The following is a 68,032-nucleotide window of genomic DNA, read 5'->3' on the forward strand; positions in this document are numbered from 1 at the left end:
TCCTCACATCAATTTTCAGTGTTCTTTGAGTGCTCCCCCTGTTTGTGCTTTGCAAAGTTGTAAATGCCATTTGGTTTCAAGATATAGCTAATCTTGCATTTGAGGTATCAGGGAGGAAACCTCATCCAATGCCCAGTTTCAGAAAAATAATTGTTGACATGCTTGTCAACCTTTTGCTACAGCCACTTTTCCTTATTCAGGGGATGTTTGTGGGTCTCTTCTCCATTCATCTTGAGGATCAGCTTGTCTACTGCATATATCTCTTCTCTACTCACTGTACTGCTTTGAGTACCATTGGTTCAACAAAGGGATTGAAATGCACAAACTATTTTCAAACATAGAGAGGAATTGGCCTTATGACATTGAGCTTACCCTTGGCTTTCTTCATCGTAATGCAATCCTACCATATCGGTGGCTGCCTCTTTTATATCCTATTTCCTTTATTCCTCATCAGTGCCAATGAAGCAAAGAGTAATGGAAGAGCATACCTTTTCCAGTTGCACCTCTTTTCCTTGGTGGTCTTTTTAAGCAACAGACTTTTCCATAAGACCATCTACCTGCAGTCAGCTCTGAGCAGCTCATTTTCTGCAGAGAAATTTCCTTCAACATATCCTTCTCCTGCCAAATTGAAAGATGCTGCAAGCCACTGAGTCCTGCTTTCAAAGGGGCAGGTGGAGCTGTGTAAAGGATGTGGCAACTCTCTTCTCTATTTTCCAACCCCTTCAGTGGATGGCAAGACTCACTGCCAAGGACCCTTTGTAAATTCCCTTGTCTTTGAATTGGAATCCTGTTGACTCCCAATATGTGGCTTTTTATCACCGCCCTAAGTCTGGAAGGACCAGAGTTTTCCAGTGTTTTTGTTTTGGCAGTTCCCATCTCCTGTGCCTTCCCTGACTTGAGTATTCTTTCCCCCTTTCCATGTGTCATACTACTTCCTCCTGCCTTCTAGCACTTCAGGATGAATGGGCTTTGTAATTTTAGCTGTTGTATTTTATGAATTTGTTGTGACTGGTTTTATGTGAAGCAAATAAATTGTATGTGAGAGGTAAAGGAGCATCCCAGTTGCTCCCAGTCACTTCCTACAGCCATGACAGTTTTGTTTTCTAGTAACTCAGGCCTGTTTTGTTATCTATTGCTCTGCTGCATGAAAGGAAAGAATGGGGTGGGGGAAATGGAGCAGAGGTGTTGGGATAGATAGACCTCAGCCACACAGGTCAGGTTTTGAGGAGTCATGTTCATTCGACCCTTTGTAGGAGAAACAGATTTTTTTCCCACTGGTACATTTAAAGTTCCCCAGCTACAGGATGGCACCAGTTCTGGATAATTGCCACTGCATCGTAGTGTGCTCAGAGAACCTGAACTTCTTAACTCTAAAGATAAAATATATTGTTGGCAACTGCCAGTTCAGAGTGGTGTTTTAAGGAATACTGTGTGTTTTATATAGGAACTGAAGGAGTAAACTTACTAAACCATCAGACCTGTGATTGGTGATGCTTTCCTGTCATTTTAAGAGTCAACACATGGGGTGAGAGGACAGATGTAAAAAAAAAAAACTTGTACAATTTTGAAATATCACAATTAAATGTGAGCTGTTTTCCCATTAAAAAAGAGTACAGAACACAGGTAAACTGGTAGAAGCCCTCAAAGTAGAAACACAAAAATCCTTAAAGAATTAAATATAGACATTTTTCCTCTTTCTGTTTGGATTCTATCTAAGCTCTACCCCCATGTTACCTGGAGATAGCCAGGTATGCCTTTCCCCACAGTTACCTGGTAACAGGCACATAGAACAGGCCCACTATAACAGGGACTTCTTACCCCCCCCTTATCTTCTTATTCTCTTTTCTCTCTCTTCTCTCTCTCTCTCTCTCTCTCTCTCTCTCTCTTTCTCTCTCTCTCTCTCGGCTCTTGTCCTCTTGTCTTCTCCTCCCTAACCATTCCCTTCCCGTCTCTCTCCAAGTATTCATGGCTGGCCTCTTTACTCTCTCTCTCTCTCTGCTTTTCTCTGCATCTACTACCCCCTTAACTCCCCTCCACATGTCCTAAATAAACTCCATTCTATAGTATACAAACAATTGTGTGGTACTTCAGAGGGAAGGGATGTCTTGGCATGGGCCTACTGAGGCATCCTCATCCCCAACACCTCACAACATACCCCATATAACATATTCTCTTCCTCTTTATCTTTTTATAATCTCATTTGTGCCTTGTGACTTGGATCTAGAAACTCTCTAGGTTTGCATTCCACCGCAGCTACCACAAGAGATCAACACGTGCTAGCTCAGATATGGTAAGCCCCCATTCCTTCACTTCTGCATGGTCCCAGGGCAGAGTTCTTGAGCTTGGAGCTTCCACTGTGTTTTCCTTGAGGATGGAAAAATTAAAGCTACTTCAGCCTCAGCACTGGCTGTAGTCCTGTTGTAATGCTTATCTTACTGGTTTTTCTTTTCACTTGCTGCCCTTCCTGATCTGCTCCGTAGCTCTGCTCCTTTCACCCTAAAAACTGGGTCCATGGCACTTGTGACCTGCCAGAGGCCTTGTCTGTTACATTTGACACAGTCAAATGGGCCTTTGCTGACCACTCAGTTCCATATTACCTGATACCTGAGTGTGGAATCTCACAAACACACAATGGGCATATTAATTGATAAAGAATTTCTCCAGCCAACAGAAGATCCTCTAATTTCCCGATAGGGCCTGGACAGCTTTATTCTGGGGATTACGTTGTGGACATTTCACAGCCAATGGTCCTTATGAACTGCCTCCTAGTTGACATATGAGATAAAACATCTACTCTTGGGTGACCATACTCCTAGAAGGCTTCTCTCGCTCCCCTCCCCCTCTGGGATCTTGCAGCTCTTTAAGAAACCCCTAGGCCTCTGATAAGGAAGCTTTGACAGTAAGTCTGGGACTTACTGTGTAGCTAGTAGTGGGCTTTCGTGAAGACTTAGGCCTCTAACCTGTCAGACATTTTTGGATATTGAATTATTTTTGGGGTGCCAGTATGAGTAATCCAATAACACCCTAATGTGTACTTCGATGTCTTTGAATGTGGATTTTAAGGGACCTTTACACATACTGCCAACAGTCTGGTAAATGGAAAAAGTCCCTATGGCCAAACATTTACCTATCCATGATCCCACACCCCTCACCTTTCCTCTTGGCCTGCATGTTCACTTTGAGTCACCTAAACCTGCCTGGGAAAAAATGATAACCAACAGATTGGGAAAGGATCTTTGCCAAGCCTACATCTGATGGAGGACTAATATGTAATATATACAAAGAACTCAAAAAGTTAGACACTTGAGAACCAAATAACCCTATTAAAAACTGGATACAATGCTAAAGAAAGAATTCTCAACTGAGGAATACCAAATGGCTGAGAAGCACATGAAGAAATGTTCAACATCCTTAGTCATCATGGAAATGCAAATCAAAACAATCCTGAGTTTCCACCTCATACCAATCAGAATGGCTAAGCACAAAAACTCAGGTGTCAGCAGATGCTGGTGAGGATGTAGGAAAGAGGAACCCTCCTTGTCTATTGGTGGGATTGTAAACTTTTACAACAGGTCTGGAAATCAGTCTGGAAGTTACTCAGAAAATCTGACATAGCACTACCTAAGAATCCACCTATACACCTACTGGACATGTTCCCAAAACATGCTCCAACGTGTAATTAGAACACATGGGCCACTATGTTCATAGCAGCCTTATGTATAATAGCCAGAAGCTGGAGAGAACTCAGATGTCCTTCAAAAGTGGAATGGATACTGAAAAATGTGGCACATTTGCACAAACAATTACTACTTATCTATTAAAAACTACCCAATCATGAAATTCTTAGGCAAATGGCTAGTTTATTAGAAAATGTTTATAATTCCACTTTCAATCAACTTAGAAATATTTTATGCCTACCATTTTATCTGTATAATTTTCCATGAAATAGTAAATTTTAACATTTCTGTATATATTTCCCCAATTTTATCAGAAATATTTCCATGTAAATCTTCAATTTTATCAGAAAACGTTTATAATTCCACTGTCAGTCAACTTAGAAATGTTTTCTACCTACCATTTATCTGTGTAATTTTCCATGATAATCTTTATTTTTAACATATTATTCTATATTTTTCTACAATTTTATCAGAAATATTTTCCACATAAATTTTTAATTCTATCATAAAACAATTCTACTTCCTTTTCAATTAATTTAGTAATATTTTCATATCTACCATTTTACTCTTTAATTTTTTATGAAAATTGTCAATTTTAACCTCTTTTTCTTTTTCCAATTTTATAAAAATATTTTACATGTAAATCTTCAATTTTATCATAAAATGTTTTTACTTCATTTTTCAATAAAAAATTTCCAATTAAAAAAAACCCTGATGAATTCATGAAATTCTCAGGAAAATGGATGGAACTAGAAAATATCATGCTGAGTGACATAATCCAAACACATAAGAACACACAGGATATACACTCACTGAAAATTGAATATTAGATCAGAAACTTGGAATACCCAGGATGTAATTCACATGAGGCTCTAGAACAAGGAAGACCAAAGTGTGGATACTTTGGTTCTTATATGGCGAAACAAAATTCTAATGGTCAGTGTAACAGAGACAAAGTATGGAGCAGGGACTGAAGAAAAGACAGTATAGATACGGCCCAACCTGGGTATCTATCCTATATACAGTTAGCAATCCCAGACACTATTGTGGAGGTCAACAAGTTCTTGCTGACAGGAACCTGATATATCTATCTCCTGAAAGGCTCTGCCAGTTCCTGACAAATACAGAGGTGGATGATCTCAACCAAAAATTGGACTGAGAACAAAGTCCAAAATGGGGGCGCTTGAGAAAGGACCCAAGGAGCTGAATGGGTTTCAGCCCCATAGGAAGAATAACAATATGAAGCAACAAGTACCTCCAGAGCTCCCATGTATTAAACTACTAACTAAAGAGTAACCATGGGTCCAGTTGCATATGTAGGAGAGGATGGCCTGGAGAGACCCTTGGTCTGTGAATTCTTGTTGCCCCAATGTAGGGGAATACCAGGACATTGTAATGAGCATAGGTGGGATAATGACCTGGGTGAGGGGGGATGGGATAGGGAGGTTATGGTGGGGAAACAAGGAAAGAGCATAACATTTCAAATGTAAATAAGGAAAATATCAACAGAGGAGTGGATACCGAATATGTGGTACATTTTCACACTGTAATACTAAACATCTAAACATCTATACTCAACACAATTAGAGAATCTGGAGGAAATGGACAGTTTCCTAGACAGATATCCAACACCAAAACTAAATCAGGATCAAATAGATCAACTAAACAGTCCCATAAGACCTGAAGAAATAAAAAGGGTCATAGAAAGTCTCCCAACCAAAAAAAAAAAAAAAAAAAAAAAAAAAAAAAAAGCACAGGAATAGATGGCTTCAGTGCAGAGTTCTATCAGACCTTCATAGAAGACCTAACACCAATACTCTTCAAACTATTCCACAAAATAGAAACAGAAGGAACTCTACCAAACTCATTCTATGAAGCCACAATTACGCTGATACCAAAACCACACAAAGATCCAAAAAAGAAAGAGAACTTCAGGCCAATTTCTCTTATGAATATTGATGCAAAAATACTTAATAAAATTCTTGCCAACCGAATCCAAGAACACATCAAAATGATCATCCAACATGATCAAGTAGGCTTCATCCCAGGGATGTAGGGATGGTTCAATATAAGGAAATCCATCAATGCAATCCACTACATAAACAAACTCAAAGAAAAAAACATATGATCATCTCATTAGATGCAGAAAAAGCATTTGACAAAATTTAGCATCCTTTCATGCTAAAAGTCTTGGAAAGAACAGGAATTCAAGGCCCATACCTAAACATCATTAAAGCAATATACAGCAAACCGGTAGCCAACATCAAACTAAATGGACAGAAACTTGAAGCAATCCCACTAAAATCAGGGCCTCGACAAGGCTGTCCTCTCTCTCCATATCTTGATACAAATTGGGGATACAAATTTGAAAGGAAGAAGTCAAATTATCACTATTTGCAGATGACATGATAGTCTACTTAAGTGGCCTGAAAACCTCCACCAGAGAACTCCTACATCTGATAAACAACTTCAGCAAAGTGGCTGGTTATAAAATCAAGTCAAGCAAATCAGTATACTTCCTATACTCAAAGGATAAGCAGGCTGAGAAAGAAGTTAGGGAAATGATACCCTTCAAAATAGCCACAAACAATATAAAGTATCTTGGTGTGACTCCAACCAAACAAGTGAAAGATCTACACAATAAGAACTTCAGGTCTCTGAAGAAGGAAATCGAAGAAGACCTCAGAAAAATGGAAAAATCTGCCATGCTCGTGGATTGGCAGGATTAATATAGTTAAAATGGCCATCTTGCCAAAAGTGATCTACAGATTCAATGCAATCCCCATCAAAATCCCAACTCAGTTCTTCACAGAGTTAGAAAAAGCAATTCTCAAATTCATCTGGAACAACAAAAAACCCAGGAGAGCTAAAACTATTCTCAACAACAAAAGAAATTGTGGGGGAATCAGTATCCCTGACTTCAAGCAATACTACAGAGCAATAGTGTTAAAAACTGCATGGTATTGGCACAGTGACAGACAAGTGGACCAATGGAATAGAATTGAAGATCCAGAAATGAATCCACACACCTATGGTCACTTGATCTTCGACAAAGGAGCCAAAAACATCCAGTGGAAAAAAGATAGCCTTTTCAACAACGGTGCTGGATCAATTGAAGGTCAGCATGCAGAAGAATGCGAATTGATCCATTCTTATCTCCATGTACTAAACTTCACTCCATGTGGATCAAGGACCTCCATGTAAATCCAGACACACTGAAACTAATAGAAAAGAAACTGGGGAAGACCCTTGAGGACATGGGCACAGGGGAAATGTTCCTGAACAGATAACCAATAGCTTATGCTTTAAGATCAAGAATTGACAAATGGGACCTCATAAAATTACAAAGTTTCTGTAAGGCAAAGGACAACGTTAAAAGGACAAAACGGCAACCATCAAATTGGGAAAGGATATTCACCAACCCTACATCTGATAGAGGGCTAATATCCAATATATACAAAGAACTCAAGAAGTTAGACCCCAAGGAACCAAATAACCCTATTAAAAAATTGGGTACAGATCTTAACAAAGAATTTTCACCTGAAGAAATTCGGATGGCCGAGAGGCACCTTAAGAAGTGTTCAACATCATTCGTCATTAGGGAAATGCAGATCAAAACCTCCCTGAGATTTCACCTTACACCAGTCAGAATGGCTAAGGTCAAAAACTAAGGAGACAGCAGGTGTTGGCGAGGATGTGGAGAAAGAGGAACACACCTCCACTGCTGGTGGGGCTGTAAGATGGTACAACCACTGTGGAAATCAGTCTGGAGGTTCCTCAGAAAATAGGACATGAGACTTCCGGAGGACCCTGTTATACCTCTCCTGGGCATATACCCAAAGGATTCCCTGGCATGCCATAAAGACACATGCTCCATTATGTTCATAGCAGCCTTATTTATAATAGCCAGAAGCTGGAAAGGACACAGATGCCCCTCAAAGGAGGAATGGATACAGAAAATGTGGTATATTTACACAATGGAATACTACTCAGCAATTAGAAACAATGAATTCACAAAATTTTTAGGCAAATGGTTTGATCTGGAAAATATCATCCTAAGTGAGGTAGCCCAATCACAAATGAATCCACATGGAATGCAATCTCTGATAAGTGGATATTAATTAACCCAGAAGCCCTGAATACCCAAGGCACAAATTGCATAACAAATGACTCCCATGTAGAAGTATGGAGAGGCTCCTGATCCTGTAAAGGATTGATCTAGCATGGGAAGGGAATATAAGGACAGAGAAAAAGGAGGGAGGTTTATGGCACATATGGGGAGGGGGCATCCGAGAAAGGGGAAATCATTTGGAATGTAAACAAAGAATATAGAAAATAAAAATATATAAAAAAAATAATGGCTTCATGAAATTCATGGACAAATGAATGTATCTCGAAAATATCATCCAGAGTGAGGTAAGTCAGTCACAAAAGAATACACATGGTATGCACTCACTGATCAGTGGATATTAGCCATTCCATATACAGTCTCCAAACCAGAAACTATTGTGGATGTAGGAAGGTGCTTGCTGACAGGAGTCTGATATGGCTGTATTCTGAAAGGCTTTAACAGAGTGTGACAAATACTGAGGCAGATGCTTGCAGTCAGCCATTGGATTGAGTGCTGGGTCCCTGATGAAGGAATTGTAGAAGGCACTGAAGATGCTGAGGGAGGTTTTCAGCTCCATGTAGGGAGCCAAAGAGTCAACAGGAAAGACACCCCTAGAGCTATCAGGGTCTGGACCACCAACCAAAGAGTACACATAGAAGGACCCATGGCTCAGGCTCCATATGTGGCAGAAGATGGCCTTGTTGGCATCTGTGGGATAACTGGCCCTTAGGCCTGAAAGTGTTCCATACCCCAGGGTAGTGGAATGCCAGGGCAGGGAGAGAGGAGTGGGTGGGTGGTTATGCAAGCACCCTTGTAGAGGCATGGGGAGAGGTATGGATTAGAGGGATTCTAAAGGGGACACCTGGAAAGGAGAAACCTTTGAAATGTAAATTAAGAAAATATCCATAAAAAGGATATACATACATGCTTCTTCAGCAAATAATCAAGTTGGTATTCCTGCAAAGTATGGTAAGTACACAAATTCTGAGTAATATTTATTTTCATAGCATTGCATTCATAAACTTTTGCCATGTTAGACCTCAGTTAATAAATTCCCAAATAAGCAACTAATTTAAATGAAAATAAAATGTTTTAAAGCTGGAATTCTTTGAAGTAAATTGGAATTTGGTGACAATATATAACAAAACAGTAATAAAAGTAGCAAATATTTGATGACTCAAGACTCCATGATTCTAGGCTGAGGGATGACTCTCAAAAGTGGAGAGATTAATAGTGCTGCATTGATTAGGTAGAGGTCCTAAGATCAGTTCCTAGGACCCAAAGCAGAAAGTTTACAGCTACATGCAGTTGCATATACCTCAGAATAAATACACTATTCAGCCCTCTGAAGGCACTACAAACAGAAATGTATACACACCACCACCACTACCACAATCACCACCTGTTGCTACTACTAGTATTAGTAACACTATGTTTAAAAAAAATCATCAACACAATTCTACAACAGGATTTATTCTATAACCACACTCAGTTATACAGATACTGAAAATAGGAACAATAAACATCAGTGTTTATATATTTAAAAGTTTTGAAAACTTATTCCCATGGGAACATCCCTGGAGGGAAACCAGCCATTTTCTCCTGGAATACTTTATCAAAGACTTCAGCTTGGGCCACCGTGAAGTGATTCTTCCAGTCCCCAGTTGTACCTAGAAAATGTGAAGCAGCTACATAGGTGACTTAATAATGGTCATAACACTGCTCTAGCTCCTGTCATCAAATGCTCTAACACAAAGTTATTAAATCAAACTACCACTTTGTGCATAAACCTCATTAAGCCCTGAAATCTTATATACAGACTTCTCCCTCTGTGGAAATTATATCCCATCTTTTCCTCTCCCTACCTATATGCTACACAATCTGACAGCAGCAACACTGGCTTGACTTTTTATATATCTAGATTATTGCTGCTTCCCATCAAACATGTTCCCATCACGCTAACCAACTCAACAGTGTTTATCAAGAGCAATGATCCTAACGAACTTCAATTGTTCTGTCTACATTTTAGTATTTACTTATAGAAGTTCTTCAGTGTAGGCTAGCAACTTTTAATTAATATCTTAAAATACTTTCTACTTATGTTTATATGTGGATTCACTTGAGTGTTGCAGATATACTCAGTTATGAGCAGCATTTCAGGTGTCTTGATCTTCCCAGTAGATATAAGGGAACCAACCACTCCCAGCTGAGAACATTGCAGGACTTCTCTTTCACTCACTCATAGTGTTTTGTGATGCATGAAGATCTGTATAATACCAGTTCCTGTCCTTTGCAGCACTGTATCCTCTGACCATACATTGGTTTTCACCACTCCATTCCAGACGGTCTTTAGTTTGAGCCTTAGAAATTGTCCAACTATTCATGGTGTGTTGCGTCTTCCTACGCGGGAGAGGGCTACTATCTTTCATATAATTACATCTTGCTCTTTGTCTCCTTATTAATCACATTGTAACCTTCTCTTTATATCTTTCCTCCATTTACCTCTCAGCTGGTGCCACCCTTGCTTTATGTCCTAGCTGTGGCATTGCCAAGTGTTCCATGCATTTCTGCTTTGAATATACACACAGAATATGCATCTAAAATATTTAAAAAGAAAGTGTTTCTGAATTTACTAAATGTTTCATTTTGCAAAGAGTGCGAGACATGTAGGTTATACTGAGTGTGGGATATTTTCTTAAGTATTTGTAAATGAATACTCGAGAAAGGTAGAGGCATGACTTCTATTTTGCTGATGGTGAAAAATTAGTCTTTGAGATGTTACCCAGTGTGATAGTGATGGATGTGTATTGAATCCAAAATATTGTCAATAGAAGTCATGCTTTTTTAATCACATTACTTTCTTTCTATACCATCACATGAGTTAATTTAAATTTAGCCAGGTCTACATTAAAGAAAATTTGGAGAATTCATAAAAATATAAACCACTGATACAGTATAATCAAATAATACAACATTAATTGATATAAGTATAAAAGTGGCTAATAATATGGGTATCTATTAATATTCATTGCTACTCTCAGGTTCCTTATTTTCTTCATTATTAGAACATATTATCTTATTGTTTTCCACAGCATACCTGGATCCTGATAAGCTAGTCCAGAGAGAGCTTGTATTATAAGAAACTCAACAAATCTGAAATGTCTTCTCAATGAAATAAATCAGTACATCTGAGAAAACCACCTCTTTGGAGGTACACAAATGGAGTTCTAATTCAGCTATGTCAAAATTCTGTGCAGCTTGTAAAAGTACATTTATTTTCATTCCTACTTTCCAAAAATATTTCCAAACTCTTGTGTGTCAGATGGTAGGATAACCTTAACAAGTGGTGTTTGTGTGGGAGTGTATGGGAATTCCAGGGTTGGAAGGCAGGGGAAGGTGGGGGAGAACTCTCAAAGAGGCAGGGGAGGGGGGGTAGAATTAGGGGGTTTCAGAGGGCAGACCTGGAAATGAGATAACATTTGGAATGTAAATAAGGAAAATAACCATCAAAATAGAAAAAAATTACAAAAAGAAAGAAAAGGAACTTCCTCATAGTTCTTAAGACTAGAGTTCTCACACCAGGGTGTTGTCTAGATTTTTATCTTTGTTTTTTTTTTGTTTGTTTGTTTGTTTTGTTTTGTTTTGTTTTGCTTTGTTTTGACTGCAGATGGCCTGCTTCTTTTCTGTCCTTAGGTCATCTTCCCTTTGTGTCTCTGATTAACATCTTCTGAAGATACCAGTTAAAATGATTAATGACCCAAGTATTGTAACCAGTAAACATACACTGTGAAGTAATGAGGACTGGGACTTTTGAGGTTTGCCAGAAGATATTTCCTACACATGTCTTGATTGTGTAATTGCATTCATGAATTTCCTGTCAACCAAACAGTGGCTGAATGAGGGTGAATAGATGTATTTCCTGCAGTGTCTAACTATGGACTTACAATGACTATAATTGCATTTGGAAAAGGATTACTTGGAGGTTAAATCCAGAGTCATCTTACCGACTTGTCTGATTGTGTCTCTAGGGTAAAGCTGACAGAGCAGTTCTACAGGGGCAATAAAAGATATTTTACTTGTGTATTAAGAGAAGAACCATTAAAGGATATGGGAAAATAGGTGTAATGAATTCCTCCTGGATAAGGCAAGCCTCACACTTAATATAGCTTTTTAAGCTTTATGATTTAGGGAATTCGGTTATTTATTGGTAAATAATGAAATTGGTTTTAGTCTTTTTCTTAGATTTTCTTATCATTTATAATTAAAATTGTCACCAATATGATAGAGGAATTGAGAAGACAAATATTATCTTTATATACTTTTACTTTCAAAATTGTTTCCAGACATATCCATTTTATCACCCTCTATAAAGAAGTAATGAAGCAAGTGGGTAGTGGGATTAAATACAATCTGGTAACTACTTTGACTTCATTTCATCTGTGAAAACTCCTGATATCCTTATATTGTTACTATCTTAATCTCACTCTCTGGGGTTGAGGAGGTCTGAATGTAAAGTGTGAAACATTTTAATTATTGGTAAAAGGAAATTAAACCCATAAATCTTGACTTTATTCATTTATATCCATGTTTTTATTAATTGTTAAATATCTGATGACTGACACCTTTTATCTTCCCCTCTGAGTTCCATCTATCATTACCTAATTAGATCTGGGTGAGGTACAAGGTTTGACTCATTTTGGCAAAGTCACTCCTTAACTGTACATTTATGAAACCACACAGACAATCTGCTTCCAGATTAGAGAGAGGTGACACTGGAAAGGAGAGGATTGAAATTCCTCTTCTAGGAGATATAATTCTGAAAGATGAAAGGGGTCATGAAATTAAAGTAGCATAAACTTGACAAATAGTATGTATATTTGGAAGAGATTCAAACTAAATGTGGTCTCATACTAGAATAATCTTACTGCAAAAGCAGAAATAATAGTTGTCCTTATAGAATTTTGTTTAAATTCTCTTCCATCTGCTCTGATATTTTTCTGCTAAATCTGTTCCTTGTCATGTCCTTATTCTTTTGCTATTAACAGAGCTACTTCATTCCTTTAAGTATTTAATGACATGGACTTATGTTCATATACTTTTTTACCTTGACAAGTATCATCAGATTTTAAAACTAGAGAATTTTCTAGTCCTTTTGAGGGTCTACTCTTGGCCTGTTCAGCATCTTTCCCAGCTGTTAATGTAATTTTTATGGTTCTATGGTTATCACCTAAGATAAATCTTTGGTCTACTGCAATACATTTTTTTTTTATATTTTAGAGTTGACAATTATGTTACAGGGAACTTTGCAATGCCTTATAGTAACATGAATATTTTACTCATTTTTTCTTCATTGAAGTTATTAGATATGACCATATCCAATCCCAAGAAATCTCTCAGAATAAATCAACCTTTCAGAGTGTCTGAAGCCCACATCTTGTCCATAAAAAGATTCTCCTCTAATGACTATGAGAAGCTATCAGTGATGAACACTGAGTCTCACCGTATTGCCAACAACCTCTTAGAGATTCATTGGCACCACAACTCTTTCACATGTTCTGACATATTCTGGAGGTAGATAATCTCTTTACCTTTTCTCATAAGGTTTATGTCATTAGTACTGAAATCATTCTTGGCAAGACTAAAATTGGACATGTTGTTTTCTTTCATGGCTTGGAAGGAGCTGTACTTGAGGACCATTTCCAGTTCATCTGGCCCTAATTTTTTCCCTAGGAAGTCACAGATCTTCTTTATGGTTCCCTTTGTATCCTAAAAGAAGATGAAACAGAAATGAGGATTATAAACAAAGATCACTGAGAGAACAGGTGCAAAGAAGGGATCTGTAGATTGGGGGTGAGAAAAGGGATATGCAGAAAAGGCATCAGAAAACGAGAGAGGATGAATGGGGTTTGGACAAGAAAAGGCAATGGAACAAAGGGAGGAAGGGCTCACACATACATTTATATATTGATTGGGCTTGCCATGTGGCTTATCTCTGGTCCCTAAAAGACAGAGTCTGTGGTTTCATTTCAGGGTAGAGAAAATATTAGACACAGTGTCTCATAGAATTGAGCCTTCACAGGACCATCTCCTCTCATTGATGTCCGAAATGGTTGTCTTCTATATATTTAGCTGGATCAGAGGGTCCCTCCATGTGTACTCTTTGGTTCATGGTTAAGTCCCTAAGATTGGTGTAGGTACTGGTTGGTACATATTATTGTTCCTTCTGCGGAGCTGCACACCTCTTCAGCTATTTGAGCAGCACTTGAGCTGCTCCATTGGAGAAACTATTCTCTTTCTATTGGTTGGCTGTGAGCCATGGATGTTTTAATCCACTTTCTGATAAGGATCAAAGTATCCACACTTTTGTCTTGATCTTGAGCTTCATGTGGTCTGTGAGTTCTATCTTGAGTATTCTGAGCTTTTAGGCTAATATCCACTTATCAGTGATTGCATACCATGTGTTTTGCTTTGTGATTGTGTTACCTCTCTCAGGATGATAGTTTTTAGCTCCATCCATTTGCTTAAGAATTTCATGAATTCATTGTTTTTAATAGCTGAGTAGTACTCCTTGGGTACATGTACCAAATTTTCTGTATCCATGCATCTCTTGAGTAACATCTGGCTTCATTCCTGCTTCTAGCTCTTATAAATAACGCTGCTTTGAACATAGTGGAGCCTGTGTCTTTATTACAGGTTGGAGTATCTTCTGGGTATATGCCCAGGAGTAGTATAGCTGGCTCCTCAGGTAGAGCTATGTCCAATTTTCTGAGGAACTCCCCAAAATGATTGCCAGAATGGTTTTACCAGCTTGCAGTCACACCAGCAATGGAAGAGTGTTCATCTTTTTTTCACATCCTCTCCAGAATTTGTTGTCCCTGAGTTTTTTTTTAATTTTTTGTTTTTGCTTTTGTTTTTTGAGACAGGGTTTCTGCGTGTAGCCCTGGCTGTCCTGGAACTCACTCTGTAGATCAGGCTGACCTTGGACTCAGAAATCTGTCTGCTTCTGCTTCCCAAGTGCTGGGATTAAAGGCATGTGACACCACTGCTCAGCCATCCCCCGAGTTTTTGATCTTGGCCATTCTGACTGGTGTGAGGTAGAATATCAGGCTTATTTTGATTTACATTTCCCTGATTATTAAGAATGTTGAACATTTCTTTAGGTGTTTCTGAGCCATCTGTTACTCCTCAGTTGAGAATTTTTTATTTACCTCTGTACCTATTTTTAATTGGGTTATTTGGTTTTCTGGAGTCTAACTTCTGGAATTCTTTGTTTATATTGAATATTAGTCCTCTGCTGGAAGTAGGATTGGTAAAGATCTTTTCACAATCTGTTGGTGGATGTTTTGTCCTATTACCAGTGTCCTTTGCCTTACAAAAGCTTTGTAATTTTATGAGGTCCCATTTGTCAATTCTTGATCTTAGAGCATAAGATATTGGTGTTCTGTTTAGCAAATTTTCCCCTGTGTCCATGTGCTCCAGGTTCATAAAAGCAATATAAAGAAAACCAGTAAACAACATCAAACTAAATGGAGAGAAACTTGAAGCAATTCTACTGAAATCAGGGACTAGTCAAGGCTGTCCACTCTCCCTCTACCTATTCAATCTAGTACTCAATGTCCTAGCCAGAACAATTAGGCAAGAATAGAAGGTCAAAGGATTATAATTGGAAAGGAAGAAGACAAACTGTCACTATTTGCACATGATATGATATGATAGTATACTTAAGTGACCCTAAAAATTCCACCAGAGAACTCATAAACCTGCTAAACAACTTCAGCAAAGTGGATGGATATAAAAATGAACTCAAACAAATAAGTAGCCTTCCTATTCTTAAAGTATAAAAAGGCTGAGAAAGAATTTAGCGAAATGACATCCTTCACAATAGCCACAAATGATATAAAAAACTTGATGTGACTCTAATCAAGCAAGTGAAAGATCTGTATGACAAGATTTTCAAGTTGCTGAAGAAAGAAATTAAAGATCTCAGAAAGCCAGGCAGTGGCGGTGCACAATTTTATTCCCAGCACTTAGGAGGGAGAGACAGGCAGATTTCTGAGTCTGAGACAGCTTGGTCTTAAAAGTGAGTTCCAGGATAGCCAGGGTTACACAAAGAAACCCTGTTTTGGAAAAAATAAGATCTCAGAAGATGGAAAGTTCTCTCATGCACATGGATTGGTAGGGCTAATATAGTAAAAATGACCATCTTGCCTAAAGTAATCTAGAGATCTACTGCAATCCCTATCAAAATTTGAACTCAATTCTTCATAGAGTCAGAATGAGCAATTTCAAAATTTATCTAGAATAACAAAAAACCCAGGATAGCAAAAAGTATACTTAAGAATAAAAGAACTTCTGGTGGACTCCACATCCCTGACATCAAGCTATACTACAGAGCAATAGTGATAAAAACTGCATGATGTTGGCACAGGGACTGGCAGGTAGATCAATGGAATAGAAATGAAGACCCAGAAATGAACCCTCCCACCTATGGTCACTTGATCTTTGACAAAGGAACTAAAACAATTCACTGGATAAAAGACAGCATTTTCAACAAATGGTGCTGAGTCAACTGCCAGTCAAAATGTAGAAGGATGCAAATTGATCGATTCTTATTTCCCTGTACAAAGCTCTAGTCCAAGTAGATCAACACCCTCCACATAAAACAAGATACACTGAATCTAATAGATTTTATCTTTTTCCTTTTTTAAAAAAATTATGTTCTTTTATTTAAAAAGGAAGTAAAAGCATTTTATGATTAAATTGAATATTTATGTGGATAAGATTTCTGATAAAATAGAAGAGATATATCAAAAAACATGTTAAATTTCACAATTCATGGACAATTAAAGAGTAAAGTGGTAGACTTTAAGAAAACTGCTAAATTAATTGAAAAATAATATAGAAATATTTTATGATAGAATTGAAGATTAATGTGTTAAAACTGTGCCTCACTATGGAGTTTTGTCTTTGTGGATGGAACTTGCTTTGGAGACCAATATACTTTAAGCTCGCAGAGATCCAAGATCCATCTATCTGGCTTTTTCCTTACAAGTGCTGGGATTGAAAGTATGTACAACCACTCCTAATGTGCCCTGTGATGTTTAAAGAAACTTATAGCAATGCTGCTAGACAATGATCAAGGAGAATGAAGGAATGTGCACAAAGACCTTAACATATTATTTTTGTGCTGGATAAAACTGTTTATTTAGCCTTTTTGAGAACAATAGAGCTTTGTGACAGTTTCATAAAAATGTTCTCACTATTACATGGTGGTACTTCTGAGAGATTTTGTTTTGAGTAAGCATCTCAGGTTGCAGCTTAACTGGGTATCACATTCATATTTTTTTCTGTCTCAGATATCCAACTGTTGCAATAATATCTTTGTACTACCACAGTTAGTTTAATCCTAGAAGATAGTCATTAAAAAGCAAAATCTTAGATCACCAAAAAATTGTGCTTTAAATCCTAGTCATCCTCTTGGGGCCATGAGAATTTATGGGTTTAAAACATTCTTTTGCATATTTATCACAGTTCTAATTAATATTTCATATGAAGGTAAACAATCATGTCAATAACTGAAAAGAATGGGCTAAATGCTCAGAAAGGAGAATTATGGGAGTCAGCACTATTGTGCAGCAGATAGTTAATTAGTGACCCTTTCTAGGAAAAACTGAACTTCATGATGACTAAGTAAAAGATTCTATGTATGGGAAAAAGAATGTGATGAAAGGTTTTATTTTTACATGTTCTACTTCCTGAGATAAAACATTAAGGGCTCAAATATTTTGTAAATAATTTCATCTTTCAGTTTTTGTTTAGTTTCACTTTAGTTGTTTAAATAAATATTTTTCTCCATCCCTTAAGGTCAGCAATATGTTAATATCAGACCATCACCTTTCCCTCTCCTTTTCCAGATCCCATGATCAAGTCTCATCGTCATCTCTGCAGAACAAAACCTGTGAGAGCACTTCCCTTTTCTAATGGATTTAAAGATCTTTCCCTTCTTAAATTTCTCGCTCCACTCATTGTATTATCCCAGATCCCAAATTCAGCAGTCCATGGGAGCTCACAGACTACTCTGGCCAGGGAAACATATAGAGTAATAGCAGATAGATCTTCACCTTTCCCAATGTGTCTCAATGTCCAAGTCTTATACTTATCTCTATATCAGAAGAGCAAACTTTGTGGGGTGAGTTGCTTTTTCCCAGCCTTCAATTCCAGAATGCATTCCTGAGGAAGCCACAGCACATTATGAGAAGAAGAAATTATGTTACACCATCAGATCTTCAGCTCTCCCTCCATTCTTCAAATCCAATCCATGAGTCTCATCCCCACCTTCTTATTAAGCATTCTGATGTGGCCTCTCTCTACTACCTGGTCCCATTCCCAGGAAATTGACTAAGCAGATCTTGGTGGAACACCCTGCTTTTGTCCTTCTTGTGAAGTCTCTCTGCTGAGGCCAGACAATCTCTATTCCTGACTCTCAGGTCCCCAACCCATAAACGCATCTAACCATGTACCTCAATGTAATTCTTACAGGCTACATAAAGCCACCTCATTCTTCTAATAACCAGACTGAAACAGAAGCCTTGGAACAAAACTCCTATGCAATAAAGACAAGACCAAATATCAGCACCAACCTAGAATTATTATCTTCCTAATCTAAGATGTCTAAAAGCCTGTGTAAAAACACAATCAGTAACATCCAGAATAATATGTCACCACTACCGCTCAGCAACCATGATATTGCAGGTCCTGAATATTTCACCATAGCTGAGGCACAAGGAAAAAGTCCTGAATACAGCTTGTATGAATATGATAGTTGTCTTTTAAAGGAAATGAGTATATCACTTAAACAAATGTATGAAATCACAACGAAACAGTGGAAAGAAATGAATTAAACTGACTTACATCTGAGTAAAAATAGAATCAATTTATAATTGATTCTAAATTTACAAATACGAGTTGAAGGAAATCTCAAAAGGAAAATTTTAAGAATTCAAAAATGTATCTCAGAAGCAGATTCACTAACAAGTAAAATATTTATAAGCCTTTAGTTGTTGAAGGTATGATAGAAGAAATAAATAAATTAAAGAAAAATTTATAGAGAAAACCTTGGTCCATAAAATTCAGAAAATCAGGGTCACAAGAATGAAAGGGCCAGGTCAATAAATAGTAGGCATAGAAGAAAAAGAGTAAACCCAGGTCAAAACACAGAAAATATTTTCAACAAAATCATAGAAAAATACTAACATGAAAAAGAGATGCCTATCAAAGTTCATGAAACATATAGAACACAAAGTAGTTTGGAAGAGAAAAGAAACTCCTCTGAGCACATAATAATCAAAACATCAAGTCTATAGGACACTTTATGAAAGGATGGACAAGGGCTAGGATTGGGGAATCATGTGGGAAAGGGAAAGGGAGAGGGGGTTATTGAAGGGAGTACAGAGAGAGACGGGTGAAATTAAGACGTATTTGAGAAGAAGTATTGAAATCTAGTACAACAAAAACTTCTAATTTTTTTTCATATATGAATGTGATCAAAGTGAAATCACCAAATAATAGGTATCTCATGTCACAAAGAAAGAATGAAAAATTCCAACACTAGGATTAGGTTACATTTAATTGAGTTGGCCAAATGAACCACATGGGAATCCCTATCACATAACTCAGACACTTCCTAAGAGCTTAAGTTGCTCTCCACAAACTGACAGCAAGTACCCCTTGCTGAAGGCAACACCTAAACAAATTACTGAGTGTGAAGATGACAAGCTGGTCCCTACAGAGAACCTACATGCTTACATCCTTGTGTCTTAGTACAGAAAGGCACTCTGCATGTGCCACAAAGAGAAATGTAAACAGCAAGCTAGACACAAGTCTTTCTGTCTATAGTGGTTTACTACTTGTGAGATAAATTAGGTCAATGGTTGCTCAAAGCTTATAGGAATAATAATCCAATAAGTTATTTGACATAAGTCCTATTGACTGAGATGGAGCCCACATCCTAAACTGCTTTGGTGAACAAGGACCTGAGACTTAGTAGCTCAGGTGCCTATGGGGAAACCAAATAATGGTCTTACAAAGGAAAAAAAAGTGGTAAAATGACTCCTAATTATATTCTGCTACATGCAGAGAACAGTGCAATGTTTACATGTTATAAGAGAAGCTTCCTCTTGCATCAAATGGGGACAAATTTAGAAACTTTCAGCCATATATTATAGAGAGTGAGATACACTCAGTGGATGTCTCCATCAAATCCCTCCTTTCAAAGCTCAGTGTACCCTGCCGAAAAAGTGGCTGAAGGGCATTAAAAGCAAGAGGAGCTTGAGAGCACCAGCAGATATGAGCCCTCAGAAAATGAAGCAGAGCTTGCGTGGTTCTTTGTCATATATTCTGTGTCTATATCAATGCCTCCAGTTTAGTGTTTTCATGAGATTCCTGAGTGAGTGAATGTGTTATGCTCCTTGGGCTTTCAATGGGATTCTTTGCCTTTTGTTCATTTGACTTATCTAACTTTGATGTGATAGTTTTTGCTTTATCACACATTATTTGGCTTAAACTTATACAGCATTTTTCACACTTTGAGGAAGTCAGGAGAAGTTAAATAGCACAGGAACATAGTGGCTAGTGCTGATGCTGTGGAAATAGAGGCATGCTGCTTACTGTCTTGTTCACCATGTAAAATGCAGCCTGTTTCCTGATAGAAGCCAAGGATGGCAATTCCCACAAGGAAATGTTTCCTCTACCTTGAATCAATGATTAAGAAAGTGCCCTGTGGGCAGCAGCTGCTGCAGCAGCAGCTTGTTCAGTGGCAGGGCCTCCATCTGTGGAACCTAGGCGACAGGGTCCTGGCAGGCCCTGTGCCTGGTACCACTGACCATCGCTGGCCAGCCAGGCTGCAAGAGTTACAGCGATTTTCACTGCACTGAAGCCACATCAGAACTCGGCCTCCCGCCAGTCAGTTATGAGAGGCTCTCTACCATCTTGGCTCTCAGACACCAGAGAGAACCGACAGCCCGAGGTACACAGACTTAGCCCGAAGTCAACATCGTGGGGATCAAAGCCTGAGAGGCATTGGCCTGCACCCAGGCCCTGAGTTGTGTGGGGGTTATTGGTGTGCCAGCCTGGCCAGGAGATTGTTTGCCTTGCAGTCTGTCCAGGCACTTACAGGAAGCACATGCCGCCATTTTGGCTATGGGATGCCAGAGAGTTCTAGCAGACAAAGCCAGCTAACAGTCATAGCCCGAGGCTAACATCACAGGAGTCTAAGCCTGATAGGTATTGGACTGCACCCAGGCCCTGGACTGTCCGGTGGGCCATCTGTGTGCTAACCCAGCCAGGAGGTTGTCAGCCTGGCAGACTGTCCCAGGACTTGCAGAGGGTGCACACAGCACCATCTTGGCTACATGGCAGAACCAGTTAGCAGTCATAGCCTGAGGCAAAAAAGAAAGGTCAAGTAACATATCAAGGAAGACCTATCAGAATCACACCAGATTTCTCATCAGAGGCCATGAAAGGTAGAACATCCTAGGTGGATCTCATGCAGACTCTAAGAGAACACAAATGCCAGCAAAGATTAATATACCCAACAAAACTCTCAATCACCATAGATGGAGAAACCAAGATATTCCATGACAAAACCAAATTTACACATTATCTTTCGACAAACCCAGCCCTACAAAGAATAATAGGAGGAAAACTCCAATACAAGGAGGGAAACTACACCTGGAAAAAGCAAGATAGTAACCTTCCTTCATCAAACCCAAAAGAAGATAACCACTCAAATATAAAAATAACATCAAAAATGACAGGAAGTAATAATCACTATTCCTTAATATCTCTTAACATCAATGGATTCAATTCCCCCAATAAAAAGACATAGACTAACAGACTGGATAAGGAAACAGGACCCTACAATCAGTGCTTACGGGAAACACACCTCAGTGTCGAAGACAAAAACTATCTTAGAGTAAAAGGCTGGAAGACAGTTTTACAAGCCAATGGTCTTAGGAAACAAGCCGGAGTAGCCATTCTAATATCAGATAGAATTGAAATTCAACCTAAAATCATCAAAAGAGACACAGAAGGACACTTCTTGCGGGTCAAAGGAAAAATCCACCAAGAAGAAATCTCAATTCTGAACATCTATGTGCCAAAGGCAAGGACACCCTCATTTGTAAAAGAAACTTTACTAAAGCTCAAAGCACACATTGCACCTAACACAATAATTGTGGTTGACTTCAACATTCCACTATCCTCAATGGACTGATCAGGAAAACAGAAACTAAACAGGGACACAGTAAAACGAGTTGAAGCTTTGGACCAATTAGATTTGACTGATATTTATAAACCATTTCACCCTAAAGCAAAAGAATATACCCTTTTCTCAGCACCTCATTGTACCTGCTCCAAAATCAACCATATAATTTGTCACAAGAAAGACCTCAATAAATATAAGAAAATCGAAATAATCCCATGCCTCCTATGAGATCACTATGGACAAAGAGTGGTCTTCAATAGCAACAAAAACAACAGAAAGCCCACATACACACTGAGGTTGAACAATAATCTACTCAATGACACCTTTGCCAAAGAAGAAATAAAGAAAGAAACCAGAGACTTTTTAGAATTTAATGAAAATGAAGGGACAACATACCCCAACCTTTGGGACAAAATGAACGCAGTACTAATAGGAAAACTCATAGCCCCGAGTGCCTCCAAAAAGAAACGGGAGAGAGCACACACTAGCAGCTTAATGGCACACGTGAAAGCCCTGGAACAAAAAGAAGCTAATTCACCCAGGAGGAGTAGAAGACAGGAAATCATCAAACTCAGGGCTGAAATCAATCAAGTGGAAACAAAGAGAACCATACAAAGAGTCAACGAATCTAGGAGCTGGTTCTTTGAGAAAATCAACAAGACAGATAAACCCTTAGCCAGACTGACCAAAGGGCACAGAGAAAGTATCAAAATTAGCAAAATTAGAAATAAAAAGGGGAATATAAAAACAGAAACTGAGGAAATTTGAGAAATCATCAAATCCTACTACAAAAGCCTATAGTCAGCATAACTGGAGAATCTGGAGGAAATGGACAATTTCCTAGACAGATACGAAATACCAAAATTAAATCAGGACCAAATAGATCATCTAAACAGTCCCATAATCCCTAAAGAAATAGAAGGGGTCATAGAAAGTCTTCCAACCAAAAAAAGCACAGGATCAGATGGTTTCAGTGCAGAATTCTACCAGATCTACAAAGAAGACTTAACACCAATCCTCTTCAAACTATTCCACAAAATAGAAATGAAAGGAACACTACCCAACTCCTTCTATGAAGCCACAATTATGCTGATACCAAAACCACACAACGATCCAACAAAGAAAGAGGACTTCAGACCGATTTCCCATATGAACATTGATGCAAAAATACTCAATAAAATTCTTGCCAACCGAATCCAAGAACACATAAAAATGATCATCCACCATGATCAAGTATGCATTATCCCTGGGATGCAGGGATGGTTAAATATATGGCAATCCATCAATGAAATCCACCACATAAACAAACTCAAAGAGATAAAACCACATAGTCATTTCATTGAATGCTGAAAAAGCATTTGGTAAAATTCAGCATCCTTTCATGCTTAAAGTCTGGAAAGAACAGGAATTTAAGGCCCATACCTAAACATAGCAAAAGCAATATACAGCAAGCCGGTAGCCAATATCAAACTAAATAGAGAGAAACTTGAAGCAATCCCACTAAAATCACGGACTAGACAAGGCTGCCCCCTCTCTCTTTATCGTTTCAATATTGTACTTGAAGTGCTAGCTCAGGCAATTAGACAACATAAGGAGGTCAAAAGGATACAAATTGGAAACAAAGAAGTCAAACTATCACTATTTGCAGATGATATGATACTCTAAGTGACCCAAAAAACTCCACTAAAGAACTTGTAAAGGTGATAAACAACTTCAGCAAAGTGACAGGTTATAAAATCAATTTAAACAAACCAGTAGCCTTCCTATACTCAAATGATAAACAGGCTGAGAAATAAATTAGGGAAATGACACCCTCCAAAATAGCCACAAACAGTATAAAGGACCTTGGTGTAACTCTGACCAAACAATTGAAAGATCTGTATCACTAGAACTTCAAGACTCTGAAGAAGGACATGTAAGAAGACCTCAGAAAATGGAAAAATCTCCCATGCTCATGGTTTGGCAGGATTAATATAGTTAAAATGGACATTTTGCCAAAAGCAATATACAGATTCAACACAATACCCATCAAAATCCCAATTTAGTTCTTCATAGAGTAAGAAAGAGCAATTCTCAAATTCATCTGGAATAACAAAAAACCCAGGATAGCTAAAACTATTCTCAACACAAAAGAAATTCTGGGGGAAATCAATATCCCGGTCCTCAAGCAATACTACAGAGCAATAGTGTTAAAAACTGCATGGTATTGGTACAGAGACAGACAGGTGGATCAATGGAATAGGATTGAAGATCCAGAAATGAACCTACACACCTATAGCCACTTGATCCTCGACAAAGGAGTTGAAAACATCCACTGGAAAAAGATAGCCTTTTCAACAAATGGTGCTGGTTCAACTGGAGGTCAGCATGCAGAAGAATGAGAATTGATCCATCCTTATCTCCTTGTACTAAGCTCAACTCCAAATGGATAAAGGACCTCCACATAAACCAGACACTCTGAAGCTAATAGAAAAGAAACTGGGGAAGACCCTTGAGGACATTGGTACAGTGGGAAAGTTCCTGAACAGAACACTAATAACATATGCTCTAAGATCAAGAATAGACAAATGGGACCTCATAAAATTACAAAGTTTCTGTAAGACAAAGGACACCATCAAAAGGACAAATCGGTAACCAACAAATTGGGAAAAGATCTTCACCAACTCTATATCTGATAGAGGGCTAATATCCAATATATACAAAGAACTCAAGAAGTTAGACCCGAGAAAGCCAAATAACCCTATTAAAAATGGGGTACAGAGCTAATCAAAGAGTTTTCACCTGAAGAACTTCAGATAGCTGAGAAGCATCTTAAAAAATGCTCAACTTCATTAGTCATCAGGGAAATGCAAATCAAAACAACCCTGAGATTTCACCTTATACCAGTCAGAATGGCTAAGATTAAAAACTCAGGAGACAGCAGGTGTTGGCGAGGATGTGGAGAAAGAGGGACACTCCTCCACTGCTGGTGGGGTTGCAAATTGTTACAACCACTCCTGAAACCAATCTGGTGTTTCCTCAGAAAATTGGGCATGCCACTTCCAGAGGATCCTGCTATATCACTCCTGGGCATATACCCAGAGGATTCCCCAGCAGGTAATAAGGATATGTGCTCCACTATGTTCATAGTAGCCCTATTTATAATAGCCAGAACCTGGAAAAAACCCAGATATCTCTCAACAGAAAAATGGATGCAAAAATATGTTATATATATACACACACACACACAATGGAGTACTATTCAGCCATTAGAAACAATGAATTCATGCAATTCTTAGACAAATTGATGGAGTTGGAGACCATCCTACTAAGTGAAGTAACCCAGTCTGAAAAGATAAATCATGATATGCACTCACTAATAAGTGGATATTAGCCTAGAAAATTGGAATACCCAAAACATAATCCACACAACAAATGATGTACATTAAGAATGGAGGAGTGGCCTGGTTCTCGAAAGACTCAGTGTAACAGTATAGGGCAAAAGTAGAACAGGGATGTTGGAAGGGGTGTATGGGAGAACAGGGGGAAGGAAGAGGACTTATGGGACTTTCGGGGAGTGGGGAGGCCAGAAAAGGGGAAATCATTTGAAATGTAATTAAAAAAATATATCGAATAAAAAAAGAAACATCAAAAAAAGAAAAAAGAAAGGCAAGAAAGAAATGAAAAAAAGTGCCTTGCAGGTTTCCCTACAGCCTGACCTGATGGAGGCATTTCCATAATTAAAGTTCCCTCCACTCAAGTGTTTCTAGCTTGTTACAGGTTGATACACAACTATCCAGCACATTATTTTATATTGCATTCTATTATATTTTCTTTCCTTGATTTGGGAGGCATGTCATTGGATTATATTTTTTTTTGAGGAAAAACTTCCAAGTTTGGTGGGTAAGGAGGTATAGAAGTTCTGGTAGGCTTCAGGGAGAGGGTGAATATGATCAATATACATTCACATTAGAAAGTATTTTAGTTAATAAAATATAATTACTAAAAATTTAAAATAAACAAAAAAATCATAGTTCTCAGTAACATTCCTCAATTCCAGGGTCTAGTTCTTGACTGAGTGGTGACTGTAAGACTGATGCTCACCTTTTTCATATCTTCATAGTACAGTACCAAGAAGTTATCACATTCTCTCATGGATAGCCAGCCACGGACGTGCTCAAACCATGATCCAAATAAGACTGTGTGCAGGGAGAAGTGAAGTATCAATTACAAAGCACTAAAACAGGGTCTGCTTAAAATTCTTCACTTTCTGAAAGCAGCATCAGAAAACTTCACTAAGAAACATCTAACTAGTCTGTATTCATAGCATTAAATATGCTGTTTGAGGCAAATATACAAATAGAGAATTGATTACATCAAGCTCATTAACAAATTCACTACCACACAGAATTACTACTGATACCATGAGGAGATACTACAACCAAGTTGCAAGGACAGAGATATGTGCTCGGGGGAAATCTATCACATCAACCTATGGTTGGGGCTGTGATATTTCCAAACTAGGGTTCCTACTGTAATTTTACTTAATAGTCATATTGTCAAACTACCTTCTAAATATTTGTATTCACACCCATGGATCTGTGCCCTTCTTTAACCTTTGTTGGATATTATTTTTTGCAGCTGGCTTTAGTTAATTCAGAGACTCATCGGTGATCAAAATGTGCAGCTTTATTGTGAGTGCTCAGTCATTGATCTGATTTATATCATCCCTTATCGAACACTCAGGGAATATCATGGAACAGGAAGTAGAAAGGAGAGGCTATAGAATGGGTGAAGTGCTTTGAAATTGTCCTCTGTGAATATTGTCCCCTGAACATGATTTAGCAGTTGTACAAGTGTGTTCATATCATCAATGGCTGCCTGTAGAAAAACTGCATAATGCTTGTTAATATTCCAGGATGAATGGTGGGGGGGGGGGTTATTCTGGGTCCCTATTCCTCATTGAAGATATATTTGCAGTTGATGACAGCTAGATGAGAAAAACGTCCACACCCCATTGGTTTAGTAGCACTCTTACGTTTCTAATGGCTGCATGGATGTTCCCAATTCCATGCACATATGAGCATCACAAAATAGCCCCAAAGGATGGTATTTATTTTGAAAAAGGTTAAGTTGTGTTATCTATATACTGTGGAATGTATACTGTGTTTGAGTACACACTTGCAAATCCAGTACAATATGGCATACTATATTTAATTTTTACAGTATCAAAGAATGGAAATATTACATAAAATACAATAAATTATGAAAAATAAATCAAGCACAAACACATGACATAGGAAGATGTAATGCTTTTCTAAATTAAATTCTCAAAGCAGATAATTCAGGAAGAAGTAATTAATATGTGGTGCTAATCCATTTTAGTTCTGAAGTCACCAGTATCAAAACCTAAGTCCTATTTCAAGGGGTTTTTAAAAAATCCTTGAGTAGTTTCTCAGTGTCACCCAACATCAGAAAAGCTTTTCTATGTAGTGAACTGTGATTAATTCAAAGACCCACAGCTCTTATAGGTGCACACAATAAGAGACTCTGGAGTGGTGATCACTAAATGGGACTTCTATATTAAACCCTTTTCTCCAAATTTCAGGGATTTTTGGATGTTTATAGGATATGTTATAGAGGCAGTGGTAGTTGATGACTTTACCAAAACAATATTTTCTGGACACTTCATGGAAGTTGGAATTATAAACTCATCACTTGGGACACTATGTGTAAGATCTATACAAGCTTAAGGCAGACTAAGTCCCAGCATAGAGAAAGAGGTTGGTCATATTGTGCTAACTTTGAGGAACTATTAGTGACTTTTAGCTTCCTGAATAGAGTAAGATTACTTTATGAGTGTTTATCCAACTACACTGAATATTCATGCTCCCCACAATGCATCACTAGGAATCGATGCTTTTAAAATGTGATAGATCTCTGAGCGTGGATCCTGCAAGGAGATTGATGCTGTCATTGGAGTGCTTTCACCCCTGGGTTTGGAGGTGAGCTTTCCATATTCTCTATAATTGGCCTGAGCAAGACCACAGAAGAACTCACAGGGCATGGGAACAGTAGAGCAACTGGATCAGGATCCCATTGGTCAGCATCTGCATCTGGGAACTGGGGCTATTCAACAGCCTGTTGTACACAGGACTTGCCAGGAGTGATCTGGTTTTCCAGGAGTTCTAACACAGGCTCACAGACCCACAGGAGGCACAAACCCAAGCCAGAGATAGCAAGACCAACTAAGACTAGGGATAACCAGATAGTGAAAAGTCAGGAAAAGAGCCTTACCAACAAAAACCAAGGCTACTTGGCATGATCAGAACACAGTGCTCCCATTACAGCTAGTACTGGTTAACACAACACACCAGAAAAGCAACATGTGGATTTAACATCACATCTCATGATGCTGATGAGGGTCTTAAGAAGGATAAAAATAACTCCCTTAAAGAAATACGGCAGAATACGGTTAATAAGGTAGAAGTCCTTAAAGAGGAAACACAAAATCCCTTATAGAATTACAAGATAACACAACCAAACAGGTGAAGGAATTGAACAAAACCATCCAGGATCTAACAATGGAAGTAGAAATAATAAAGAAATCACAAAGGGAGACAACTCTGGAGATAGAAAACCTAATAAAGATCATGAGTCATAGATGCAAGCATTACTAAAAATATGCAAGAGATAGAAGAGAGAATCTAAGATAGAGAAGATACCATATAAAACATTGGCACAACAGTCAGAGAAAATGTGAAATGCCAAAGGCTCCTAACCCAAAACATCCAGAAAATTTAGTACTGAAGGAGAAGACCTAATCTAAAGTAATAGGTACAGAAGAAAGCAGATTCCCAATATAAATTACCAGCAAATATCTTCAACAAAATTATAGAGGAAAACTTCCTTAACCTAAAGAAAGAGATACTCCCATCCAAGAACTAACCAGGCCCGACCATGCTTAGCTTTTGGGATCAGACAAGATCGGGCTTATTCAGGATGGTATGGCCATATCAGAGTTACACCGGATTTCTTGCCATAGTCCATGAAAGCCAGAAGAGCCTGGGCAGAAGTCAGGCAGACCCTAAAAGAAAACAAGTGTCAACCCAAACTGCTATATCCAGCAAATCTCTCCATAAATGGAGAAACCAAGGTTTTTCACGACAAAACAAATTTACACAGTATCTTTGCACAAATCCAGCCCTTGAAAGGATAATGAATGGAAAACTCCAACAAAGCAGGGGAAACTACACACAAGAAAAAGCAAGAAAGTAATCTTCTTTAAACAAACCCAAAAGATAATAACCATACAAACATAAAAATTACTTCAGAAACAGCAAGAAGCAACAATCACTATTCCTTAATATCTTTTAACATCAGTGGATTCAATTCCCCAATAAAAAGACATAGACTAGCAGACTGGATTCTTAAACAAGACCCAACATTTTGCTGTATACAGGAAACACATCTCAGTGTCAAAGACAAACACAACCTAAGAGTAAAAGGCTGGAAAACAGTTCTCCATGCAAATGGTCCCAGAAAACAAGCTGGAGAAGACATTCTAATATCAGATAGACTTTCAACCAAAAGTTATCAGAAAAGATACAGAAGGCCACCTTATACTCATCAAAGGAAAAATCTACCAGGAAGAACTCTCAATTTTGAATATATATGCCCCAAATACAAGGGCACCTGCATTCATAAAGGAAACCTTACTAAATCTTAAAGCATACATTGTACCCCACACAATAATTGTGGGGGACATAAACACCCCACTCTCTTCAATGGACAGATCAGGGAAACACAAACTAAATGGAGTCACAGTGACACTAACAGAAGTCTTGGACCAAATGGACTTAATAGATATCTATAGAACATTTCATCCTAAATCAAAAGATTATACCTTCTTCTCAGCACCTCATGGTGCCTTCTCCAAAACTGGCCATATAATTGGTCACAAAACAGACCTCAAAAGATATGAGACCGTCGAACTAATTCCATGCCTCCTATCAGATAACTATGGAATAAGGCTTGTCTTCAATAACAACAAAAACAACAAAAAGCCCACATACACATGGAAGATGAACAATTCTCTACTCAATGATAAATTGGTCAAGGAAGAAAGAAGGAAAGATATCAAAGACGTATTAAAATTTAATCAAAATGAAGGCACAACAAACCCAAAATTATGGGACACAATAAAAGCAGGGCTAAAGGAAAACTCATAGCTCCAAGTGCCTCCCAAAAGAAGCTTGAGAGACCATACACTAGCAGTTTAACAGAACACCTGAAAGTTTTAGAACAAAAAGAAGCAAGTACATCCAAGAGGAGTAGAAGGCAGGAAATCATGAAACTCAGGGCTGAAATCAACAAAGTTGAAACAAAAAGAACTATACAATGAATCAATAAAATTAGGAGCAGGTTATTTTTGAAAATCAACAAGATAGATAAACCTTTAACCAGACTAACCAGAGACAGTACCCAAATTAACAAAATCAAAAATGAAAAGGCTGAAATAGCAACAGAAACAGAGGAAAACCAAAAAAATATATCCTACTATGAAAGCCTATACTCAACAAAATTGGAAAATCTGGGTGAAGTGGATAATTTCCTAGGCAGATACCAATTACCAAAATTTAATCAGGATCAGATAAACCATCTAAATGGTCCCATAACCGCTAAGGAAATAGAAGTGTTCACTGACAGTCTCCCCACCAAAAAAAAAGCACAGGAGTAGATGGCTTTAGTGCAGAATTATATCAGACATTCAAAGGAGCCTTAATGCCAGTACTCCTCAAACTATTCCACAAGATAGAAACAGAAGGATTATTACCCAACTTCTTCTATGAAGCCACAATTTCACTGATACCGAAACCACACAAAGATTCAACAAAAAAGAGATCCTTAGACAAAATTCCCTTATGAATATTGATGTAAAAATATTCAATAAAATTCTTGTCCACTGAATCCAAGAACACATCAAATCTATCATTCACCATAATCAAGTAGGCTTCAGCCCAGCGATGCAGGGATAGTTCAATATATGGAAATCCATCAATGTAATCCACTATATAAACAAACTCAAAGAAAAATACCTCATGGTCATTTAATAAGATGCTGAAAAAGCATTTTACAAAATTCAGCATCCTTTCATGTTAAAGGTCTTGGAAAGAACAGAGTTGGAGGCCCATACCTAAACATAGTAAAAGCAATATGCAGCAAACCAGTAGCCCAAATCAAACTAAATGGAAATAAACCTAAAGCAATCCCACTAAAATCAGGGACTAGACAAGGCTGCCCTCTCTCTCCATTTTTATACATTATAGTACTTGAAGTTCTAGCTAGAGCAATTAGACAAGACAAGGATGTCAAAGGAATACAAATTGGAAAGGAAGAAGTCAAACTATCACTATTTGCAGATGATATGATAGTATACTTAAGCGACCCAAAAAACTCCACCAGAGAACTCCTACAGCTGATAAAGAACTTAGGCAAAGTGGCTGGTTACAAAATTAACTCAAGCAAATCAGTAGCCTTCCTATACTCAAAGGTTAAACAGGCTGAGAAAGAAATTAGGGAAATGACACCCTTCACAATAGTCACAAACAATATAAAGTATCTAGTGGTGACTCTAACCAAACAAGTGAAATATCTATATGACAGGAACTTCAAGTCACTGGAGAAAAAAATCGAAGAAGATCTCAGAAGATGGAAACATCTTCCATGCTCCTAGATTGGCAGGATTAATATAGTAAAATGACCATCTTGCCAAAAGCCATCTACAGATTCAATGTAATCCCCATCAAAATCCCAACTCAATTTTTCATAGAGTTAGAAAGACCAATTCTCAAATTCATCTGGAATAACAAAAAACCCAGGAGAGCTAAAGCTATTCTCAACAACAAAAGAAATTCTGGGGGAATCCATATGCCCAGCCTCAAGCAGTACTACAGAGCATTTGTGTTAAAACCTGCTTGGTATTGGTACAATGGCAGGCAAATGGATTAATGGAATTGAATTGAAGATGCTGAAATGAACCCACACTCCTATAGTCACTTGATCTTTGACAAAGGAGCTGAAAACATCCAGTGGAAAAAAGATAGCCTTTACAACAAATGGTGCTGGTTCAATTGGAGGTCAGCATGCAGAAAAATGTGAATTTATACATTCTTATCTCCTTGTACTAAGCTCAACTCCAAGTGGATCAGGGACCTCCACATAAAACCTGACACACTGAAACTAATAGAAAAGAAACTGGGGAAGACCCTTTAGGACATGGGCACTGGGAAAAGTTCCTGAACAGAGCACCAATAGCTTACAATCTAAGATCAAGAATTGACAAATGGGACTTCATAAAATTACAAAGTTTCTGTAAGGCAAAGGACACTGTCAAAAGGACAAAACGTCGACTAACAGATTGGGAAAGGATCTTCACCAACCCTGAACCCGACAGAGGGCTTATATCCAAGACATAGAAAGAATTCAAGAAGGTAGACTCCAGAGAGCCAGATATCCCCCTTAAAATATGGGGTACAGAGCTAAACAAAGAATTTTCACATGAGGAATATTTAATGGCTAAGAAGCACCTAAATAAATGTTCAACATCTTTAGTCATCAGGGAAATGCAAATCAAAACACCCCTGAGATTTCACCTCATACCAGTCAGAATGGCTAAGATCAAAAACAGGAGAAAACAGGCGCTGGCAAGGATTTGGAGAAAGAATCACAGTCCTCCACTGCTGGTAGGTTTGCAAGATGGTACTATCACTCTGTAAGTCAGCATGTCAGTTCCTCCAGTTCCTCAGAAAATTGGGAATGATACTTCCAGAGGACCCTGGTATACCACTCCTGGGCTTATACCCAGAGGATTCCCCAGCATGTAATAAGGATACATGCTCCACTATGCTCATAGCAGCCCTATCTATAATAGCCAAAAGGTGGAAAGAACCCAGATATCCCTCAACAGAGGATTGGATACAGAAAATATTATACATATACATAATGGAGTACTATTCAGCCATTAGAAACAATGAATTCATGAAATTCTTAGACAAATGGATGGAACTGAAGAACATCATCCTAAGTGAGCTAATCTAGTCTCAAACGAACACTCATGGTATGCACTCACAGATAAACCGATATTAGCCTAGAATCTTTGAATATCCAAGACACAATGCACATATCAAATGATGCTGAAGAAGAAGGAAGGAATGGCCCCTGCTCCAGGAAAGGCTCAGTGCAGCAGTGTAGGGGAATAACAGGGAAGTGGGAAGTGTTAGATTTGGGAACAGGGGAAGGGAAGGGAGCTTATGGGACTTTCGGGGGGGGGGGATCCAGGAAAGGGAAAATCACTTGAAATGTAAATAAAGAATATATCGAATAAAAAAAGAAAGAGATACACTTGGACATACAGGAAGCATACAGAATTCCAAACATTGGACCAGAAATAAATTCTTATCTTCATATAATAATGAAAGCATTAAATGCACAAAACAAAGAAAGAATATTAAAACCAGTAAGGGAAAAGGGTAATGTAACTTATAATGGCATACCTCTCAGGATTTGACCAGATTCTTGCCAGTGATTATATATGCCAGAATCCTGGGCATATGTTGTAGAGATTTTACGAGAAGAAATATGCCATCCGAGGCTACTGTACCCAACAACATTCTCAATTACCATAGATTGAGAAACCAACATATTCCATGACAAATACAAATGCACACATTAACTTTCTACAAATACAGCTCTACAGAGGATAATAAATGGGAAACTGCAATAAAAGAGGCAAACTTCATCCTAGAAAAAGCAAGAAATTATTCTTTTAACAAACCAAAAAGGACATAGACGCATAAGCATATTTCCACCTCTAACAACAAAATAACAGGAAGCAAAAATCACTTTTCCTTAATATCTCTTCCTATCAATGGATTTAATTCTCCAATAAAAATACATAGACTAACATACTGGATATAAAACAGGAACTAACATTTTGCTACATATAAAAACCCACCTCAGTGAAAAAGACAGATATTATCCCAAAGTAAAAGGAAGGAAAATGATTTTCCAATCATATGTTCCCAAGAAACAAGCTAGAATAGCCATTCTAATATTGAATAAAATCAACTTTCAACCTTAAGTTACCAAAAAAGTAGCACGATACTTTTAGTACACTTCATACTCCTCAACAGAAAAAGCTTCAAAGAAGAATTCTCAATGTTGAACATCTTTGCTCCAAGTGCAATGTCACGCACATTCATAAAACAAACTTTACTAAACCTCAAAGCACACATTACACCTCACACAATAAAAGTAGGAGACTTCAATATATCACTCTCATCAATGGAGATATCCTGGAAACAGAAACTAAACAGAGAAACAGTTCAACTAACAGAAGTTATGAACTTCACACACACACACACACACACACACACACACACACACACACACACATACATATCACATTTCATATTAAAACAAAAGAAAATACCATCTTCTTAGCACCTTACAGGACCTTTCCCAAAATTGGCCATATAGTCGATTACAGAAAAGGCCTCAACAGATAGGAAAAGATTCAAATAATCCCATGCATCCTGTCAGATTACTACATACTAAGGTTTGTCTTCAATACCAGCCAAAAAATAACCCAGAAAGCACACCTTCACATGGAATCTGAATAACACCCTACTGAATGATAACTGGGCCAAGGAAGAAATAAAGACTTTTAGAATTTTATGAAAATAAAGGGAGAACATACCCAAACCCATGAAACACAATGAAAGCAGTGCCTAGATGAAACGTCATAACTCTGAGTGCCTCCAAAACAGAACTGGAATGTGCAAGAATCTTGTCAGCACATCTGAAAGCTCTAGAACAAAAATAAGTAAATACAACAAAGAGGAGGAGACAGGAAGAAATGATCAAATTCAGGACTGAAATCAACCATGTAGAAACAGAAAGAACTATATGAAGAATCAAGAAAATCAGGAGATGCATAAACCCCTATTCAGTCTAACCAGAGAGCAAAGGGACACTATCCAAGTTAACAAAATCAGAAATGAAAAGGGAGATACAACAACAAAAACCAAGGAATTCCAAAAATATCTTCAGATCCTAGTACAAACGACTATACTCAACAAAACTGGAAAATCTAGATGAAAGAAAATAATTTCTAGACAGATTTCAGGTACCAAAGTTAGATTAGGATCAGGTAAACCATATAAACAGTCCCATAACCCCTAGTAGTCATTGGTAGACTCCCAGTCATAAAATGCCCAGGACCACTTGGAATTAGTCTAGAGTTCTTTCAGGTCATCAAACAAGAACTAATACCAATACTCTTCAAACTATTATACAAAATAGAGAAAAAAACACTACCCAATTCATTCTATGAAGCCACAATTACTCCAATATCTTAACCAGATAATGACTAAACAAAGAATCTTCAGACCAATTTCCTTTATTAATATTGATGCAAAATATGCAATAAAATTATCAAAATATGAATCCAAGAGTATGTCAAAATGATCATCTATCACGATCAAGCATGCTTAATCTCACAGATGCAAGAATGGTTCAATATGTGGAAATCCATCAACATAAATCCCTATATAACCAAACTGAAAGAAAAAAATGGCATGATTTTCTCATTAGTTGGTTAGTGTATCTAAAACAAAATTCAACAGCCCATCATGTAAAAAGTCTTGGAAAGAACAGGAATTCAAGGCCCCTACCTAAACATAGTGAAAGAAATATACAGCAAATCAGTAGCCAATATCAAATTAAATGGAAAGGAACTTGAAGCAATCTCACTAAAATCATAGACTAGACAAGGCTGTTTACATTCTATTTAATACAGTACTCAAAGTCCTAGCCAGAGCAATGGAACAACAAAAGGATGCCAAAGGGATACAAATTGGAAAGGAAGAAGTCAGAGTATCATTATTCGCAGATGACTTGATCATATATTTTGGTTTTTTTTTTATTTGTTTTTTTTTTTTGAGACAGGGTTTCTCAGTATAGCCCTGGCTGTCCTGGAACTCACTCTGTAGACCATGATGGCCTCGAACCCATAAATCTGTCTGCCTCTGCCTCTCAGATTGCTGGGATTACAGGCATGTGCCACCACTGCCCACCTGATCATATATATTTTTTAATTTTGGTTTTATTTATTGAAAATGGAAGTAAAGGGAAGTAAAAACAGTTTATGACAAAATTAAAGATTTACTTGGAAAATATTTCAGATAAACACGTTAAGATTGACACTTTTCATGGAAAATTAAAGAGTAAAGTGGTGGACATGTAAAACATTGCTAAATTAATTGAAATATAGGATAGAAACATTCTATAATTGAAGATTTACATGAGAAGTAGTTTTGATAAAATTGTAGAAAATGTAGAAAAACATGTTAGAATTGAGGATTATCATGGAAATTATATAGATAAAATGGTAGGATAAAGATAATTCTAAGTTTCTCTCCATTTAGTTTGATGTTGGCTACCAGTTTGCTGTATATTGCTTTTACTATGTTTAGATATGGGCCGTGAATTCCTGTCCTTTCCAAGACTTTTAGCATGAAAGGATGCTGAATTTTGTCAAATGCTTTTTCAGCATCTAATGAAATGATCATGTGGCTTTTTATTTTGAGTTTGTTTATGTAGTGTATAGCATTTATGGATTTCCGTATATTGAACCATCCCTGCATCCCTGGAATGAAGCCTACTTGATCTTGGCGGATGATCGTTTTGATGTGTTCTTGGATTCGGTGGGCAAGAATTTTATTTAGTATTTTTGCATCGATATTCATAAGGGAAATTGGCCTGAAATTCTCTTTCTTAGTTGGGTCTTTGTGTGGTTTTGGTATCAGCATAATAGTGGCTTCGAAGAAGGAGTTGGGTAGTGTTCCTTCTGTTTCCATTTTGTGGAAGTTTGAAGAGTATTGGTGTTAAGTCTTCTTTGAAGGTCTGATAGAATTCTGCACTGAAACCATCTGGTCCTGTGCTTTTTTTGGTTGGAAGCCTATCTATGACCCCTTCTATTTCTTTAGGGGTTATGGGTCTGTTTAGATGGTCTATTTGATCCTGGTTTAATTTTGGTAATTGGTATCTGTCTAAGAAAATGTCCATTTCCTCCAGATTCTCCAGTTGTGTTGAGTACAGGTTTTTGTAGTAGGATCTGATGATTTTTTGAATTTCCTCGGTTTCTGTTGTGATATCTCCATTTCCATTCCTAATTTTGTTAATTTGGATACTTTCTCTGTGCCCTTTGGTTAGTCTGGCTAAGGGTTTATGAATCTTTTTGATTTTTTCAAAGAACCAGCTTTTGGTCTTGTTGATTCTTTGTATGGTTCTCTTGGTTTCTACTTGATTGATTTCAGCCCTGAGTTTGATGATTTCTGAAGAAGGAAATCAAAGAAGATCTCAGGAAATGGAAAAACCTTCCATGCTCGTGGATTGGCAGGATTAATATAGTTAAAATGGCCATCTTGCCAAAGGCAATCTACAGATTCAATGCTATTCCCATAAAAATCCCAACCCAGTTCTTCATAGAGCTAGAAAGAGCAATTCTCAAATTCATCTGGAATAACAAAAAACCCAGGATAGCTAAAACTATTCTCAACAACAAAAGAAATCCTGGGGAATCAGTATCCCTGGCCTCAAGCAATACTGCAGAGCAATAGTGTTAAAATGCATGGTATTGGTACAGTGACAGGCAGGCAGATCAATGGACCAGAACTGAAGATCCAGAAATGAACCCACACACCTATGGCCACTTGATCCTTGACAAAGGGGCTGAAAACATCCAATGGAAAAAAGATAGCCTTTTCAACAAATGGTGCTGTTTCAATTGGAGGTCAGCATGCAGAAGAATGCGCATCGATCTATTCTTATCTCCTTGTACCAAGCTTAACTCCAAATGGATCAAGGACTTCCACATAAAACCTGACACACTGAAACTAATTGAAAAAAAAACTGGGGAAGACCCTGGAGGACATGGGCACAGGGGAAAAGTTCCTGAATAGAACACCAATAGCTTATGCTCTAAGATCAAGAATTGACAAATGGGACCTCATAAAACTACAAAGTTTCTGTAAGGCAAAGGACACCGTCAAAAGGACAAAACCTCAACCAACAGACTGTGAAAGAATCTTCTCAAACCCTAAATCTGACAGAGGGCTAATATCTAATATATACAAAGAACTCAAGAAAGTAGAACCCAGAGATCCAAATAACCCCATTAAAAAGTGGGGTACGGAGCTAAACAAAGAATTTTCACATGAAGAACTTCAGAGAGCTGAGAAACACCTTAAGAAATGTTCAACATCATTAATTATTAGGGAAATGAAAATCAAAACAACCCTGAGATTTCACCTCACACCAGTCAGAATGGCTAAGGTCAAAAATTCAGGAGACAGCAGGTGTTGGCGAGGATGTGGAGAAAGAGGAACACTCCTCCACTGCTGGTGGGATTGCAAGATGGTGCAACCACTTTGGAAATCAGTCTGGCGGTTCCTCAGAAAACTGGGCATGTCACTTCCTGAGGACCCTGTTATACCACTCCTGGGCATATATGCAGAGGATTCTTCAGCATGCAATAAGGACACATGCTCCACTATGTTCATAGCAGCCCTATTTGTAATAGCCAGAAGCTGGAAAGAACCTAGATGTCCTTCAACGGAGGAATGGATACAAAAAATGTGGTATATTTATACAATGGAGTACTATTCAGCCATTAGAAACAATGAATTCATGAAATTCTTAGACAAATGGATGGAGCTGGAGAACATCATACTAAGTGAGGTAACCCAGTCTCAAAAGATCAATCATGGTATGCACTCACTGATAAGTGGATATTAGCCTAGAAACTTTGAATACCCAGGACATAATCCACAAATTAAATGATGTCCAAAAAGAATGGAGGAGTGGGCCCTGGTTCTGGAAAGACTCAGTGCAAGAGTATAGGGGAATTCCAGAACAGGGAAGTGGGAAGGGGTAGATGGAAGAATAGGGGGACGGAAGAGGGTTCGTGGGACTTGCGGGGAGTGGGGACCCAGAAAAGGGGAAATCATTTGCAATGTAAATAAAAATAAATAAAAAAAGATAATTCTAAGTTGATTGAAAGTGTAATTATAAACATTTTCAGATAACATTGAAGACTTACATGGAAAATATTAGTTGTAATATTAAAGAAATAGACAAACATGTTAAAATTGACTATTTCATGAAAATGTTACATATAAAATGTTAGAAATAAAAACTCTAAATTAATTGAAGGTAGAATTAGAAACATTTGTGATAAAATCAAAGATTTACAATGAAAAAATTTCTGATAAAATAGAGGGAGTATTTTGAAAGACATTAAAATTGAAGATTATCATGAAAAATAATGCAGATAAAATTGTAGACATAAAAACATTAGTGAATTGCTTAAAAGCAGAATTACAACAAACATTTTCTGATAAAATTGAAGATTTATATGAAAATTATTTCTTTAGTCTATGTCATTTTATTGGGGAGATGCATCCATTGTTGTTAAGAGATATTAGGGAGCTGGGCGATGTTGGCACATGCCTTTAATCCCAGCACTTGGGAGGCAGAGGCAGGTGGATTTCTGAGTTCGAGGCCATCATGGTCTGCAGAGTGAGCTCCAGGAGATCCAGGGCTACACAGAGAAACCCTGTTCCTCAATCGAGAAAGAAAGAGAGAGAGAGAGAGAGAGAGAGAGAGAGAGAGAGAGAGAGAGAGAGAGAGAGAGAGAGAGAGAGAGAGAGAGAGAGAGAGAGAGAGAGAGAGAGAGAGAGAGAGAGAGAGAGAGAGAGAGAGAGAGAGAGAGAGAGAGAGAGAGATTAGGGAATAGTAATTGCTGTTTACTGTTATTTTATGTATTTTAAATGTTTGTGTGGGTATCTTCTTTTGGGTTTGTTGGAAGAAGATTCTTGCTTTTTCTAGGGTGTAGTTTTCCTCCTTATGTTGACATTTTCCATCAATTATCCTTTGTAGGGCTGGATTTGATTACAGACATTGTGCTATGTTGATTGAGAGTTTTGCTGAGTATAGTATCCTGGGCTGGCATTTGTTTTCTCTTAGGGTCTGTATGAGGTCTACTTAGGATCTTCTAACTTTTATTGTCTCTGGTGAGAAGTCTGGTGTGATTCTCATAGGTCTTCCTTTATGAGTTACTTGCCCATTTTCCCTTACTGCTTTTAATATTATTTCTTTGTTTAGTGAATTTTCTGTCTTTTTTATTATGTGCTGGGAAAAATTTCTGTTCTTGTCCAGTATTTTTGGAGTTCTCAAGGCTTCTTGTATGTTCATGTGCATCTCTTCCTCTAGATTAGGGAAGCTTTATTTTACAATTTTGTTGAGGATATTTACTGGACCTTTAATATATAAATTCTCTTAGATAAAAATATAAATAAAATTATATATAATCCTTCAGTTTGGTGGATATTTACTGGACCTTTAAGATATAAATCCTCTAAGATAAAAATATAAATAAAATTATATATAATCCTTCAGTTTGGTCTTCTGTTTATGTCCTGGAGTTCCTGGAGGTTTTCTAGATTCATGCATTTTGCATTTTGACTGTTGAGTCAATGTTTTTTATGGTATCTGGGGAGAAGACTCATGAAACATCACTAATACCTGCTGAAGTATTAGATACTGAAGGATTGTTGGTAATAGGAAGTGATTGTCTTCACTTGTTTACAAACTGAGATCCCTACTAGGTCTTAATAGATATTTTAACCCCAAAGCCTCACAGAAAGTTCTAATCATGGTTATACTAATGGGTCACAAATAAAGAGATAAGAATGTTTTAAAAGAGGACTGTAGGGAATGGAGGTTAAAATGGCAGAGGGAGATTAGAGAGGGTGAAGGGTTTCAGTAATCAGAATATAATTCAAACATGTATGTAATTTTCAAAAAAATGGTTCAATAATAAATTTGTATGAAAGCAAAAAATTCTTCAGATATACCAATCTTGGAAAAAGCAGTACCTTATTTTAAGTTATACTGCAGAGATATAGTAATTAAAAAGATCATTGCCCTGTTACAAAACAGACAGAGATTAATGGACTAGAAAACCAAGACAATATGTTAACACAAGTGAAGGCACCTTATGTTTGACAAAATGACAAGAATATACATGTGAGAAACACAAGTTCTTCAGTAAGTGGTGCTTTGGAAACTGGATTGCTATATGTAGAAGAGTGAGTTTAGATCTTATTTTCTTCAAACATACAGACACAGGCAGCCAGCCAGTCAGCCATAAGTACAGACAGACAGATGGACAGAGAGACGGACAGATAGATAGACAGACGGATGGACACACACACACACACACACACACAGAGAGACAGAGAGAGAGAGAGAGAGAGAGAGAGAGAGAGAGAGAGAGACAGAGACAGAGACAGAGACAGAGAGACAGACAGACAGACACACACCAATCCCAAATGGATAAAGAACCTCAACAGAAGACTCAAATCTATGAAACTGCCAAAGGAGAAACTAGTACATAGCCAAAGCTGAGGACTTCCTGAATAGGACTCATCCCAATCAGTAAGCAAGGACAATAATGGATAAGTTGGACCTTGCTAAATTAAGAGGCTTCTATAACCCAGTGGAACTCAATAGTCATGTAAAGATGCAGGCTACAGAATCCATGAAAACCTTTGCCAGTTACACGTGTGCAGGCTACATGTGTCTAGAGTCAACAAAGAATTTTTAAAAAATCACCATCAAGAAAACAAACTGGAGCAAAATCGGTGTCATGGAACTCAATTTTCAAACACTTCAACATTATTAGCCATCAGGGAAATGCAAATAAAAACTATTTTGAGTGCTTGTCTTTTTCCAGTAAGAATGGTCATTGCAAGAAAAAAAATGACAACATATGTATGAAGCCTTAGGAAAAGAAAATCTAAATATAAAGGGATGAGAAAGGAGTAAATATAGGTAATTAGTAATAATGTTGAAACAGAATATATGGCTAATTGTTGTTTTAGTTTTATTTCTGTCATGGTGTTTTGGTTTTGGTGGTGGATTATTTATTGAATTGAGGTGATATTGAAAGAGCAATATTTAATGTAAAGCTTAACAGCTTCTTCTTGAATACCAATTATTATTATATATAAATTCATTAAGTTGAATAGAATTTGATTATCATTAGTGTTTGTGCATTTAATTTATTAATTTGAAATTTCTTTATAATAAACTTAAAAATGTTAAAAATTTATACTAACTTTTAAAAAAATTAAAAAGAAAATGAGGGAAAAGAGAAACATTAGTGGTAGTGCACACTCACACAGTCACTATTGAAATCACTGTGTAGTTTACTCAAAAAGCTGAAAACAGATTTCCATATGACCCAGTTGTCAAATATAAAGTATATACTCAAGCTATTTAGGTGTATACTACTATAAATCTAGGAGTGTATTACTTTGTACTTTGGTGTATACTGCTACATACTTAGATCTATACTTCTTTATACCTAGGTGTATACAAGTATATACTTAATTACACACTATGTTCTTAGGTGTATGATACCATATACTTAGGTGTATACCACTATGTAGTTATGTATATATGTATATATTCCTACATATATAGATATGGACTATTAATAAGTAGTTGAACATCTGAGCTCATTACACCTCTACCCACAATAGCTAGGAAACAGGTTCAGCCTATGTGCTCATCAACGTAAAAATAGATAATAAAATTGAGATGTGTGTGCAAAATAAAATTTCAGTGAGCTATAAAAATATCTCTACTGTCAGCTTGATCAAAAGATGCTTCTTGTAGTAGGCAGTGGTAAATTCAGAGACTCAAATCTAGCCAAAGTGCTGAGAATTAGTGTCTTTTCAGTAGTCAACATAAATGGGACATCTATAGGCCACAGTACAGATTTAGGAAACATCAAGGAAGAAGGTATGAGAATGATGAAAGAGCCTAAAGATGGTGAAGAATGATGTGGAATATTATCTTCTAGATGTGGCATGGCCACAGCACTCCTGAACTCACAGTATCTGTGATTATTGTTCAAGACCTCCAAAACCTGGGGCCCTTCAATATTCTATCAAGGCTAAAAGGGCTACTCCCAAAACCTATCCAATTTTTGAGGATTCATAGAAAATTAACAGTAGCTAGAATCAGGGCTCATGAGAACCCCCATCCTTGCAGGATCTATAAGATGCTAGTGCTTTCTCATGGAAGGAATTTTTTTCCATAGAGTAACCACTGATTGGGTACCCATGTTCATAAAAATGACTCCTTGCCTTTGCTCCAGTAAGCAGCCCCAATGGAACTCACTGGAGCAAAACCATACACATGCAGAAAAGGAGTATGAAAGTACAAAGGAGAGCCAGTTCTACACAGGAACAGGATCAGCAAGAATAGCAAAAAGGCTAGAAAATTATGTGGGCTATTATTGTGATCATAATTCCTGTACACACAAATAAAAATCTCATAATAAAACCCTTTATTATATATAACTAATATAATTCAATAAGAATTTAAATAAAATCAAAATATCAAGAATCACTTATCCCACCTCTGAAAATATTTTTGAGATAAAGAGGAGATTAAGACTAACAATATTTAGAAAGATAACTTTTAACTAAATGGGGGATGATCAGACTAATGTATAAGATGTAAAAGAAACCATTACAAAAAAAAGACTAAGAAAATCCACAAAAAAAGAAGAATGGTAGGAAGAAAATAGCATTTATCATTTTTCAGTTGCTGTGATAAACAAAGCAACCTCAGAAGAGACATGATGTTTGTGTTAGGCATAGCTGTTGGAATGGAAAGCTGGGATTTCATTTCTTCAACTACAAGTAGGAATCAGAAGGAGTACACTGGAAGTGGATTAAAGGTTTACCTTCTCAAAGCCCACCTTGAATGGAATACTTACTCCAACCAGGCTGTGTTTCATAAACATTCTGGAAACCTGACATCAACTGGGAGCTAAGTGCTGAAATGTAGGAGTCTGTGTGGTCCATTTCCTGATCAAATGATGACAAATGCCAGAATCTACATTGGGTCTGGAAAGACTAGATACTCAAAATGTTGCTAAAATGGTATATCATGGGGCAATATGTGGCTGTGTCCTGTTCTGTGGTAGTGTGTGAATAGAGAAAGCGTTCACAATCAGGTTTGAAATGGTGATGAGCCCTGGGCCCAAAGATTGGTTGAATGTAAAGGGACAAATGGACCCTAAAGAAGATATTAAAGGGCTAGAGATGTAGGCAATTTAGGAAACACACATGCAATTGTGGGTTTTAGCCCCAGCACAAAATAAGTAGCATATACAGTAGTAGAGATTATGGTGTTTGTAATCCTTCAACTCAAGAGGTACCCGAAGGAGGAACCAACCATGCTTGAGGTCATCCCTGGTTATACAGAGAGGTCAAGGCTAACCTAATCTGCATCTCACGTTGTCTATTATTTTAAAGTCTCTAAGACTTGTTGCTTCCAGGAAGCCTATGGGAATGACTCTATTTGAAACTCATAACAGTAGGGGATATGCAGCCCAAAGTACCACCTCATGTACCCTGGTAGGTCTCCCTTTGTATGGATAAGAATAGCACAAAAGCTTTGGGCATAAATGTGTCCTGTGTACAAGCTATGTATGGACTGAGATGGAGCAGAGACAGAGAGAATGGACAGTCAATTACTGCCCTAACTTGAAATATACGCTATGGATAAGAAACAATCCATGACACGGTTACTGTTCCTGTTGCAGACACGAGACTAGAATAACTGCTCTGAGAGGTCCTATACAACAGCTGAGTAAAATAGATGTAGAAAGCCACATCCAATCATTAGATAGAGTTCTGAGAGTCTTGTGGAAGAGTTTGGGAAAGCATTGAGGGACACAAACAGGTTAAGAACTCCAGATGAAGACCAACAGAATTAACTAATAAGGACTTCTGGGCATTGTCAGAAACTGAAACACCAACCAAAAAGCTATCATGAGCTCGACTTAGGACCCCTGGACATATGTAGCAGATGTGCAGATTGGTCTTCAGGAAAGTCTCCCAACAACAAGAGCTGGGGCTGTTCCTGAATCTTTTTCGTATTTGTGGATTCTATTCCCCTACCTGGGAAGTCTTGTCTGCCTTAGTGGGAGAGGATGCACCAAGTCCTGCAGACAACTTATGTGTCATGGTTGGGAGATGCCTTGCAGGCACCTACCCTTTCTCAGAGAAGAGGGGAATGGGGAAACGAGCTGTTGGAAGGGGACATTGAGAGGAGAGGGATTCTGGATAATGGGATACAACATGAATAAATAAATAAATTGATGAAATAATTATCTATGAGTCTCCCACATCTCCTATGTTTCACAGGATACTCACCATTTCCTTTGAGGAACCATTCAAAATAAGTTTCCAGTGACTCTGGAGTCTTCACAAAGTTTGTCTTACCCCAGAAAAAATAAGCAGACACAAGAACATCCCTTGGATTTCTGATGACATAGATCATCTTAAATGGAAAAAAATGTAAAGGAAGATCAACTATTATTTCTTCCCATTTAACTGGCATAATTTACATGATATCATCATTTATCCACAGGTTTGTAAATACATTTTTTATTTTTATTTGGACAATATATATATATATATATATATATATATATCTGTAAAAATCTATAGTCATAATTCCCCTTTTTAATTTTATTTGATTTACAAAAATGGAATAGGAAAATGACTAGCTCATTAATACTGTAAAAATAAACCCAAAACAAACTTACTCAACAGTTCTAAAGATCAAAATAATAATTTGTTATCCAACACCAAATGCCCAGCCTGTAAAATATACATACAAATAATATTGTACTGACTGAGAAGGAAGTTCTGAAGTATTTAGGAATACATTGATTGTTTATTTAATTAGGAATATATATTGTATACATTAGAACCATGTAAATATATCTATATAGGTATACATAAACATATAAATATATTTAGTTTTATGTATATATATATATATATATATATATATATATGTGTGTGTGTGTGTGTGTGTGTGTGTGTGTGTGTGTGTTTGTGTGTGCAACATGAATTAATGAAAAAAGAAACCTTATATTTGGGAGAGAGAAAAGAGCAATATATCAATGGGTTTGGAGGGTGAAAAAAAGGGGAGGAAATAATATACATAATTATATTTTTTGTTGTAATTTCAAAACACAAAATAAGTAAAATGCATTTATTTTTAAAAAGATCTATTTATTTTATATATGCGAGTTTGTTGTTGCTATATTCAGACACACCAGAAGGAATCGTATCCCATTACAATTGGACATGAGCCATGGTGTGAAAGCTGGGATTTGAACTCAATACCTCTGGAAGAGCAGTTACTGCTCTTAACTTCTGAACCTTCCCTCTATCCCCAAAAGTAATCATTCTTAATAAAATGAACTATATATTTTGTACCAATTACCCTAGAACTCATCTTTTTTTACACTCAAAGATATTTATTAATGCGTGCCTGAGTGAACATGTTCATGTTCATGCACCACATGTGGACTGAAACCTCCAGACATAAAAAGGGGTTGGTTGCCCAATGACTAGAGTTGCAGACAGTTGTGAGTCACCATGTAGATGTAGGGAACTGACCTTGGGTCATTTGTAAGAGCATCCTGTACTTAAGAGTAACTCCTGAGCCACCTCACGAGATACTATTAGAGGTTTTTTTTTAAAAAAAATTTGCTGAATATTTTTATTTACATTTCAAATATTATCCACTTTTCTGGTTTCCTGCCTCCTCCTGGGAAACCACCCTTCCACTCCCAGTTTCCCTGCTTCAATGAGGGTCTTCACTGACCGATCAATCCAATCGTGCCTACCCAGCACAGCAAAAATTAATCTCAACAGTGAAAGAAGTTCTGGGGGCATCAACATCCCTGACCTCATGTTCTACTACAGAGCAATAGTGATAAAATCTAGTACAATGACAGGGAAGTAGATCAATGGAATAGAACTGAAGACCCAGTAATGAACCCACACACCTATGTTCACTTAATCTTTGGCAAATGTGCTAAAACCATCCAGTGGAAAAAAGACAGCATTTTCAACAAATGGTGCTGGCTGAACTGGTGGTCAGCAAGTACAAGAATGCAAATTGATTAATTCGTATGTCCTTGTACAAAACTCAAGTCCAAGTACATCAAGGACCTCCATGTAAAACCAGATATGCTTAAATTAATAGAAAAGAAAGTGGGAAATAGCTTCAAGCACATAGGCACAGAGGAAAATTTCCTGAACAGAACACCAATAGCTTATGATTTAAGATCAAGGATTGACAAATGGGACCTCATAAAATTACAAAGCTTCTGTAAGGCAAACGACACTGTCAAGAGGACAAAACTTCAACTAACAAATTTGGAAATATATTTACCAGTCATATGTTGGATAGAGGGCTAATATACCAAATTTACAAAAAACTCAAGAAGTTAGACTCTAGAGAACCAAATCAAACTATTGAAAAATGGGCATAGAGTCAAGCAAAGAATTCTTAACTGAGAAATAGTGGATGGACTAGAATCAACTAAAGAAATGTTCAACATCCTTAGTCATAAGGGAAATTCAAATCAGAACAACATTCAGATTACACCTCACTACGGTCAGAATGACTGAGATAAAAAACACAAGTGACAGCAGATGGAGTTGAGAATGTGGAAAAAGAGGAACACTCCTCCAGTGTTGTTGGGATTGTAAGTTGATACATACATTCTGGAAATCAGTTTGGTGTCTCTTTGGAAAAGTGATTATACTACTTCCTGAGGATCCAGCTATAGCACTCCCGGGTATATACCCAGAAGATTCTCCAACATGTAATAAGGACACTTTCTCTACTATGTTCCTAGCAGCCTTATTTATAATAGCTAGAAGCTGGAAAGGACCCAGATATCCCTCAACAGAAGAATGGATACAGAAAATTTGACATTTTTACAAAATGGAGTATTACTCAGCTATATTAAAAACAATGATTTCATGAAATTCTTAGGGAAATGGATGGAGCTAGAAAATATCGTCCCGAGTGAGATAACCCAATCACAAAAGAACACACGTTGTGTATACTCACTGATAAGCAGATATAAGTACAGAAGCTTAGAAAATCCAACATGTATTCCAAAGACAACATGAAGCTCAAGAAGAAAGAAGACCAAGGTGTGGATTTTGGTCCTTCTTGTATGGGGTACAAAATAACCATGGGAGGAAATACAGAGACAAAGTGTGGAAATGAGACTGAAGGAAAGATCATTCAGAGACTGTCTGACTTGGGTATCCTTACCATATACAGTTAGGAAACCCAGACACTGTTGTGGGTTCCAACAATTTCTACCTGACAGGAACCTGATATAGCTGTTTCCTGAGAGGCCCTGATAGTACCTGAAAAATACAGAAGGTTATGCTCTCAGCCAACCATTGAACTGGATACAGGCTTCCCAATGGAGGAGCTAGTGAAAAAACCTAAGGAGCTTAAGGAATTTCCACCCTCATGGAAAAACAACAATATAAACTAACCAGAAGCCCCAGAGCTCCCAGGGATTTAACCACCAATCAAAGTGTACATATGAATGGACCAATGGCTCCAGCCACATGTATAGTAGAGAATGACCTGGTAGGACATCAATGAGAGAAGAGGCACTTGGACATGTGAAGGGTCATTGCTCTAGGGTAGGAGAATGCCAGTTGAGGTAATTGGGCCCGGGTTGGTGGGTTAGTGAGCATGGAGACACAGAATATTGAAAGGGGATAGCATTTGAAAAGAAAATAAGGAAAAAGTCTAATACAAATAAAAGATTTGAATGCTTTGAAATTAATTTGGGAATAATGTAGACTATGACCAATAAAACAAATTAGTAAATATTTCAAAGGGAATGTTAAAAAAAAAAAGCTGCCCAGGATCACTGTGTGATGTTTTACATCCTGGTATTCTAATGTAGTCTGATTAGGGAAAACATCAGCATCACCTTGTGCTTGAAAATCCCACCTTCACATTTCTGCAAGAGCTCCAAGACTTGTTAGGGTAAACTAAGTTCAAAGAAGATTTGCCTAAAGAAAATCTCAACCACTGGACACCAACCTTGGCCTTGGAACTGAAGAGAGACTTGGAGAAAAGTTGGATGGGAAGATGGGAGCTGAAGAGCCGTGGTCCTTCCTTGTTGAATATTAAAGGATATCCATAGTCAGTCTCTAGCCAGGGTGATCGGTCCCAGATGGGCACAGATTGAATCCACTTGGGATCTCCCTTGGTCTGAATCAAGCAGACAATCTCAATCAGCCAGTGTGTTCCTGGATGAAAAGGAAAAGTGACTTTTTTTGCTCATTTCAGCACTTCTGGTAAAAAGGCATGAAGTAAAATAACTGCCCATACAATTCTGAGTGCTGAGCATTTTCAAATACACAGACTTGAGGTGTTCAAAATGCTCACGTGATATAAGACAAAGCATATTCACATAACATATTCTAGACTTCATTTTCCAAAACTGATATCTTATAGTCAGTAAACAGCAACCTGCCAATGGAATATCTTCTCCAGCCCTAGGACACCATCATTCTATATTCTGATGGAATGAATTTGACTATCACAGATATATTCTACAGTGATATAGTCATAGCATCTGCCCTCTGAGACTTCATCATTTAATTTAGTACATTTTATTGAGATACATATATGCTATAGTGTATTATTGAGTACTTCTTTTTGAGGTGAATAAATACCCTTGGGGATATTTATACTACATACTTGCATTTGTGTTTATTTGTCAACAAATGTTTCTCTAGCTTCCTTTTACTGAGTTACTGTCTGGTTGTTTTCTCCTGCATTTCCACTACTTTTGGATTTTTGTGTCATTGTGTTTTCAGTGTCAACAGTCTAATACTTACCCCATGCTCAGTGCTTTTTTTCACACAACCCATTCCCAAACCACTATGATGTTTTTTGGTGTCTTGAGTTTTCATACTCCATTTCCTAGACAAGAGCCATGGCATTTCTACCTGGCAATCTCCTCTGCTCTGTATATCCTCACACATATGGCTTTAACTCTTGGTCTTATTCCCTCTGTTTATTCTCATCTCTCTCCCTCTTCTATATCTTACCCACATAGGGACACCAATGGTAGATTCTGCCTCAGGGTCCACTATCATTGTTCTTGTGTAAAAGGTAATAACCTTTGTCCACTTATGTTGAACTGAATAGAACTCACACAAATCTCTTCATTTTACATGTTTGTATACAGAGCAGTTTACTCATCACACAAAATAAATGATGATCAAAGGCATTACCTCCCTTCCATAATTCAGAATCAGTCTTACTGATGGTACTTACCTGACTTGGGGTATGTCAACATGATTAAGTCTTCTTCTTTCACCACAAACTTATTACGGATATCTTCCAAAATTTCTTTTTGAACCACTTTGTCAGAAAAAGCTATTCCTTCAAACCAAGTATATTCTGACATCATGAACCTTGTAGGTGCTCTTGGGATTCCAGTTCTGGCTACCTCTTCAGCTTATAGCAAATACTGTGTGTTAAGATTTATAGTGCAGGCAAAGAATCATTAACATTCTTTCATTTGTTGTGAAACTAGCTACTGATAAGAAATAAATATTGTAACCCATAGTCAAAGGTTACTGTATTGAGCAATTTTGAACTCCTACAAAGAACATTCTGCAGCATTTGTGAGCCTGAGTTTATGACTTCCAACCAGAAACTTAGTAAGATGTAATAGGACATAGAAATGCAGGTTAATTTAAAATTCTTCTAATAATATTTAGCTTTCAGAATGATTTTAAATGTGCAGGAAACTGACTGAAATCACACAGAAACTTCACTTAGCAATTCTTTTTCTTAAAAATTGTGTTGATTTTTAGGAACTTATAGTACATTAACTGCCCTTATTCTTCAACTCAAAGCCATCCCTCCCTTTCCAATATTTATGATCTGTTCTTTAATATTTGTTGCTATCTATATGTGCACACATGCATAGTCAAGGAATGAGTCCATTCACTTGTACTAATATGTGATGTTTCCTGAGGTGGGATTTGAGATTGGAAATCAGTGTGTGATTTCACCTTCAAATACAGCTTTTTCTCCATCTCTTAGCAGCCATTGATTCATAGAAGTATTTCTTCTTCTAGAGTAAAAGCATATAGAATTTCCTCAAGCCTCTTTGTTCTGTCTAGTAGTGCCATTATGGTGGCTTGCTTGGTTAACTATCCTCTTAAATGGTCATGTGTCTAAGAGAGACATATTCTATCAGCCAGAATCTTGGAACAATGGGGGATTTCTCTATGCTCTTCTGTGATTTTTTTCCCTGAGAGTTAGGGTGAAAGGATTTATTGCAGGTATATCAGTTGGGGTTGGGGACCTTATTGTTATTTTCTAAATTTTTGCCCTTTGTGGAAATTTATGAGAGTCTCCATGTGTTGAAAAAAGAAGTATCTATGACAAGAAGTGATATCTGCATTTGCCTGTGGATGTAAGGGCAGGTATTTGGAAAGCAGCTGGAAATTACTCTGCTTTACAGAACTGTCAGAAGTGAGACTCTTGGGATTGTGTTTTTTCCTGTCTCAGGTGGGTTTTATATGTTTACAGAATCAGACATGTCTTCCCTCTTTTTGAGTAGGACATAGGTCTAATTATATAGCCTTTGATTTCCCCAAGATAAAAGTGCCACCATTGAGGCCCCATGGATGTCTTCACTGTCAAGTGATTCTTGTGTCTCATAGGCTTCATACCTGTAGAGTTTGAGTTCCTCTCCCTTGGCAGATTGAGTAACATCTTACTTTATGAAAATTGCTTCACTGAGATAAGATATCCAGGTTATTTTAGCTCAATTCCTCAAATTCTGTACCTGAAGTTCATTGTGGCTTCAGCAACACAATTTTACTTTCAAGTTCTGGAGACAACAAGGACATCAATAGCTGATTTTGTTTTGGGGACATTCTCAGATTCTTCTGACCAAATACTTAAGAGAAACTTTCTCATGCATGATACTGAGGTTTTGTTATATAGTCCATAGTCCTTGGGGAGGTCATTATCATTCCAAATGGCACAATATCTTTAAACTACATATTAATGTTTCACACATATGTGTATATTATATGTGATTTTAGATAAATGTTGAATAATATGATTCTCTATGTCTTTTCAAACATTCTTGGTCTTATTTATCCCTTCTTCTCTTCTGTCACTGTGTATTAGATCTCTGTCCTGACTCCAAAATGCACACCCCATTTTTTCCTATTTCTCCCTTTGTAGCACCTGTGTGCTGTTTCAGTATGTAGAGTTCCTCTCCCAAATTATCCCTTTTTACTTTTCTGGTTGCTGACGTTAATCCATGTTATAAACACACATCTATAGATTCAAAGCCAGTAATTGACAAATACAGAGGTGGATGCTCTCATCCAACCTTTGGACTGAGCTCAAGGTCCTGGAATGGATGAGCTAGAGAATGTATAAAAGGAGCTGAAGGTGCTTGCAGACCCATAGGAGGAATTACAGTGTAAACCAACAAGTAGCCCCAGAACTCACCTACCCAAGAGTACACATGGGACGATCCATTGCTCCAGTTGCATGTGTAGGACAAGATGGACTGTTGGATATCAAAGGTAGGAGTGGCCCTTGCTTCTGAGAAGGCTAGATGCTCCAGCATTGGGGTATGTCATAACAGGGAATTGAGAGTGGGTAGGGTGGTAAGCAGGGGCAGAGGGAATGGGGTAATTGGTTTTCAGAGGGGAAACTAGGAAAGGGGATAACAATTGAAATGCAAATACAGAAAATATCTAATAAAAAAAGAAAAAAAAGGAGAGAACATTTCACAGTTCTATTTCTGGATCTGGGTTACTATAATCTTTTCTAGTTCACCTGTTTGCTTAAAATTTTCGTTATTTCATTTATCTCCAGAGCTAAGAAGAATTTAATTATACATATGCTCCACATATGCTTTAGTTATTCATTGACTCAAGGACATTTAAGTTCTTTTTGTTCTCTTGTTATTATGACTAGAACAATAATAAAAGTGAGTGAGAAAGTATTTAAGGTGTAAGATATCAAGCCCTTTAAGCATAGGCAAAGGAATCTTGTATCTGTGCTACATGATAAATTTTTTACACTGATTTTCAGAGGGACTGCATCCATCTGCAATGCTACTAAAGGAGTGAGGGTCACACTTTTCCCAAATTTTTACAATCATCTATCTCACCAGCATTTGGTGTCAGCCATTTGCTTGGTCATAGTATTTCTGATTAACTTAGATTAATTCTCAAAATAGTATAGCTTTTATTTCTTTATTTGTTAAAATTTTGACCAATTAACAAGGTACATCTTAGCTATTTTTCTTTTTTCCTTTCTTTTTTCTTTTTTAAAAACATGTTCTTTTGTTGAAAAAGGAAATAACAACATTTTATGATAAAATTGGAGATACACATGGAAACTGTTTCTGATAAAATAGAAGAGATATATAGAAAATCACAGTAAAATTGACAATTTTCCTGGTAATTAACGAGCAAAGTGGTAGATATAAAAACTTTGCTAAATTAATTAAAAAAGGAAGTTGAACCATTTTATTATTGAACTGAAGATTTAAGTAAAATATTTCTGATAAAATTATAGAAATTAATAGAAAAACATGTTAAAATTGACGATTATCACAGAAAATTTTATATAGATATAATAATGGTAGGCATGAAAGTTTCCCTAAGTTGATTGAAAGTGGAATTATATATGTTTTCTGATAAGGTTGAAGATTTACATGGAAAATATTTCTTTTTTTTTTATTCGATATAATTTATTTATATATTTATCATTTTTTGCATCGACTCTTCTGTTGAGGGATACCTGGGTTCTTTCCAGCATCTGGCAATTATAAATAGGGCTGCTATGAACATAGTAGAAAATGTTTCCTTATTACATGGTGGGGAGTCTTCTGGGTATATGCCCAGGAGTGGTATAGCAGGATCTTCTGGAAGTGAAGTGCCCAGTTTTCGGAGGAACCGCCAGACTGCTTTCCAGAGTGGTTGTACCAATTTGCAACCCCACCAGCAGTGGAGGAGTGTTCCTCTTTCTCCACACCCTCTCCAACACCTGCTGTCTCCTGAATTTTTAGTCTTAGCCATTCTGACTGGTGTAAGATGAAATCTAAGGGTTGTTTTGATTTGCATTTCCCTAATGACTAATGAAGTTGAGCATTTTTTAAGATGCTTCTCCACCATCAGAAGTTCTTCAGGTGAGAATTCTTTGTTTAACTCTGTACCCCATTTATTTATTTATTTATTTTTATTCGATATAATTTATTTACATTTCAAATGATTTCCCTTTCCTAGCCCCCCCACGCCCCGAAAGTCCCATAAGCCCCCTTCTCTTCCCCTGTCCTCCCACCCACCCCTTCCCACTTCCCCGTTCTGGTTTTGCCGAATACTGTTTCACTGAGCCTTTCCAGAACTAGGGGCCACACCTCCTTTCTTCTTGTACCTCATTTGATGTGTGGATTATGTTTTGGTTATTCCAGTTTTCTAGGTTAATATCCACTTATTAGTGAGTGCATACCATGATTCACATTTTGAGTCTGGGTTACCTCACTTAGTATGATATTCTCTAGCTCCATCCATTTGCCTAAGAATTTCATGAATTCATTGTTTCTAATGGCTGAATAGTACTCCATTGTGTAGATATACCACATTTTTTGCATCCACTTTTCTGTTGAGGGATACCTGGGTTCTTTCCAGCATCTGGCAATTATAAATAGGGCTGTTATGAACATAGTAGACCATGTATCCTTATTACATGGTGGGGAGTCTTCTGGGTATATGCCCAGGAGTGGTATAGCAGGATCTTCTGTAAATGAGGTGCCCAGTTTTCAGAGGAACCGCCAGACTGCTTTCCAGAGTGGATGTACCAATTTGGAACCCCACCAGCAGTGGAGGAGTGTTCCTCTTTCTCCACACCCTCTCCAACACCTGTTGTCTCCTGAATTTTTAATCTTAGCCATTCTGACTGGTGTAAGATGAAATCTTAGGGTTGTTTTGATTTGCATTTCCCTAATGACTAATGAAGCTGAGCATTTTTTAAGATGCTTCTCCGCCATCCGAAGTTCTTCAGGTGAGAATTCTTTGTTTAACTCTGTACCCCATTTTTAATAGGGTTGTTTGGTTTTCTGGAGTCTAACTTCTTGAGTTCTTTATATATATTGGGTATTAGCCCTCTATCTGATGTAGGATTGGTGAAGATCTTTTCCCAATTTGTTGGTTGCCGATTTGTCCTCTTGATGGTGTCCTTTGCCTTACAGAAACTTTGTAATTTTATGAGGTCCCATTTGTCAATTCTTGCTCTTAGAGCATACGCTATTGGTGTTCTGTTCAGAAACTTTCTCCCTGTACCGATGTCCTCAAGGGTCTTCCCCAGTTTCTTTTCTATTAGCTTCAGAGTGTCTGGCTTTATGTGGAGGTCCTTGATCCATTTGGATTTGAGCTTAGTACAAGGAGACAAGGATGGATCAATTCGCATTCTTCTGCATGCTGACCTCCAGTTGAACCAGCACCATTTGTTGAAAAGGCTATCTTTTTTCCATTGGATGTTTTCAGCCTCTTTGTCGAGGATCAAGTGGCCATAGGTGTGTGGTTTCATTTGTGGATCTTCAATCCTGTTCCATTGGTCCTCCTGCCTGTCACTGTACACTGTAATGCAGTTTTTAACACTATTGCTCTGTAGTATTGCTTGAGGTCAGGGATACTGATTCCCCCAGATTTACTTTTGTTGCTGAGAATAGTTTTAGCTATCGTGGGTTTTTTGTTGTTCCAGATGAATTTGATAATTGCTCTTTCTAACTCTGTGAACAATTGAGTTGGGATTTTGATGGGTATTGCATTGAATCTGTATAGTGCTTTAGGCAAAATGGCCATTTTAACTATATTGATTCTACCCATCCATGAGCATGGGAGGTTTTCCCATTTTTTGAGGTCTTCTTCCATTTCCTTCTTCAGAGTCTTGAAGTTCTTGTCATACAGATCTTTCACATGTTTGGTAAGAGTCACCCAAGATACTTTATACTGTTTGTGGCTATTGTGAAGGGGGTCATTTCCCTAATTTCTTTCTCAGCCTGCTTATCCTTTGAGTATAGGAAGGCCACTGATTTGCTTTAGTTGATTTTATAACCTGCCACTTTGCTGAAGTTGTTTGTCAGCTGTAGGAGCTCTCTAGTGGAGTTTTTTGGGTCACTTAGGTAGACGATCATGCCGTCTGCAAATAATGATAGTTTGATTTCTTCCTTTCCAATTTGTATCCCTTTGACCTCCTTATGTTGTCGAATTGCCCGAGCTAGTACCTCAAGTACAATATTGAAAAGATAAGGAGAAAGGGGGCAGCCTTGTCTGGTCCCTGATTTCAGTGGGATTGCTTCAAGTTTCTCTCCATTTAGTTTGAAGCTGGCTACCGGTTTGCTGTATATTGCTTTTACTATGTTGAGGTATGGGCCTTGAATTCCTGTTCTCTCCAAGACTTTAAGCATGAAAGGATGCTGAATTTTGTCAAATGCTTTTTCAGCATCCAATGAAATGACCATGTGGTTTTGTTCTTTGAGTTTGTTTATGTAGTGGATTGTATTGATGGATTTCCGTATATTGAACCAACCCTGCATTCCCGGGATAAAGCCTACTTGATCATGGTGGATGATCATTTTGATGTGTTCTTGGATTCGGTTGGCAAGAATTTTATTGATTATTTTTGCATCGATGATCATAAGGGAAATTGGTCTGAAGTTCTCTTTCTTTGTTGGATCTTTTTGTGGCTTTGGTATCAGCGTAATTGTGGCTTCGTAGAAGGAATTGGGTAGTGTTCCTTCTGTTTCTAGTTTGTGGAATAGTTTGAAGAGTATTGGTGTTAACTCTTCTTTGAACGTCTGGTAGAATTCTGCACTGAAGCCATCTGGTCCTGTGCTTTTTTTGGTTGGAAGACTTTCTATGACTCCTTCTATTTCTTTAGGCATTATGGGACTGTTTAGATGGTCTAGTTGGTCCTGATTTAATTTTGGTATTTGGTATCTGTCAAGAAAATTGTCCATTTCCTCCAGATTCTCCAGTTGTGTTGAGTACAGGCTCTTGTAGTAGGATCTGATGATTTTTTGGATTTCCTCAGTTTCCGTTGTTATATCTCCCTTTTCATTTCTAAGTTTGTTAATTTGGATACTTTCTCTGTGCCCTTTGGTCAGTCTGGCTAAGGGTTTATCTATCTTGTTGATTTTCTCAAAGAACCGGCTCCTGGTTTTGTTGATTTTTTGTATGGTTCTCTTTGTTTCTACTTCATTGATTTTGGCCCTGAGTTTGATGATTTCCTGCCTTCTACTCCTCCTGGGTGAAATAGCTTCTTTTTGTTCTAGGGCTTTCAGGTGTGTCATTAAGCTGGTAATGTATGCTCTCTCCATTTTCTTTTTGGAGGCACTCAGGGCTATGAGTTTTCCTCTTAGCACTGCTTTCATTGTGTCCCATAGATTTGGGTATGTTGTGCTTTCATTTTCATTGTGTTCTAAAAAGTCTTTAATTTCTTTCTTTATTTCTTCCTTGACTAAGGTATCATTGAGTAGAGTATTGTTCAGTTTCCACGTGTATGTGGGTTTTCTGTTGTTTCTGTTGCTATTGAAGACCACTTTTACTCCATAGTGATCAAATAGGAGGCATGGGATAAGTTCTATCTTCTTATATTTGTTGAGGTCTGTCTTGTGACCAATTATATGGTCGATTTTGGAGAAGGAACCATGAGGTGCTGAGAAAAAGGTATATTCTTTTGTTTTAGGATAGAATGTTCTATATATATCTGTTAAATCTAATTGGTCCAAACCTTCAATTAGTTTCATTGTGTCCCTGTTTAGTTTCTGTTTTCCTGATCGGTCCATTGAGGAAAGTGCAGTGTTGAAGTCACCCACAATTATTGTGTTAGGTGCAATGTGTGCTTTTAGTTTTAATAAAGTTTCTTTTACGAAAGAGGGTACCCTTGCATTTGGGGCATAGATGTTCAGGATTGACAGTTCTTCTTTTTGTATTTTTCCTTTGACCAGCAAGAAGTGTGCCTCAGGGTCTCTTTTGATGACTTTGGGTTGAAAGTCAATTTTATCTGATATTAAAATGGCTACTCCAGCTTGTTTCCTGAGACCATTTGCTTGTAAAATTGTCTTCCAGCCTTCTACTCTAAGGTAGTGTTTGTCTTTGACCCTGAGGTGTGTTTCCTGTAAGCAGCAAAATGTAGGGTCCTGTTTACATATCCATTCAGTTCGTCTGTGTCTTTTTATTGGGGCATTAAGTCCATTGATGTTAAGAGATATTAAGGAATAGTTATTGTTACTTCCTATCATTTTTGACGTTATTTTTTAAATTTGAATGCTTAACTTCTTTTGTGTTTGATGAAAGGGTACTATCTTGCTTTTTCCAGGGTGAAGTTTCCCTCCTTGTATTTGTATTGTCCTCCTATTATCCTTTTAAGGGCTGGGTTTGTGGATAGATATTGGGTAAACTTGGTTTTGTCATGAAATATCTTAGTTTCTCCATCTATGGTGATTGAGAGTTTTGCTGGATATAGTAGTTTTGGTTGGCATTTGTGTTCTCTTAGAGTCTGCATGAGATCTGCCCAGGACCTTCTAGCCTTCATAGTCTCAGGTGAAAAGTCTGCTGTGATTCTGATAGGTCTTCCTTTATATGTTACTTGGCCTTTTTCTCTTACTGCCTTTAGTATTCTTTCTTTGTTTCGAACATTTGGTGTTTTGATTATTATGTGACGGGAAGTATTTCTGTTCTGGTCCAGTCTGTTTGGAGTTCTGTAGGCTTCTTGTATATTCATGAGCATCTCTCTCTTTAGGTTAGAGAAGTTTTCTTCCATAATTTTATTGAAGATATTTGCTGGCCCTTTAAGTTGTAAATCTTCACTCTCATCTATGCCTATAATCCTTAGGTTTGGTCTTCTCATTGTGTCCTGGATTTCCTGGATATTTTGGGTTACAAGCTTTTTGCATTTTGCATTTTCTTTAACTGTTGAGTCCATGGTTTCTATGGAATCTTCAGCATCTGAGATTCTTTCTTCTATCTCTTGTATTCTATTGTTGATATTTGCATCTCTGTCCCCTGATTTCTTCCCAAGTCTTTCTATCTCCAAAGTTGTCTCCCTTTGAGTTTTCTTAGTTGTTTCTACTTCTGATTTTAGATCCTGGATGGTTTTGCTTAGCTCCTTCACTTGCTTGTTTGTGCTTTCCTGTAATTCTTTAAGAGATTTTTATGTTTCCTCTTTCATGACCTCAGCCTGTGGACCAAAGTTCTCCTGTATTTCTTTAAGTGATTTTTGCGTTTCCTCCTTGTTGGCTTTTATATTCTCTTGGATTTATTTCAATGATTTTTGTGTTTCCCTTGCAAGGGCTTCTAACTTTTGATCCATTTTCTCCTGAATTTCTTTAAGTATGTCCTTCATGTGTTCCTGTACCAGCATCATGACCAGTGATTTTAAATCCAAATCTTGTATTACTGGTGTAATGGGGTATCCAGGACATGCTGGTAGAGGAGAATTGGGTTCAGATGTTGCCATATTGCCTTGATTTCTGTTAGTGAGGTTCCTGCGTTTGCCATTTGCCATCTAGTTCTCACTGATGTTACTTGGTCTTGTCAGTGCTGGTCTCACCAGTGCAAGCTGCCCCTTCCTCGTTTTCCTCTGGTGCACAGCTTACACCCTGCACTGCCTGTAGACAGGGTGCTGCTGTCCAGGCTGTTCAGACTCTGAAGCAGGCACCTGAAGGCTCCCGCTGGGGCCCGCAGGATTTACCGGAGCACACCGACTTCTCCCAGCTGGCCGCCCAGAAGCCCCCGCTAGTCTCTTGAGGGACCTGGAGATGTGGTGCGGCCGCCCAGGCTGATCTGAAGGGGAGAGAGTTGAACTGAGGGCTTCTGCCTGAGGCCTTGCCCCAGATTGTGTCTGTGGACCAGATGGAGCCTGTGTGTACCCCCAGGGAGCACTGACGGTGTATGCTGCTGTGACCTCCCCTGTGTTCCGCTCACTCCGCTGGGCAGCCGATTCCCCATCCGGGCTGGCGCACACAAGGTTAGCCTGGTCGCCCAGGCCCTGAGTCCAGGCAAAAGCTTGGGAGGCCAAGGTCCGAGCAAAGTTCCCCTAGGGCTATGACTGTTAATTGTGTCCGCCAGGTGACCCAGATGGCCGGCGTGCGCATCCACGCTCCTCAAAAGCACCAGGACAGTCTGCTGTGCTATCAACCTCCTGGGCGGGGTGACACACAGATGGCCCACCAAGCCGCCCAGTTTTTGGGATCATTCCTGTGCCTTTTGGGGCCTAGACCCCTGCTTTGTTAGCCTCAGGCTATGCTTGTTAGCTGTCTCTGCCCTCCCGAGCACTCTGGGTCCTGTAGGCAAAATGGCGGCGCGTGCGCCCGGCCAGGGCAAAAAAACCTCCTGGCTGGGTTGGCGTCCCGATGGCCACCCGAACAGCCCAGGGCCTGGGTGCAGGCCAACGCCCGTCGGGCTCAGACCCCTGCGGTGTTGGCCTCGGATTATGTTTGTGTACCTCAGTCTGTCCGATCTCTGGAGTCCGAAATCAAGATGGAGGTGAGTCTCTCCTGACTGGTGGGAGGCCGCGTTCTGAAGTGACTTCCGTGCAGCGAAAGGCACCGCACAACCGCAGCTGCTTGCCACCCGGCTGGTCAGTGAAGGTCAGTGGTCGTGGGCGCAGGGCCTAACTGGACCCTGTGTTGCCTTGGTTCCTCTGCTGATGGACCTTCAGCTGGACCAGCCACTGCTGCACTGCTGCCGCCGACGCCGACGCTGCAGCCCGACTGCCCCCGTTTTTGTTCTCTATTGCTCTGCTACATAAAAGGAAAGAAAGTGGTGCGGGAAATGGAGCCGAAGTGTTGGGACAGATAGACCTCAGCCACACAGTACATTTTCACTGGTACATTTAAAGTTCCCCAGCTACAGAATGGCACCAGTTCTGAACAAGTGTCACTGCATCATAGTGTGCTCAGAGAACCTGAACTTCTTAACTCTGAACATGAAATTTATTGTTGGCAACTGCCAGTTCAGAGTGGTGTTTTAGGGAATACTGGTGTTTCATATAGGAACTGAAGGGATAAACTTTCTAAGCCATCAGATCTATGATTGGTGATGCTTTACTGTCATTTTAAGAGTCAAAACATGGGGTGAGAGGACTGATGTAAAAAAAAAAAAACTTGCACAATTTTGAAATAACACAATTAAATGTAAGCTGTTTTCCCATAAAAAAAAAAAAAGGAGTACCGAATACAGGTAAACAGGTAGAAGCTCTCAAAGTAGAAACACAAAACCCCTTAAAGAATTACATAAAAATTTTTTCCTCTCTCTATTTCGATTCTGTCTAAACTCCACCCCTCAGTTACCTGGAGATAGCCAGGTATGCCCATCCCCACAGTTACCTGATAACAGGCACGTAGAGCAGGCCCACTATAACGGGCTTCTCACCCCTCCTCTCTCTCTCTCTCTCTTATCTTCTTTCACTTCTCTCTCTCTCTCTCTCTCTCTCTCTCTCTCTCTCTCTCTCTCTCTCTCTCGGCTCTTGGCCTCTTGTACTCTCTTCCCTAACCATTCCCTTCTCCTCTCTCTCCAAGTAGTCATGGCTGGCCTCTACTTCTTTACTCTGTCTTTTTCTCTCTTTTCTCTGCCTCTACTACCCCATTAACTCCCCTCCACATGCCCGGAATAAACTCCATTCTATAGTATACCAGCAATTGTGTGGTACCTCAGGGAGAAGGAATGTCTTGGCATGCACCTACTGAGGCGTCCTCATCCCCCACACCTTACCACATACCCCATATAACATATTTTTTCTCTTTATCTTTTTATAAACTCATTTGTGCCTTGTGACTTGGATCCAGAAACTCTGCAGTTTTGCATTCCACCTCAGCTACCAACAAGTGGTAGCTCAGATATGGTAAGCCCCCATTGCTTCACTTCTACATGGTCCCAGGGGAGAGTTCTTGAGATTGGAGCTTCCACTATGTTGTCCTCGAGGATGGTAAAATTAAAGCTACTTCAGCTTCAGCACTGGCTGTAGTCCTGTTATAATGCTTATCTTACTCTTTTTTTCTTTTCACTTGCTGCACTTCCTGATCTACTCCTTAGCTTTACTCCCTTTTTTCACCCAAATTACTGGGTCCATGACCCTTGTGACTTGCCAGAGGCCTTGTCTCTTACATTTGACACAGTCAAACGGGCCCAAGCCAACCACTCAGTTCCATATTACCTGATACCTGAGTGTGGAATCTCACAATCACACAATGGGCATATTAATTGATAAAGAATTTGTCCAGCCAACAGAAGGTCCTCTAATTTCCCAGATAGGGCTTAGCCAGCTTTATTCTGGGGACTAAATTGTGGACATTTCACAGCCAATGGTTCTTATGACTAGCCCCCTAGCTGACATATGAGATAGGACTTCTACTCTTAGGTGACCATACTCCTAGAAGGCTTCTCTCGCTCCCCTCCCCCTCCAGGCTCTTGCAGCTCTTTAAGAACCCCCTAGGCCTCTGATAAGGAAGCTTTGACAGTAAGTCTGAGACTTACTGTGTAGCTAGTAGTGGGCTTTCATGAAGACTTAGGTCTCTAACCTGTCAGAAATTTTTGGATATTGAATTATTCTTGGGGTGCCAGTATGAATAATCCAATAACCCCCTAATGTGTACTTCGATGTCTTTGAATGTAGATTTTAAGAGACCTTTACACATACTGCTTACTGTTTGGTTAAAGGAAAAGGCCCCTTAGGGCCAAACATTTATCTATCCATGATTCCACACCCCTGGCCTTTTCTCTTGGCCTGCATGCTCAGTTTGAGTCATCTAAACCTGCCTGGAACAAAATGATAACCAATAAATTGGGAAAGGATCTTTGCCAAGGCTACATCTGATGGAGGACTAATATCTAATATATACAAAGAACTCAAAAAGTTAGACTCTTGAGAACCAAATAACCCTATTAAAATTGGGATACAACAGGAGCGGCGGCAGCAGGGGCAGCAGCAGCAGCAGCAGCGGCTGGTCCAGAGGAAGGGCCATCAGCAGTAGAACCAAGCGGACAGGGTCCAGGCAGACCCTGCGCCCACGACCACTGGCCATCGCTGGCCAGCCAGGCTGCGAGCAGGGGAGGATTTACGGTGCCTTTCACCACACAGAAGCCACACCAGACCTCTACCTCCTGCCAGTCAGATACGAGGCCTCCATATTGGTTCTCGGTCGCCAGAGAAATCAGACTGAAGTACGCAAATATAACCCAAGACCAACATCGCGGGGGTCTAAGCCCGACGGGCGTTGGCCTGCACCCAGGCCCTGGGCTGATCAGGGGGGGGGCACCAGGGTGCAAACCTGGCCAGGAGGTTACCCCCTGCCCCCGCCGGCGCGCACCACCACCATTTTGCCTAAGGGAAGCCAGAGAGACCTAGCAGGCAAAACCAAACCAGCTAACAGGCATAGCCCGAGGCGGACATAGCAGGGGTCTCAGATGATCAGGCCCTGGACTGCCCCCAGGCCCTGGGCTGCTCAGTGGGCCATCTGTGTGCTGACCCAGCCAGGAGGTTGTTAGCCCAGCAGACTCTCCCAGCACTCTCAGGGAGCGCGCACATGCCACCATCCTAGCCACCTGACAGACCCAATTAACACTCACAGCTGAGGGGAACTTTGCTCAGACATTGGCCTGCCAGGCTTTTGCCTGGACTCAGGGCCTGAGCAGCTAGGCTAGCCTTGTGTGCACCAACCCGGTTGGGAGTTCTGCTGCCCAACAGAGAGATCAGCACACAGAAAAGGTCCCTACAGCATACAGCCTCAGCACTCCCTGAAGGAGCAAACGGGCACCTTCTGGCTCACAGACACAATCTGGGGCAAAGAACATCAGGGCTGCAAGGGCACCCAAGAGGAGGAAAGCACATTAGCAATCTGCAACAGGGGAAACCCTGCTCTCCAGTGGTGCAGAAATAGCCCTAGAGCCTCTCAGGAGGCTGAAACACCAGCCAGAGACAAGACCAATTAGCTCCAGAGAAGAAGATGGCAAAGGGCAAACGCAGGAATGCTCTTAACAGAAATCTAGGCAATATGGCAGCATCTGAACCAAACTCTCCAACATCAGCAAGTCCTGGTTATGCCAACACACCAGAGAAACAAGATTTGGATTTAAAATCACTGTTCATGATGCTGCTAGAAGAACACAAAAAGGACATGAATGAATCTCTTAAAGAAATGCAGAGGAACATGAATAAGCTAGAAACCCGTATAATGTAAACACAAAAAAACACTTAAAGAAATGCAGGAGAATAAGGCCCAAGAGATAGAAGCCAATAAAGAAGAAAGGCAAAAAAAAAAAAAAAAAAAAAAAAAAAAAAAAAACTTAAAGAAATGCAGGAGAACTTGAGTCAACAGGCAGAAGTCATGAAAGAGGAAACACAAAAATCTCTTAAAGAATTACAGGAAAACACAGACAAAAACATGATGGAACTGAGCGAAACCATCCTGGACCTAAAAACAGAAGTAGAAACAACTAAGAAATCACAAAGGGAGACAACTTTGGAGATAGAAAACCTTGAGAAGAAATCAGGGGCCATAGATGCAAATATAAACAACAGAATACAAGAGATGGAAGAAAGAATCTCAGATGCCGAAGATACCATAGAAACCATTGACTCAACTGTCAAAGAAAATACAAAACGCAAAAAGCTTGTATCCCAGAACATCCAGGAAATCCAGGATACAATGAGAAGACCAAACCTAAGGATTATAGGTATAGATGAGAGTGAAGATTTACAACAGAAAGGGCCAGCAAATATCTTCAACAAAATTATGGAAGAAAACTTTCCTAACTTAAAGAGAGAGATGCCTATGAATATACAAGAAGCCTACAGAACTCCAAACAGACTGGACCTGAGCAGAAATACCTCCCGTCACGTAATAATCAAAACCCCAAATGCACTAAACAAAGAAAGAATATTAAAGGCAGTAAGAGAGAAAGGCCAAGTAACATATAAAGGAAGACCTATCAGAATCACACCAGACTTCTCACCAGAGACCATGAAAGCTAGAAGATCCTGGGCAGATCTCATGCAGACTCTAAGAGAACACAAATGTCAGCCAAGACTACTATATCCAGCAAAACTCTCATTCACCATAGATGGAGAAACCAAGATATTCCATGACAAAACCAAATTTACACAATATCTTTCCACAAACCCAGCTCTACAAAGAATAATAGGAGGAAAACTCCAATACAAGGAGGGAAATACACCCTGGAAATAGCAAGATAGTTACCTTCCTTCATCAAACCCAAAAGAAGATAACCAGTCAAATATAAAAAGAACATCAAAAATGACAGGAAGTAATAATCACTATTCCCTAATATCTCTTAACATTAATGGACTCAATTCCCCAATAACAAGACATAGACTAACAGACTGGATAAGGAAACAGGACCCTACAATTTGCTGTATACAGGAGACACACCTCAGTGTCAAAGATAAAAGCTACCTTAGAGTAAAAGGCTGGAAGACAATCTTACAAGCCAATGGTCACAGGAAACGAGCAGGAGTAGCCATTCTAATATCAGATAAAATTGACTTTCAACCTAAAGTCATCAAAAGAGACACAGAAGGACACTTCTTGCTGGTCAAAGGAAAAATCCACCAAGAAGAACTTTCAATTCTGAACATCTATGTGCCAAATGCAAAGGCACCCTCATTCGTAAAAGAAACTTTACTAAAGCTCAAAGCACACATTGCACCTAAGACAATAATTGTGGGGGACTTCAACACTCCACTTTCCTCAATGGACCGATCGGAAAAACAGAAACTAAACAGAGACACAGTAAAACTAATTGAAGCTTTGGACCAATTGGATTTGACTGATATTTATAGAACATTTCACCCTAAAGCAAAAGAATATACCTTTTTCTCAGCACCTCATGGTACCTTCTCCAAAATCGACCATATAATTGGACACAAGGTAGACCTTAACAAATATAAGATGATCGAACTAATCCCATGCCTCCTATCAGATCACTATGGTGTAAGAGTGATTTTCAATAGCAACAAAAACAACAGAAAGCCCACATACACATGGAGGCTGAATAATACTCTACTCAATGACACCTTGACCAAAGAAGAAATAAAGAAAGAAATCAGAGACTTTTTAGAATTTAATGAAAATCAAGGCACAACATACCCAAATCTTTGGGACACAATGAAAGCAGTGCTAAGAGGTAAACTCATAGCCCAGAGTGCCTCCAAAAAGAAAATGGAGAGAGCATACACTAGCAGCTTAATGACACACCTGAAAATCCTGGAACAAAAAGAAGCCAATTCACCCAGGAGGAGTAGAAGGCAGGAAATCATCAAACTCAGGGCTGAAATCAATCAATTGGAAACAAAGCGAACCGTACAAAGAATTAACGAATCCAGGAGCTGGTTCTTTGAGAAAATCAACAAGATAGATAAACCCTTAACCAGACTGACCAAAGGGCACAGAGAAAGTATCCAAATTAACAAAGTTAGAAATGAAAAGGGAGATATAACAACGGAAACTGAGGAAATCCAAAAAATCATCAGATCCTACTACAAGAGCCTGTACTCAACACAACTGGAGAATCTGGAGGAAATGGACAATTTCCTTGACAGATACCAAATACCAAAATTAAATCAGGACCAAATAGATCATCTAAACAGTCCCATAACGCCTAAAGAAATAGAAGGAGTCATAGAAAGTCTTCCAACCAAAAAAAGCACAGGACCAGATGGTTTCAGTGCAGAATTCTACCAGACCTTCAAAGAAGAGTTAGCACCAATACTCTTCAAACTATTTCACAAAATAGAAACAGAAGGAACACTACCCAATTCCTTCTACGAAGCCACAATTACGCTGATACCAAAGCCACACAAAGACCCAACAAAGAAAGAGAACTTCAGACCAATTTCCCTTATGAATATCGATGCAAAAATACTCAATAAAATTCTTGCCAACCGAATCCAAGAACACATCAAAACGATCATCCACCATGATCAAGTAGGCTTTATCCCGGGAATGCAGGGTTGGTTTAATATACGGAAATCCATCAATGCAATCCACTACATAAACAAACTCAAAGAAAAAAAACCACATGGTCTTTTCATTGGATGCTGAAAAAGCATTTGACAAAATTCAGCATCCTTTCATGCTTAAAGTCTTGGAAAGAACGGGAATTCAAGGCCCATACCTAAACATAGTAAAAGCAATATACAGCAAACCTGTAGCCAGCATCAAACTAAGTGGCGAGAAACTTGAAGCAATCCCACTAAAATCAGGGACTAGAAAGGGCTGACCCCTCTCTCCTTATCTTTTCAATATTGTACTTGAGGTACTAGCTCGGGCAGTTCGACAACATAAGGAGGTCAAAGGGATACAAATTGGAAAGGAAGAAGTCAAACTATCATTATTTGCAGATGACATGATAGTCTACCTAAGTGACCCAATAAACTCCACTAGAGAACTCCTACAGCTGATAAACAACTTCAGCAAAGTGGCAGGTTATAAAATCAATTCAAGCAAATCAGTGGCCTTCCTATACTCAAAGGATAAGCAGGCTGAGAAAGAAATTAGGGAAATGACCCCCTTCAAAATAGCCACAAACAGTATAAAGTATCTTGGGGTGACTCTTACCAAACATGTGAAAGATCTGTACGACAAGAACTTCAAGACTATGAAGAAGGAAATGGAAGAAGACCTCAAAAAATGGGAAAACCTCCCATGCTCATGGATCGCCAGAATCAATATAGTTAAAATGGCCATTTTGCCAAAAGCAATATAGAGATTCAATGCAATACCCTTCAAAATACCAACTCAATTCTTCACAGAGTTAGAAAAAGCAATTAACAAATTCATCTGGAATAACAAAAAACCCAGGATAGCTAAAACTATTCTCAGCAACAAAAGAAATTTTGGGGAAATCAGTATCCCTGACCTCAAGCAAT

General features: G+C 38.4%; 1 protein-coding gene and 1 pseudogene across 2 annotated transcripts; one reads left to right on the plus strand and one right to left on the minus strand.

Annotated features, from left to right (window-relative positions):
- LOC127667534 (etoposide-induced protein 2.4 homolog) overlaps positions 1–528 on the plus strand; it is a 1,884-nt pseudogene extending 1,356 nt beyond the window's left edge.
- Positions 529–9,299: 8,771 nt separating this feature from the next.
- LOC127674804 (probable alcohol sulfotransferase) lies at positions 9,300–50,507 on the minus strand. Of its 2 annotated transcripts, XM_052170539.1 has the most exons (6): positions 50,372–50,507; positions 49,127–49,335; positions 45,394–45,520; positions 26,135–26,229; positions 13,377–13,554; positions 9,300–9,458 (listed from the first exon to the last, which is right to left on the minus strand). In XM_052170539.1, exons 1-6 carry the CDS (start codon positions 50,505–50,507, stop codon positions 9,346–9,348), a joined length of 858 nt encoding a protein of 285 aa, XP_052026499.1. In that variant the 3' UTR covers positions 9,300–9,345. The 2 variants fall into 2 exon arrangements, with proteins under 2 accessions (XP_052026499.1, XP_052026506.1); XM_052170546.1 differs by lacking the exons at positions 13,377–13,554; positions 26,135–26,229.
- Between the last annotated feature and the right edge of the window lie 17,525 nt (positions 50,508–68,032).

Source organism: Apodemus sylvaticus, chromosome 1, assembly GCF_947179515.1.
Source record: "Apodemus sylvaticus chromosome 1, mApoSyl1.1, whole genome shotgun sequence".
NCBI classification, from domain to species: Eukaryota; Metazoa; Chordata; class Mammalia; order Rodentia; family Muridae; genus Apodemus; species Apodemus sylvaticus.

Excerpts from the sequence above, each read along its gene's own strand:
- LOC127674804 (XM_052170539.1), bottom strand. The coding sequence starts at position 50,507 with ATGATGTCAGAATATACTTGGTTTGAAGGAATAGCTTTTTCTGACAAA. Across the intron at positions 13,555-26,134 it reads ACTATGAAGATATGAAAAAG|GATACAAAGGGAACCATAAA; the intron begins GTGAGCATCAGT and ends ATCTTCTTTTAG. Across the intron at positions 9,459-13,376 it reads CATAAACCTTATGAGAAAAG|GTACAACTGGGGACTGGAAG; the intron begins GTAAAGAGATTA and ends CACATTTTCTAG.